General features: G+C 42.5%; 8 protein-coding genes across 10 annotated transcripts; 5 read left to right on the forward strand and 3 right to left on the reverse strand.

Annotated features, from left to right (window-relative positions):
* Positions 1-5180: 5180 nt before the first annotated feature.
* Positions 5181-6457, reverse strand: LOC128303996 (sugar transporter SWEET1). 2 transcript variants are annotated; one of them, XM_053041108.1, is made up of 5 exons: positions 6163-6454; positions 6016-6093; positions 5725-5951; positions 5474-5649; positions 5181-5394 (listed from the first exon to the last, which is right to left on the reverse strand). In XM_053041108.1, exons 1-5 carry the CDS (start codon positions 6237-6239, stop codon positions 5266-5268), a joined length of 687 nt encoding a protein of 228 aa, XP_052897068.1. In that variant the 5' UTR covers positions 6240-6454; the 3' UTR covers positions 5181-5265. The 2 variants fall into 2 exon arrangements, with proteins under 2 accessions (XP_052897068.1, XP_052897067.1); XM_053041107.1 differs by having other exon boundaries at positions 5474-5951; positions 6163-6457.
* A 425-nt stretch (positions 6458-6882) lies between these two features.
* Positions 6883-11922, forward strand: LOC128302309 (solute carrier family 2, facilitated glucose transporter member 1-like). Its single transcript, XM_053039105.1, has 7 exons — positions 6883-7304; positions 9457-9561; positions 9894-10054; positions 10220-10862; positions 10933-11145; positions 11206-11308; positions 11385-11922. The coding sequence occupies exons 1-7, from the start codon at positions 7212-7214 to the stop codon at positions 11645-11647; spliced, it is 1581 nt and encodes a 526-aa protein (XP_052895065.1). The 5' UTR covers positions 6883-7211; the 3' UTR covers positions 11648-11922.
* A 343-nt stretch (positions 11923-12265) lies between these two features.
* On the forward strand, positions 12266-15123 carry LOC128301091 (solute carrier family 2, facilitated glucose transporter member 3-like). 2 transcript variants are annotated; one of them, XM_053037411.1, is made up of 7 exons: positions 12914-12943; positions 13025-13129; positions 13213-13373; positions 13446-14079; positions 14147-14359; positions 14434-14536; positions 14602-15123. In XM_053037411.1, exons 1-7 carry the CDS (start codon positions 12926-12928, stop codon positions 14856-14858), a joined length of 1491 nt encoding a protein of 496 aa, XP_052893371.1. In that variant the 5' UTR covers positions 12914-12925; the 3' UTR covers positions 14859-15123. The 2 variants fall into 2 exon arrangements, with proteins under 2 accessions (XP_052893372.1, XP_052893371.1); XM_053037412.1 differs by lacking the exons at positions 12914-12943; positions 13025-13129; positions 13213-13373 and adding exons at positions 12266-12283; positions 12349-12614.
* On the reverse strand, positions 15031-16171 carry LOC128301092 (solute carrier family 25 member 35-like). Its single transcript, XM_053037413.1, is given in 5 exon segments — positions 15031-15423; positions 15425-15472; positions 15544-15679; positions 15744-15919; positions 15984-16171. Coding segments are annotated over 5 exon segments (708 nt in total). The 5' UTR covers positions 16056-16171; the 3' UTR covers positions 15031-15147.
* Positions 16172-16448: 277 nt separating this feature from the next.
* On the forward strand, positions 16449-18469 carry LOC128302385 (uncharacterized). Its single transcript, XM_053039196.1, has 2 exons — positions 16449-16619; positions 16820-18469. Exons 1-2 carry the CDS (start codon positions 16550-16552, stop codon positions 17824-17826), a joined length of 1077 nt encoding a protein of 358 aa, XP_052895156.1. The 5' UTR covers positions 16449-16549; the 3' UTR covers positions 17827-18469.
* A 1243-nt stretch (positions 18470-19712) lies between these two features.
* LOC128303582 (uncharacterized) lies at positions 19713-21702 on the forward strand. Its single transcript, XM_053040576.1, has 3 exons — positions 19713-20153; positions 20483-20632; positions 20702-21702. The coding sequence occupies exons 1-3, from the start codon at positions 20108-20110 to the stop codon at positions 21226-21228; spliced, it is 723 nt and encodes a 240-aa protein (XP_052896536.1). The 5' UTR covers positions 19713-20107; the 3' UTR covers positions 21229-21702.
* Positions 21703-22740: 1038 nt separating this feature from the next.
* Positions 22741-39246, forward strand: LOC128301718 (uncharacterized). Its single transcript, XM_053038318.1, has 5 exons — positions 22741-23309; positions 35284-35585; positions 36033-36383; positions 37456-37765; positions 37841-39246. Exons 1-5 carry the CDS (start codon positions 23213-23215, stop codon positions 38245-38247), a joined length of 1467 nt encoding a protein of 488 aa, XP_052894278.1. The 5' UTR covers positions 22741-23212; the 3' UTR covers positions 38248-39246.
* Positions 39247-39424: 178 nt separating this feature from the next.
* On the reverse strand, positions 39425-53876 carry LOC128303176 (GTP-binding protein RAD). Its single transcript, XM_053040042.1, has 7 exons — positions 53821-53876; positions 50727-50849; positions 49334-49552; positions 49110-49195; positions 43321-43501; positions 43111-43244; positions 39425-43007 (listed from the first exon to the last, which is right to left on the reverse strand). Exons 1-7 carry the CDS (start codon positions 53831-53833, stop codon positions 42864-42866), a joined length of 900 nt encoding a protein of 299 aa, XP_052896002.1. The 5' UTR covers positions 53834-53876; the 3' UTR covers positions 39425-42863.
* Positions 53877-70036: the final 16160 nt, after the last annotated feature.

A 70036-nucleotide genomic window follows, 5' to 3' on the forward strand; every position in this document is an offset into this window, starting at 1 on the left:
TGGGAATCTGAATCTCTTTTAAAAATATCCTTAAAGATTCATTAAACCTCACAATTCATTCATTCAGAAATCTGAATCTCTATTAATAGGATTCATGGATCTGCAAAAATTCATTAAACCTAAAAATGCATTCATTGAGAAAACCTGAAAAATTCATGAGTCTGGGAAAACACGATTTTAGGATACTTTATTCTTTTTGGTTCAGAAACAAGAATTAACACTTATGCGAAAAAGCGGAATTTCAGTTTCAATTTTTGCATAAAAACGTCCACCTTTTACCAAGACAATTTTTTAAGGATTCAAAAACAAACCTTGTCATATTAAATAAAATATTACATTCGATTAATTTTGGAGTTATTTTGCCTACTGTCCCATTGTGAGTTCACCCATACCCGCAAAAGACTCGTGTAGATACGCACGCTTTACCCTCACTACACCAAACAAACCGTTGTAATATTGTAAAATGTACATCTTTTCTCCTTTTGTTTCTTCCTTTTTTATTACATCTGCTTTGGCACAAAGTAAGTCAGGTTTGCACTTGAAATTAGTTACAATTTATCAAAAGATTAAAATAGACAAATTTAATTACTTTCTGAATTATTATCGTAACTGAAATGTTATTTTTAAATAACTATTCCACATAAGTTTTTGTTGAAGAAGGTAAATTACAGATTTTAATAACGAACTGAAAGAATCCTACAAGTTTAAAAAGTTTGGCTGATAACAAATTTAAACTATTTTCATAACTACTTTGAAAGCTTTCTATTCCTGTTAAGAGGAGTTGTAGAAAAACCAACTTTAACTGCATTATATGAACCTTTATAACCATCCTTTTATAGCGAAGATAAAAATAATCCTATGAAGCTACACTGCAGAAAAGAGTTTAAAATATTGTCGCACGCAGAAAGCAAACATATTGCCACAAGGAAAACAGTTAAGTCCCTGTTAAGCTGGCTGGGTGCTTTTTTGCATATAATCTGTAAAGTCATCAGCATTCACCACAATCCTAGTGGTCCGTTAAGGGAGTCCGATTCCCTTTGGATTTTTTTACACTCCTAACGACAGTCCGCAACGTTCAAACGGGAACATAAAAAAAAAACTCGTCACTAACGTCACCAAAACGAGATCAATCATTCGTGCACCCTTGCGGAGGGACCAAAGGCGTAACAATGCCGTTAGTTGCCCGCTTGCATAATCACACAGTACGCACATGGTACGTCCTCACACACTGCACTTATCAACGATTATTATTTTTTTTTTCACTCACATACACACTATTGTTTCGTACCCTTTCGTTTTAGATCCCGTCCCTACGGTGCACTCGCCCGTACCTTTGTCCCAGACATGCAAGAGAAGGGTTGGTTGCTACGATGATGAGGAAAATTCGACAATTTTCGACCACTTTTCCTGCGCCGGCAGGGTTCACTTTTGTGCCACCAGTGCCAATGTTGGATTGCAACAGGATGCGCGCATTGTACCGGGCAAATTTTAGGATTTGTGGTCGGTTTGATCAGGTTTCAAAACAAACACTAACCGTTTGGGTTAGCTTCATTACCCCCTCTGCTTCCAAAAATCCTCTCCCTGTTCCTACACCGTGTGTGTGTGCCGCGAATTCGAAAGGGAAGTTAGATTTGTACAAAAGATTAAAATCGAATGTTGATTTTAACCCGAATAATGGAAACCGCTTTGATTTGATTTTATTTACGTTTAAACCCAACCCAATGCGGGTAAAGGCATGTGTTGTTTTATTTCTTAATTTTGTTGATTTAATTCATTCGGCGATTGGGTTCTTTTTTATAACAATCTAATTTAATTGTATTTACTTGCTTTTCGCAACAGAGATTCATTGACTATATTTTATTTCATTTTCAAGTTTAACATCTACAGTCAGTGACATAATTATAAGACCACAACAAGATTGTAAAGCATAAAAGACTTCAATAGGCAATAATGTTCTATAAAATTATGTTACATCATTCCTATGAAAGATTTTTAGTATACCCTTACTTTTGGTCTTGAATGACTCTGAATTTCTAGTACCAAACTTCTGGTTACTACAACTTATTAAACTTATGAATATTTGTTAATTCAATTTTAGATCATTTCATTCAGAATTAAAATTAGGATGTAGAATTTGGAAACGGAATTGAATATTCAAATTAGGAACATTTGATAATATGATGTTCCGGATATGATATCTGGATATTATCTAGATCATTTCAATTCTTCAGAATATTATCTAAACTCGATTTTCAAATTAAGAATATCTGATAATGCAGTTATGATCTGTTGGTAAGTGAAGCTTGAAAGTTGTTTAAAATATGTTTAAATAATCCTTCTGAATGTTTGATAATGCAGAAGAGATATAATATATCCATTAAATTAAATATTAAGATTACCACTATTTCATGTTCTAATGATTAATATCTAATCTGAAGATTACATTTCCCGAAGCTATGTAACTTCGTAGAACATCATTTCTATCCTCCTTTGTCTTATATCCTCAACAACACATGTAGCCACATGTTTCTGTTACGCACTGTATTTACAAAAGCAACAAGTTACAATAAGTTCTTGTTGTAATTCAGTCGAAAATCATTTCCCAAGCAATATATTTAAATTTGCGCAATAAAACTCGAACACATACCATACCCAATGCACTCTAACCCCAAAACTTCCTACTTACAAACGCGAGTGTTGCAATGCTATTGGAATGGCATAATTCCCCCCTCGCCTTATGGTTCCATGAAAAAGAAGAATAAAAAAGCCCTCAACACTTAAAAAAAACATTCACGTTTGAAGGAAATCTTCCCATTTCCCATGGAACCGAAGTAGTTCGGCGGTACGAGTTGCCGAACGGTCGAAAAGTGGCTACTTCTGGCGTAGTGTAGCGTCATAACAGCGCACCAGAAGAGCGCATCAAGTGGTTATTATTGCATTGTTGAGCATCGTTCCAATTCCCCACGGGGGAGCGATCGATTGAATCTTTCTGCTCGTTCAGCTATCAAAAAGTGATGTATTGTTCCGTTCGTGACAGTTTTGCACGGTAATTATCGCTATATTGATGGCTTCTGTTTAGGCAAAAATGCGTTGGTTCGTTACATCTTCAGTGAATTCGAACAGCTTCTCCACTCGAACGGCTGTTAATTGAACAAATGGTACGATCGGTAAGTTACGAAATTCTTCAAAACATAAACATAAACAAAATGCAAATTTCCGCCAAACCCAAACTCTTTAACCCCGTGCAAACGCATTTAAAATGCTATAAATTTTAAACTAAAGCGAAACAACTCATGCCATAAATCGCATTTAATTTGCCCACCACCATTTTATCGGAGGGGAGTAACAAAAAGGGACGCTTTCCAAACTGTAACACAGCGGTCGATTAGATATGACAATGCAACACTTACTCTGCTGCAAAGGAGCGTAAGAGGGAGTGTGAGGACAGTGCGGCACTTTAGGTTTTAATCGAAAAAACCCCGAAAGAACCCTCAGCTGAAACATAAACAAACAAACAAACAAACAAGTACCTTTGATTGCGTGCATCCTGATGATCTTTATGCAAATGCAAGATTACACTCGTCACTACGCATCCCACCTCAGCTCCGGTGCGTATTGTTGTGCACGCGCAACAAACAAACACACGAAAGAAGGAAAAAAAAGCGAATGCACAGCAGCAGGGGAGAGTAACGAACGGAATTTCATCAACGCTCCGGGTTCATCAGCTGCACTCATCGCAACTCGCATCCAATCGGCAACTGCAAATGAATAGGGATTTTTTCCCTTTTTTGCTCACTCCTTGCTCACAGTTCGTAGATGCAGCCAACGCGACAAAAGGTTGCCAGCTGCAGTGTGCGTTTATCTTCCACGTCCAAAACCCCGCCACTGCTTGCTATTTGCCCTTCATGAAGATATTGTGTCACTTTCCGAACTGCAATTTTCATCACCGAACGACCCATCAGGCTCATCAAAAAGTCAGCAATATTAATCAATCCAGACCCGATCGAGCCGGGCTGAGATCGAGCACTCATCAATCGCATCCTTCACGGATGTGTGCGAGGGGTTGCGCATTGTGGCGGAGGGTTGGGTGCGCCCGTGAGTGATGGGCCACCCGGGGCAAAGTTGCGTCGGATGCACTTCGGGCACACTTCACTTCATTGACACGCATTGTTGTTGCCGGTGATAATAAAAACTGCCCGACACCGTGCGACAAATGCGCACTGATTTCTCTATTTCTCTGACGCATTACGGACACACGCATTGTGGTGTCTGTAATTGCGTGCCCCCTTTTTGTTGTCCCTTCTGACACCTTTTGCACAGCACACCAACCGATATGTGCACCAGTTCCATCACCCTGCCATCAACCGGTGGTTCTGGACGGGAGCAATGTCGTAATAGATAAATTTGGTTTGTTATCTTCGGCATACTTTGGCGTTCGAAATTATTGTTATCTGCATGGATTGATTACATTGCGCAATAACACAATGAGGTAGGACATATGCCTAGGGAAGTAAAAAAATCATATTATTTCTTATGTTTACTTGATCTTCTTCATTCCATTTTCTCTTTTTTCAATTCGAACGATTGAATTGAGTTCCATTTCAAACAATGCAAGCATTTAACCCTATATACTTTAAACTTTATCAAAACTGTAAGAAATTTGAATTGAATCCAAAATTCATAATTCTTCACCAACCAGCTGAAGCAGAGATTTTTCAGCTTGTACTCATTCGATTGCCGACCAAATTTTGGTACGATTCGTGATTGTGCTATCAATCTTATCAGCAAGAATGTTTGTGATAAATTGCAACCGATTATAACCGGTTTGCTCATCAACGTGTCATTTCTAACACGTTGATGAGCCACGCGTTACTAATAATAATTTTCATTGCAATAACAAATGTTTGGTTAGTTTTTCGGCCCCTATATTACATTACAGTAATAAAACGAAATAAATTAACTTAACGTTACATTATCGTATCGAAAATACATCCTTCACAAAAAAACGAAAGTTTAAATACGGTGTTCCGGAAACAATTGAAAATAATCAAGAATTGTCCGGAGACAACAGCATTACACATTGAAAGGGAAATATTGGTCAAGGGCAAACCAAAATATTCGGATGATAGAATAATAGCTTAAATAGCGGCAAGGGCTTTAGCTTTAATGACTACACTGTATTAACATGAGCGTTAATGCAAATCATATTAACAAAAATTAATCGCACTGGCCCATTCTAATGTAACTTACCATCGTAAAAAAATACTACAAAATCGGGTTTTCTGATACCAGTGGGGAATACCGTGGTCCACTAGCGGAAGCTTTCTTTTTCGGGTATATCACATACAGTGTCAATTGAATTCCGGCCAATATACCACCGAGAAGATTTGGAACCTGGAGTAGAATAAAAAGGAATAGCATTACATAAAAGTGGTGTCCATTACTGCATAGTACGAACGAAAAAGCAACTAACCTGTATAAAACGATCACCAATCATTACCCCGTAGGCGGTCCATAGGAAGCACACGAAAAATGATGCGACAATTATTGGAAAAGGAAGACTGTCCGTATTTTGCGTACGTATTACATGCGCCAGCGTTGTGAGTGGTGAGGCAAAGAACAACACCGCCAAACAGCAACACAGAAGACCTACGCGAGAGACAAACGACGAAATGAAATAATTTGTTGATTCTCTCCAAAGGTTCGCCAGCGGTTGCCTCTTACCGATAATACGTATTGATTTCTCAACGTCCGACTCAAACATGGTGTAAAAGGTGGCGCTCAGTATGATGCAGGATATAAGCATCATCTGTCGAATGACTTCCCGCTTGTTGACGCAAAAGATGAAAAATACTACGGCGTACGAGAAGAACAGTGCGGATCCGATAAAGTTTACCAGTATCAAGGTACTTTCCTCGGTTAGTACACCATACTTCAGCCACATGAAGCATCTGCAAATCAAAAGAAACATAATTTACTACACCTACAGGCAAAAATATTACGCAGTTCACTTACGACAAAAACCCGGATATGAAAGGAAAGGCTGATGTATCTCCCGTTGACTTCTTTCTTATGTATCGATTACATATCACACTGGGGAAAGATTTTGAGAATTAAGCTTAATAAGCTTCTACTGCCACTGCTCCGCTGCTGGTTACTTACGTTCCAGTGAGAAACTGTAAAACCGTCGCAACCGTGGCCAGGGAGGCCAGGCTTCCTTTGGACAGTATTGCATCCATTGATTGATGCGGTAACAAGATTTGTACCGGAAGAACTGGAGAGCTTCGACTCACTATCCCACTGTTCTACACTCCATCGAACGTACAATTTCGCATCGGCACGCAAGCAATCATACCGTACCGCCCTTGAGTTTAATAAATTACGGCAAAACAGATAATTCCCCTTCGGTAGTATCCGCTACGTGAGCAATTTGTTTATAATCGGACATTTGACAAATAGCGGTACGTGTACACAAGCAGAGCTGGAGGCGCACGGGTTCGCCCATCCAGCGTCTATTTGACAGTTGAAAACGAACGAATTACAAACAGCTGTTCACAAACCGAATCATGAATGAAAACAATAAATTTACCTCAAAAACACTTCAATGTAAATTTCTATAGTACAAAATTATCATAAATAGTACAATAACCATACTAAAATCACCCCCTAAACCCTATGATTGTCAGCTTCGATTGTTCCCAACTGTCAAATCAAATTTGCAAAAGGCCTGTTGGCCCGCCACTCGTCCCTTTGGCCCTTTGTGCGTACACACGTAAACACATGAGGCTGTGTTCTATTCACGCTTCCCTTCAGTTCTGCATTTCCTAGCACAAATGTCAAAATAATTCCCGTCGAATACCACTCCGCGGTCGTATCGTTTGCTGGTGTTCGCTACATCGAGACGCACTCAGTGATTCGGTTTCGAGCGATAAAGATTCGTTGGCCCGTACCGTCCGGAACCCCTCTTTAGGCAGGGGTTCCACGATTTCTACCTCATTTGCATGTCAGCCCGAGCATTAGAACCACATCGGCGGGATCACATGAGCGGATAGCAGACTCGCAGAACGGCGCGCAACTACGGCTCGTGCTAAATGTCGAAGGTTGTGCGGTGGTGAAAGTGTTTCTACTTAGCTAGAGATAGTGTTCATAGTAGCGTACCTAGTGCTGGTGTGAAAATTAGTGAAGATTTTCTTCTACCTCAAACACCCGCGATGGATCCGTCCGATCACGAGGAGGCGAGCGTTCTCTACAGTCCCGGAAGGGAGCCCAAAATTGTACCGCACATAAACGCCAACGTGCGCAAGGTTCGTTTTCTTGTTCGTTCACACAAACCCTCATTTACCTGGTTTTATCTACCACTCTGCACTTAATCCCCACCCCGGTTTCATAACCGTCGGGTGGTCACGGTCGCGAGCTTAGGGCGGAATGTTGTGTTCCCTCCCTTCGATCAACTAGCGCTGCATAAAAATAGTGAAATCCGCGAAATGAGCAGCGAAAACAAGAGAGAGAGAGAGCGAGTGGGAGAAAGAGAGAACCGCGGCGCGGCATTTGCGAAAAAGTTCAGCAAGGTGCTTAGGCGGTGGTGGTGGTACAGCATAAATGATGAATGCGGCAAAAACAGCTGATGGACGGCGCCAGACGATGGCAGCTGACTGAAAGGGTTTTTGCCCTAACGCGAACCAATAACTCTCCTGCTCTGATGTTCAGCAACAATCCAAAGCGATTTTTTTTGCGCCTCGTTTGACACACGTTTGTTTACGGAAATGCAAAGCCGCTTCCGAATGCACCGCGCGCACCACCGCATGTTTATCTCGCGTATCCCCAGCACAAATACTGAAAAGGCGCGAAATGTAAACACGATCCTAGCAGCCGGGGGGTGCGGATGATTCAAGCTTACGCGTTTGTTTGGATTGGTGATTATGAAGCGCCGTGTGCTTTGTGCGCACAACGCGTCTAGCATCTCAATCACCAACGCAACCGGACAATGCAGTCGGACACAATACGAGTCCGGCACGACACACCCGGCAATAAATAATCGGTAATGGATTATCACACAATTAGCACACCATTATTATTACCGATAATAGCGGAGGAATTCGTCGATCCGCAACGGTAGTAACCTCTTGGCAAACTCGCCAAGATTAGTCGTGTAACGGTCGAACGCTTCAACGGTTGGAAATGTGAAGAGAGGAACTTTTTTTTTGTTAAGAAACTAGCAAAACCATCACGGAACTTCATTTGCGTTGAATTAGCTGATTAAGAAATTCCTTCAAAAGAAAGACACAAAAATGACTGCCGGTGGCGTACCATCTCAACAGAACCGTGAAGTGAGTTTGATAAGCAAAAGTGAAGCCACTCGTGTCGCAACAAAGTGAAACATGATCCCTGAGGTCCGAGACTGTCCTCGAGTAGTTTGAGAACGTTGTAAACCCGAGTCGACGATCACTTGGATAAGAATGGCAAAAAGTGTGAATCCTAATCGGTTTTCCTAATTACTATACTCACATTAAGTACTGGTTGACTTTTTTTCCCGCTGTTGGTGCCTTTTCCTGAGATAACACAACATAATCAAGGCCGTATTTTTTTGTTCTCTAGAGCTCTCGATTGTCGGGATACTTGATAGACGAGTAACACCAACTGATAAGCTTTTGACGAATCTTCCAATCTTCCAAACTTCTGGATTATAAAACACGTGCAACGGTTAGAATGGAGGATCAGTAGAAATATTTCCATCCGCATCCATCTTTTCCGAGGGAGGCTTCAGAGCTTAGTGAAGTGCCGGTCCGTACCATACCAAATTCTGATCCAATATAAGCCCTGAAACCCGCCTTCACCCAATATCGATTTGCTTATCACAAACAAGATAACAACGCGAATGCAACACGTTATTGATTGTCTTATTGTCTGTCAACGAAATGTCGCTTGTTTGTCAAGCCTGTTGATTAACGCGGGCCTCGATTCTACTCCCTGCGTGGAAGATAATTCCAAATCTTGCTCGTAATTCAAATATTGCTAGAGATGGGAAAACCGGGAATAGATTCATGAATACACGGATTCGGCTACAAAATCAAGGTGCTCTGGGCTACTCCGATATCGAATCTGGAGTTGAATCCGTAGTCTAGTTCTGAGAGGAATCCTGAGTTTAATCCTGAGATGAATTGGAAGTCTAATTCGGAATAGAATCCACAGTCACAACTCGGCCACGCATATCCGCCGTGTGGTAGTGACCCCTCAGTCCCTCTTCTCGAATCTCAGGATATCCTTTCTGAAATCACCCATGAGCCTTCGCCTTCCCTTCGCTTGAAGTACGAAGCAGACAGCAGTGTCTTCAGTATATCCGGAGTAGAAACTGGAATGTCCCAGAGTCTAATTGATCCAACTCCAAACAATATTTGCAATTCCCTCATAACTTACACACCTGTTATTAATGTATAATTGTTCTTTTCTTCTTTTTAGGAAACCAGATGGACGTTTTGGTTGCTCACTACCGGTATATCGACCACGTTTGGTGCAGCTGTACCGACGGGCTACAACATAGGCGTTATCAATGCACCGGCCAATGTGAGTAAAGCATGAATCTCTAGTGTGTCTTACGGTAACAGGTGCTTTGGCCACAGATCGTCTTAGCTGTTTCAGGGGGTATCTAATACATCAGTGCTTAGTGCTCTTGTTACATTTTTACGGTATGCCGCTGCTCACCGGGAACGGGACAAACGAATGGGCCGCAGGCAGTCCCGTTAATGCAAACCTCTTCTTCGATTGTGCTTACCAGAAGTAAGCGCTACATATTTATTATCCTTTTACTCGGCGTAGTTTCGTAGTGAGCAATAGCTTTTGGGGCGCCGAATGGAACATAATTTATTAAAACCATCTTTACCACGTTTCCACCGCAGTTCATCAAAAGCTGGTGCAATGATACTATTTACGAAACGTACGGTACCGTATTTTCTGAGGGCAATCTGGAAACGTTCTGGTCGGCTGTCGTATCGATCTTCCTGATCGGAGGTGTCATTGGATCGCTCGGTGGTGCGTGGGTTGCTGACAGGCTAGGAAGGTATATAACAATCAGATCGAAACACGTTATGTACTTTAACCAGTACTTCATCCTCCATCAAATTCAATTCAGTTTGAGAAAGTTCCATGAAGTAGCAAAGGAATTAGTTACTAGTAAGTACACCTTCATGACAAACTTCATTAATATTGTTTCATTCTCTTTTAGGAAGCGGTCCTTTCTATTATGTGGCTTTCTGCTTTTCTTCGGCGGTGTTTGCTTCCAGTTCTGCCAAACGCTGAGCTCCGTGGAGCTGCTTATGATCGGACGCTTCGTCGTCGGGCTAGCCGCAGGACTCACCACCAGCACGGTTCCAATGTATCTTACCGAGTTGGCCCCGCTAGGACTGCGTGGTGCGCTCGGTGTATTCTGCTCGATGGGCGTCACTGGCGGTGTGGTGGTTGGGCAAATTATGAGCCTGGAGGAGATATTCGGCACCGACGATCACTGGCAGTTTGCGCTCAGCTTCTACGTCATACTCGTGGTCATGTTTTTCGTCCCATATCCCTGGCTGCCGGAAAGTCCCAAGTATCTGTTCGTCATTCGACGGCGCCATGACGAGGCTGTGTATGAGCTGAAGCGCGTTGCTGGTAGCAAAGTTCGGGACGAGTATGTACGCGAGCAGATCGAAGTGATGCGCCGAGAGTGCACACCGGAGAGCGATGAGGAAGCGTGCGGCGATGGCAGTAGTGCAACGGCAAAGCCAAAGGAACGCTCCATCTGGTCGGTGCTCAGAGATCCAATGCTGTTGCTACCGCTGGTTCTTGTCTGTGCCTTGCAGGGCGGTCAACAGTTGTCCGGAATCAATGCGGTATGTTGCCGAGATTGTGCTTTTGTGTCGTCACGGTTAAATGCAATGGGAAAAACGTTACTTCTTGCAGGTATTTTTCTACTCTGTATCGATCTTTGAGTCCGTTGGCTTAAGCTCGACCGATGCCAAGTTTGCGAACCTGGGCGCCGGCTGTCTCAATCTGTTCGTGGCGTTCTTCAGCCCCATCCTGATGGCCAAGTTTAACCGGCGCTTCCTGGCCCTTACATCCTGTGCGATGTGTGCAATATTTTTATTCTGCCTCACGTTCATCGTGTTCTTTATTGTAAGTGTATGCGAATAGCTTCCAAAAAAATCGGAAAATTTAATTATTGTCATTTTTCAGGACGACGTGGAATGGTTTTCTTACGCAAGCATCGTCGCCATCTTGTTGTACATTCTTTTCTACCAAATTGGTCTTGGACCCATCCCTTACTTTATCGGTTCCGGTAGGTGTAACCTTAGCGCTAAGACATTCACAATTCCATCCTTATGGTGCATTCGTTTCATTCTCCAAATCTTCAGAACTGTTCGAGGTAGGGCCTCGACCCGCAGCCATGGCCATGGGCAGCTTGGCATCGTGGGGATGCAACTTCATCGTGGCAATGCTGTTCACCACGCTACAAAGTGCCTGGGGAGCGTTCGTATTCCTGCCGTTTGCGTGTACGTGCGTGGCACTGACCGTTCTACTGAAGATCTATCTACCCGAGACGCGCGGTAAACACATTTCGCAGATTGTGCCACTCGTCGCTAAAGGCTTCAGCTCTAAACCGCTACTAGTGCCTTAAGAAGCGTGCGCCCAACGCACCTGCCACCTGCAATAATGACAAGCAAGAAGCTACACCGAAACATGTTGTGATTCTTATAACCGTTGCTCAAAGGAAGAGGAGGGGCGTAGAATTGAAGCAAAACAAAAACCACAAGTGGCTTAATCGGTAATCCTAAGCTTAGCATCGTATACTAGTACTTAGCCTAAGAAGAGCGTTATTTTGTTTTAAACCCCAAAGTCATTACACGATAGAATTGTTGTGAGAATTTGAAAGCGCAATAATGACGAAACCAACCAACACTTTACTTCGTACAGTTGTTTCAATTGTGTATTCCACATTTCTCAAGGTCGCTCGGGTGAGTAGAAATTCCGATTGCCTTTTTCCCTTTGCAGCGGGGTACGCTTATCTTGCACGGTTGCATTAAAGGCGCTGCAAAAGATCGCTCTGTTGGCGAAGATATAAATCATACCCCGAGAATCCCTTGTGCTGACGGTCTACGCAAACTAAATGTTGGAAGCTACAAAATGATCTCCACACTAGCCACTTCCTTATGATCTTTTCGCTTTGCATTATATTGTGAACAGTTTCCTACGAGATCATCTTTCCCTAGTTCCAGTGTATCGAGAACCTCTCACGATGGACCTTACATTGCCGGTTAGTTAGAATAGAAGGTGCTAAAGTGTCCAACTTCAATCCCGAATCTACTCACTTTGCCGCAGGAATCAGGATGGACGTACCGTTTGGTGGCGTTAGGTGCCATCACTACCCTTGGGGCATCCATACCTGTTGGGTATGGCATAGGCGTCATAAATGCACCGTCCGAGTACATCAAACATTGGAGCAATGAGACGATTTTTCGGCAGTACGACCACCAGCTCTCGGAGAGTGCGCTGCGTGCGTTCATTGCGGCGGTCATTTCGATAGCATTGATTGGCGGCGTCATTGGATCACTTCAGGGTGCTTATCTAGCGGATAAATATGGAAGGTACGTTCAGTGGTTGGGATGTGAAAAATAATCTCAGTCTTTAGAAGAACATTGCTCATCGTCTACCAATATCGTTATCTGGTAAGCAACATAGTCGTCAATGGCGCTATTCGACCTTTCGGGTATCTTCATTTTAAATTATATCAGCCAGATAGTTGAGGTAACTCTTTGTCTGGCGACAGGTCACTTTAACAAATATTTAAAGATGACGAGCTCTTGAGTTGAGATGTCTCAAGTGTAGATATGGACCTTTTCTGCACTCTACTGTGCGTCTATTCCTCTTCAAAGTGTCCGAGCTAGAGGTGCTCGCGATGGAGCTGAAACTTCCTGTAGGTACAGAGACGCACCAATCTCCACAAAGCTTGCCCGAGTTATATCCGCTACGTTTACTGAGATAAATCCCTTCTTAGGACACTGGATTCACGTGGGGTCTGTGTTGGTTTGGTGTCCTAGTGAATCTGTCCGTATCCGTTGCTTCCGGATATCAAGTGAGCTCTATCAATGCGCCAGCAAAAGTGTGTACATCTGTGGGACCGTTAACGGCTAGTCAAGTTATTCAGCTGATAGCATCCTTCCTTCTTCCACGCATGTCTTGAAGCTGATCCAATCCTGGCTCCGTACCGTGTTCGTCGATCGTTATGGAGTGCATCTTACAGATAGTGCGTTACAAATTCTGTGGTCTGTAGTAGTGTCCGCAGTATTAGTTGGTGGAATCGTAACATCCCATTTCAGTGGTATCATTGCCACCCGCTATGGCAGGTGATCTGCTGGTGAAGTATTCACTCCGATGCGTAGCCTTATTACTTACACTTTGCTCTCTTTTATCATCAGAAAAAGATCATTCCTCTGCTGTGCGATACTGCTTACGGCTGGAGCATTATGCTTTCTCTTCTGTCGTGCCGCTTCTTCAGTGGAGTTGTTGCTCCTCGGCAGACTTCTCGTCGGACTGGCATCAGGACTGACTACCGGTGTTATTCCAATGTATCTGGCGGAGGTATCACCGATCAAACTACGCGGTGCAATGGGAGTTCTGTGCCCTTTAGGTCTAACGACTGGTGTCGTTATTGGACAGATCACGAGCCTGGAGCAAGTGCTCGGTACCGAGAAGCATTGGCACTATGCGCTCGGTTGTTACGCGGTGTTTAATCTGTTTTGTTATGCATTTTACTTTTGGATCCCCGAAAGCCCCAAATATCTGTACAGTGTGAAAGGCGATCAAGCGGGATCGTTGCGCGCTATAAGAAAGCTATTCGGGCGCCATTCTATCGGGGATGATTACATCAAGCTGCAGATGGAGTGCGCTAATGGGCCGAGCGCTACCGCAACCAATGGACAGTCATTCGATGATGGTCAAGCACAAGCTAGCCGATCGATTTGTTCTGTTTTGCGAGATCCCACGCTAACGCTACCGTTAGTGCTGGTGTGTGCACTACAAGGAGGGCAACAACTTTCGGGAATTAATGCCGTAAGTAGGAGCCTATAGGCTTGAGAAGGTTTGTAAGAATAATTTCTTTTTGGGAATAATATTTCAGGTGTTTTTCTACTCGGTGTCAATATTTGAATCGGTTGGCTTAAGCTCCAATGCTGCAAAGTTCGCCAATCTCGGTGTAGGATGCTTAAATCTGTTCGTGTCGTTATTTGGACCCTTGCTGATGGCACGGTACAATAGGCGCGCTCTATCCATACTCTCATGTTCTTGCTGTGCAATCAATCTCTTCATTCTTACTTTATCAATACACTTCAATGTAAGGTTACCATTATGTTAAATAGAAGTTTAAATTCCAATTTCGCTCAATATAAATTATTCCTCTATCTCAAGGAACGGGTCGAATGGTTTTCGTACGTTTGCATCGGATCCATTTTACTCTACATAATTACCTACCAATTCGGTCTGGGCCCCATACCTTTCTTCATTGGATCAGGTATATGTTTTCATTAAAAAATTGTGGAATAGTGCTCTAAAATTACTTTTCTCTTAATTCTACAGAACTCTTTGAGCTTGGACCTCGACCGACGGCAATGGCGCTGGGCAGTCTCTCCTCGTGGGGATGCAATTTCATTGTTGGAATGGCTTTTCCAACCCTCCAAAGTGTATGGGGTGCCTTCGTATTTCTACCATTTTCCATAACGTGCGTACTATTGACGGTGTTGGTTAAATTTTATCTCCCCGAGACACGCGGAAAAGAAGTAACGGACGTCGCGCAAAAGGTGGCTCAAGGATTTCGTTCCAAAGTAACAGATTAAGAATAGTTACACGAAACTGCGATTTGTTTGTTGGTGCACTTCATTCGAAATACGGTTTAAAAAAACAGCAGGAATAAAATGTTAACCAGTGGAAGATGTGTGCGATGTTGCAATATAAGTATCTCACGGTAGTAAATAGCGTGTATAACTTGTTTTTATTTGATAACGTTATCTACTGGTATTGCACAGAAACATTAATTTGTTTACATTATCTACCGGTTGTGATCTTCTAATATACAAATAACAAAGTCTTTTACTATCAGCATTGCAAGCTGCACGACTACGTGCACTATTTAGCCTCATAATATTTTCTGCGCATCGACTTCAATTCATCGAAAAACAGTAATACCAACGTTGCGTGCGGACCGATCCGCATATAATGTGGCCAAAAGCCTTTGTAAAGGCCACCGACTCCTTCCGATTTCAGGATTTTAATGAAACAATCCACTACACCATTATAGTAGATGCCCTTACCCTTGGCATCCACTCCTTGGTTGTAAAGTCTCGTAGCTATAACGTCCGGTGGAGTCATCGTGATGGCCATTACCGTCCCTCCCACTGCACCGACCGACCGCTATTTCTGCCTTAGCTTGCGATTGCAGATGGGTGCGTAACTGAAAATAATCGAATAAGCTCGGGTCAGTTCGCTCGCAACGATTTGTACACCCGCCCGAAAATGCATTACCATAAAGAACGGGCTTGCTAAAGCCGATCCCACGAATCCTCCAGTTGCACCCCAGAAGGCACTCTTTAGAATCGATTGGTGGCCGTTCCTCTGTTTCGTCAGTCCATGCTCGTTGGCCGTATTGTATATGCCTAATCTAATCTAAACGTTGTAGCCTTCCTTTCATTTCCATCGTGTCGGGTACAATGCCACACAATTACCTGCATGAGTTAAGAATGAACTGGAAGCAAAGCGACGGGGCTAGTCCTTTTTGTAACGCTGCATACCCATCCTTTTTAGCAACCGTAATAAACGCATCGACCACGCTGCGGTAAGGTTTGTGGTACGTTCCCTTCGCTGCCAACTCGCCCTGCAGTTGCATTCTCGTCTTAACGACCTAAAACGATCAAATACACGCATTATGATCTTCTTTGCACGTTCAATTTGAGCGAAGTTCTCACCTCAAGCGGATTCGTTATCAGCGTGGCTCCCATGGAACCAATTCCTCCGAGCAAGAAATCCGTCCCGTCCATCGTTCACGGATTGTCGAACGAGATTGGATTCCGATAGCTCAACGCAACACACAACTTTGGGCAATTGTTTACATCGACTGGCAGTGTCGCTTGATGATTCGCATGCGGCGTTTACACGTACGTAACGATCGATCGCCGATAATGTTGACTGTTAAAATATTTATGTAATCCTCCCAGAGAGTGCGTGATTTTCACATGAAAAACGATTGTTTTTCCGTTTTAAAGACGTTGACATTTTTTTAACTGTTTACATACTTTTAACTGGTTTAACCGAATACAAAAGAACATCGATGGGCATTTCAAGTCCTGAAGTGACGGCTGTAACCGTTCGCCAACCCTGCTGCACTTGTTCTTCGGTCAGTAAAAAATCACAACAAGCTGTCAAGGAAAAATTCTAAAGTCGCACAAAAGTTTCTTCCGTACGAAGCAATGATTTCGCTTCTCGGCCAAAAAACCCAATCCACATAGCAGTAACCTTCAGCCACGGTGTGAAAATGGTGCAATATTCGATAATTGTCCTGTTGGCGGCCATCTGCGGCGCTTACGGAGCTGGATACGAGCAGCGTAAGTACGACAATGGGACGAAAGGTTGCTACGGGCTCATTTGTTGTTGACGCATCGCTTTCTCGCACGCACGATGGAATGAGTAATTTGCCTCTCGTTGGCAGGGACGGAGACTGCCACGGAAGGGCTAATAGTTTACTCCCTTCAATATGGTTCCATATTGCAGTGTACTAAAATCTTTCTTCTCTACATTTTTCCAGGAGATTTCATCCGCGATGGAATTTGCTACGAGCGCAGCAGTGCATTATTTTCACACATCGGCTCATTGCTGGATCCCAAACGGCAAATAAGAATCTTATCCGACTTTACTACTGGTGCGATGTTTGAGCAGAGCTGGAACTCGTCTTCCTTTAAGCGCTACAGCGAATGTAAGTTCACGATACAGGCAACGGATGGCAACGGAGTGTACGTAACCATTCGCAAGATGAACATGCGACGTGACGCAAAAGGAAACTGCATAGATGTTGTATCGGTGAAGCAGAGCAACGACAAAAAGGTACGCTTCTGCTTCTCGCCAAAGGACGTGCCAAGAAGCTTTTCCGATCCATACTACGTAAAGATCACGGTCAAGCTGGACTACTCGACACCGCTACCGACCGTGGACGATATGCTTTACCTACAGATAGTTGCAACGCAGAAAAAAGAGTGCACGGGCAACAAGGCTCTCGAGCTAAAGTGTGAACCGTATGTTTCCAACTCGTGCATACACCGATCATTCGTCCACGACGGCACAGTCAACTGTCCGAACTGTCGTGACGAAGCGAGCTGCGAGCAGGAGCCGGTGGAGATAAACGTCGTGAACCACATGAATGAGAAAATAGTACTCACCGGAATTGTGTCCCTGCTCACGACGGCCTTCATTTTTGGCGCCTGTTTCCTGTGCCTTTACAAGAGCAGACAGTGGGTACCAAGGTGCAGCAGCAGCAGCAACAGCAGCATTAGCAATGGCACCAGGGATAATGTGCCTCGGTCGAGCCGGGCACACCACGGACGGGGCAATGTAGTTGCCGGTGTACATTCGGTGGAGCTGCGGGGCTCGTCGAACGATCTGCGACCGACCGCACCGGAGGAAAAGGATCTACCGCCCAGCTACGATGCTCTGTTTCCTACCACCGCAGTTGCCTCCAGCACTTCCGCTGGGCCCACGACGGTCTCGACAGCGACCTCGCCCACCATACCGAAGGCCAGCATGGAGGATTTGGCGTAGTAGTCAACACATCCTGCCTGACATTTGCAAACGTGTCCGCATTTCATTGCACCTGTTGATGTATATAAGCTTTAACATATATGTATGTTCTGATAGGATTATATTATATTAGTAAGAAGAACAACAAGAACGAACCGCAAACATTGTTAGGAGATAATTGAGAGAGAGAGAGATAACAATTCCACTAGTATTCTACCAAAATTCGCGCAAATTGGTTTTGTCCCCCAAAAACAAAAACTGTGTCAACCATCCCAGGTATTATAATCTAATCTCAAATGGTGTTTTGCGCATTTATGGAGCAAGCATTACTTAACCGGCTACGCACGCCGGCGGACGATGAATGGTGTTCGGAATCTCGAGCTAATGGTTAATGCATCGCCAAACATACACAGAACGCGCGTTGTTGTATTGAGAGCCAATACTTTAGATCTATTTATTATCTACGACGAGATGTGGTTTACGATTTTGATTACCAAGGGTACGTTTCGTACTCATCCCCAAAACTACGACTACTACTACTACTTCTACTATTGGTCTTCTACGACATTTAGGTGCGTTGCCTGATACATCGTTAAATGCTAAAGTCTAGAGAATGGTGGAGTGTTATTTTGAAAATAAAAATACTCGAGAGAAAAAGTGAACCTAACAATCTATTGTTGCTTCTTCTTGGGTCTATCTTGTGCGGGAGTTGTCGACTACGCAATAAACTCCTCCCAAATCGACTACAGGTTCTATTTGACGGTTCAAAACTCCAGGAGTTCAGCGCCAGAGTTCGAGCAGATTGATGAATACGCTCCAGGATTTCCCATCCCTGTTTCGTACCGTATCATTTATCTATCAAAACAGACGATTGCTATGATTCTTTGTCTCCCCAGAGCGGAAGATCGCATCTCCGCCAAACGTCAATATTGCTGCGCGGTGGCACGCGCTTACTTCGATTGTTTCGAAATCTTCCGTACGATCTACCTCCTGTCATGAGGTTTGTCTGGGCTAATTAAGATAGCATTCCAGGGCGCTGTTTGTCTCAGCTCTCCTGGTACGCAAAACCATAAACCCCTACCTACCGGACCAACTGGTGGCCAACCACGTAACATGGAATATCTCATTTAACCGCTGTTTTTCTTGATAAAAAAGGGAGATAACATGTTTTCTTTATATACTTTTTGTATACTACCACATTTTAGTGAGCCGACAAACGACAAAAATACCTCCCATCTGTTCTGGCCGCTGTTCAAGCTGAGGGATTGTTTTGTTTCTGTATCAGTCTCTCGTCTATGAACGGTTTGTGCATCAATTTCTTTACCCGCTTGCTTATCAACAAACAATTTCTTCTGCGATAACCCATTTTATGAGATTCCCGGGCCATTAAGATCTAAAAACAGAACGGCCGAAGAAGTGAGCGACCCAAAAAGGTGTACAGATGATTCGATAGCATTAAGAGTCATCGTTTTACAAGGTTGGATTCAGTCACCGGTGTTTCCATTCTTTACATAACCGATAATAGGCAGATAATTGCATTTCGCCGTTCACTGCAGGCAAGACCGCAAACCCTGGTAACGGATGCAAATTGTGAGCCACGCTTACTTACCCATATATTGTGTTTTGCAAGACACACGGCTTCAGGCCAGTCCCCCTGTATTGTGCGCATTAGATTACGCGTATGACACCTTCGCGAAGATACTAGCAGGCACGATTGTGAAGAGGACAACTTCCGATACGTCGCGTTATCTAGTGCTGATAGCGCGCGATTGCGCCGGAGATGACGTACGCACACGGTGTCTTGTTATTGTTGCGAATGGCTGCAAAAATCACCCACTTGGGGCAGTGTATTGTTTTATCTGATCAACACCCAGGCGCGCGCGCGCTCGCGGCCAGTATAAAAACGAGCCTCTTGGAGATGTGAAATCTTTGACTTCATAGTTCTCTAGCGCACCTATACGATCTAGCGTCCACGGTACGGTCACGCAAAGTAAAAAAAAAACACCAAACGGAACGGAAAGTGAAACACTGAAGACGCGCAGTAGTGCAAGGTTTGCTTTGTAACTTTCGATTTCGGTAGCTGTAAACGGATAATTGTGGTGGCACACGCAAATAGTAATCTCAGCAAGCAATGGATCTCCTCTTGTTGTTGTGATTGGTGTTGCCAGCTTTCGTGTGTCAATGTTTTCCAAACCGAACCACAATCTTATTTCCACGGAGTTGGTAGTTGTGCTGCGAAAAAGCCGGAAGATACGGATAGAATCAAGGATCAGTTTTCCGTTTGTTGCAAACATTTTCACGGATGGCTAAAGGAAATCACAATCAACTAGCGAGTTACGTAATGTTCGGTAAGTATTCATGCTTTCGCGGATCCCTGTTGAGTTTTTACACCAATTTTTGTCATCCGGCTGTGGCAATTGTACCACGTTTATGATCTGTTCCCCTATATCTAAACAGTCCCAAGAACCAATAGCCTTTTTTGTCATCGAAAGCATTCGTGCGTCGGACCCAACGCCCGGGCGATGTTTTATCGGTTTAAGCCAGAATAAGGTTCCTGAATACGCATTTGCTTATCGCAACACCACCGTATTAGGCGGGCATTAGATAAGGTGCAGCGAGCGCAAAAATGAATTCCGCCTTTTCCATTCGCTGATAGATATTTTCATTCGTATTTTAGCACTTTTCGTGGTCGGAAAGGTGCAAGGCGTGCCGAACATAGTGCCAGGAACGGCGGGACCAGAGCAAGTCCCGGAACGGGTCAATGGAACACCGATTGAAACGGGCCTAGAGGACGTTGTTACCACCGGAGAAGGCAACTCCCCAGTAGGTAAGCATTTGTAAAGAAATCCCCTCAAATGCCCACGGTCCACCTGACTTAGACTTCCTTTCTCCGCAGATACTACTACTGAAAGCACAAGAACGACGACACATGATCGCGTTCTGTTCACCGATACACCTGTCATGGACGCTATTACCATCGTCTGGTACCTGGCCACGTTCATTGCTCTGATATCGTTTTTCCTGGTTATGGCCTGTGCCGATCGCAACCGCTGTGGGACTCGCAAACCCGCCACGGAAGAGTTACAGCCACCGCCAACACCGGCACCGTCCTACCGGTTGTTCGCACCGCCCAGCTACGATACGCTCGAGTTCGAGAAGGATAACGACAGCATCTACATTATTCCGTACGATACTCGCAGCGACAGTGACCATCATCAGCGGAATGCCGCGGAGGGCCTGGCAACCAACCTGGAACACATCTTCGAACCTCCATCATTACGGCGGCAACCGTCCAGTCATTCCGTTCGTATCAGTGATATTAGCGACGAGGGTGATGATGTACCAACGGCGATTATTGCAGTGAGGAGTGTTTCGGTTCGAAGTAGTGACGCCACCGACGAGCGAGACGTCACCGCACTCTGAAGGTCGATTAGACGCGAAACCCAATCGGCACCCGGCGGGTGAACTCGAACGTGTGTGATTTCTCTGTGCGCTCCGGTGTGCGATAAGTGGACAACGGTGTTTTATTACCGGCTTGAAGTGTTGTGTGCAGCTTGCGATTGTTCTTGTTCAATTGGCTACTGTAAGGCTGACGCAATAGTTTTCCGGTTTGTTAAAACAATTTAAACACGGAAAATGTTTCAGGTGATAAGAAATGTCGAGAAGGCATTTACGTTTCCGTAATAATGTGGTACCTACACGCGTGATGCTGCTTGTTACTGCTCATGACAATATCGAGAGCCTTTATATGTAAAGTATTAAGATAGGGAAGAATCAATCGATAGTTATTAATCAAATGGCATCAGTGATAAGTTGCCATCAACCGTAAGGTAGTTAGTGAACGTTCGCAGAATCTGTGGACATGTAAATATTGTTAATACCAAGACTAGCCTTGGTTACACGTGTTGAAATATAGAATGTGTACTTTTACAACATTATTTGCACCTTTCTTCGCACCGACAAAGGACAACAGGTCTGTATCTCATCATTTCGTTGCAAAATTGATTCTCATGCGCTTACGTATTTGATTCGTCCGATAAAACCATTTTACGATATGCCGATTGACTCACGTTGTTATTGATAAGCGGTACGAAAATACATCCGCATTACGGTGAAGTGAATGGAAATCTTCCGGAGAGGATTACCAACCTTTGAAGACTTCCCCGCCGTTGCTTTTAACTATTTGGAAAGCCGAGGAAAGGGAAGAATGAAACAATGGTTTGAATATTTTAATAACATTACATGAATAAAGCCGCTTACCACACAAATTACAATTCAAAAACTAGAATATAAAAACATCTTTTCCTTCTTGTAATCCTACTACCTTGTGATCCTCACAGCTACCGTTAACAAGCATTGAAGTTCCGTGGTGGATTACCTGTAAATTTAGGATTTAAACCTTCACTTAAACATCAAAAACCCTTATGGCAGTGAATGTTTCATATCTAATACATGCTATTTTATGTAACGTTTACTCAATGTAATGATATTTTTACGATGTAATTTTAAATTTTCAAACTAAAATAAAAGTTGTATTTAGTTAAACGTCAGTGACCATATCCATACGCGGACTCACTGTCGTAGCGTCGTTGGTAAACAACATCCAGCCAGCACAGTACATTTTGCAGGAGTGTCGAACACCTAACTGGCTATGCGTTGAACGTTTTCAGATGCTTAGTATTTCAAATAAATGATAAACGTATACGATTAGGAAGTAATCATGGTCTTATTGTGGACTGTTTTTGGCACTTAAAATATCTTCAATTTCAAAAAGATTCTTCAATGTTCGCGCGCTTGCATCGCATTATTATTTAGTTCAATCACAACCATTCAAATGCGCCATCCCTGGTTGACGGATAGAGAGCATCACGCATCCCTGCCTGCGTGCGCGTGCGAAGTACGTCTCGCATTTTATTGTTGGGATTCGAAAGAAAAGTTCCAGATGGTTTGACGTTGGCGCCGTGTGTTATTCGCGTCTTTCTTTCGTTCCGATCAGCAACGTTTCCGGTGCTGTTGATCGCCTGGCCATAACGCCATCGCTGGGCTGCGTGCTAGAAATGGTTCAACATGACCAAAGGTTGCTGTGGCTAAAATGTGGCCAGCTGTAGGGAAGTGGCGTGCTACAAGCTAACGACAACAAGCAGTGTGTGCAAGTTACAGAGATTTGCCAGTGTTTCGCGAGGCGTTGGGTGTGCGTATGTTTTGTGGCGTGGAACGAAAGGCCGTGGAGAACCGTTAGCATAGTTTTGTGAAGAGTGTTGTGTGATCCGAGCGTGTGTGGTGCCGCTCATCTGTTTCCGTGCTAAATGCGTGTCCACTGCGGACCACCAACCATCATCGACGGGAACGCAACAGCTGGAGCTTAGTGGTGATATATAAAAATAAAAGCATCAAAAACAGAAACGAGATGATCTTCTGCCCGAGAGCGACATCCCTGCTGCTGCAGTGGTGGTGTATTTTTATACTCTACACACAACGCACCGATTGTGCATCGTTCTTCTCAAGTAAGTTGTGCAACCCGGACCCCAAACTCTGTGGGTTCGAAATGGAAAGAAAAAGTCAAAACATCACACAAGACGCGATCAACGCGACGCCAAAACAGACCAACGCTGTGTGTTGTGCGCGTGTGCGAACCATCCAAACGCTATCTCTTCCGTTTTGTCTTTGCTTCGGTCTAATCGTAATGGAAACGGTACATCGCACCCAAGATCGTCTCGAAACTCGAAAAAAAACGAGGCCACGAATTCGCGAACGGAATGCACTGGAAGCAATAGTAACCGAGAGCTGCCTAACTCATTTCTCCCCTTGGCAGAGTCATTACCGGTTGACTCACATATCGGTATGAACGGAAGGCGTGGGATTCGGGTTTTATCAATGGAAAGTATTTCCCCGGTATCGTCCAGCGATGAATCACGCAATTACGATCAGTTGCAGAAGCTTTTGAGGCTGAGTCGCATCTTGTCACGCTCAACAAAAATGTGACGTGTGTGCATGATCACGTAGGCTTTAACCTCGCCGGGGGAACCTTCACCTACAGCATCCAAAACGATCAACGACCGCGAGTGGTGGTAGTCGATCGATCGGGTTAATCGGCTGATTCGAAGGCCGCGAAAGATGACGTTTCGGTCGCAGAGGAATGATTCTTTTATTGCTTTTCAAACCACTTCTTCTATTCTGCTTTTTTTCATTTATGGTACCACAATCTCGGAGTCAACAAGCCTGACGAATTCTGGATTTCCTTGACTTTACTTAGCGGTATCAGCTCAAAGTTCGGTAGGAATGGACCTGGAGTAACCGCAGATTTGAATTGGAACGTGTCATCTGTCTGCTCTCTTTGAGTGATCGTCACACTTTTATTAGAGAATCTATAAATTAGGAGCAAAATGTAATGAATATGTTTATTCTGCTGTAGCCACCGAAAAATAATTGTTTGACCTTCACAAGGCTGTCTGTTTCGATCGCTTTGCCAGGAGCAGTGTGGTACCTCTGAACTTTTGAGTTAAGATGTCCTGCAACTTTGCGCCTGATTTGATCGCGCCTGAAGTTACCCGATGGCTCATGAATCTTCCGAGAGATCTTCAGAGATTTATAAGGAATCAGATAATTAAAAGCTACTTGAATCATTAAGCACAACACTAGTCTAGCACGCGTTTGGACTTCCTACACGAAGAGTGTCGTCATCGAAGTCACGAAGAATTTGTTCCATATAAGCATCTGGAGAATATTTCGCTCTTTATTTAACGAACTTCAACTACACAAACCGGCAATTTTGTATCCCTCAATTGTTATCTTCTTCCCGTATGATTTATTTATGATCTTTTCCAATCAAAAACAGCATTAGCGCAATTTCGCACAACACCTGACGGGCGCTAGTACGTCCGTGCCGGACCACGGAAGTATTGGTTAGCTTTTTTTCCATTACACCATGTTTCAAGTAGCACCATGGTGCCAAACAGGTTGTTGCCACCCTCACACTGATCGCTTGCACAAGCCACCACTGGGGTGGTAAATACATCAACATTCGTTACGATCGACGCGCGTCGTCCAAAAATCCGTAGCGTTATGTCCCAAAAAACACTCGAGAGGGGGACTTCTTTGCGATTCAATGCACCTCTCGCTACGGTTGCGCCTATTTGCCGAAAGACAGCACGGTGTTGGAAACCGATTCACTTTGTCCCACTTTAATAGTTTTGCCCAAGCTCGATGCAAATCGGTGTCCAAAAACAAAAAATTACCGGATGAGGAATTTAGTTTTCGCACGTGTAATTCGTAAGTTGACTCGAGGTGGTGGTTGAGAAATAAACTCTATTCAATTTAACACATTTTACCTCAACGATCGTTTGTGTTGTAATTAGTGATGGGTCAAGTCGCACTTTTCACTGTGCGGTGTGTGGTACCACGCACAATTCGTTGTGTTGTGCTATTGTGGTACCACAGTAAAATGTCACATCACTTGCATGCAACACACTCTCCGTGTGTGGCATACAATTTTTGTGGTGCCACAATGTCACAAAGCGCACAGTTTTTGCCCAACGAGCAAAGTTTGCGACAAAACGCGAAAGTTGCACGATTTTCCCCCGTTTCAAGCCTTCCTCCAACCCTGAGGAAGACACTGCCTCCACGAACTCGGTTGTCGCGGGCGATGTCTTTGGTTGCAAGCTATCGACATCGCATTCTGGCATATGCCTGCTTTTCTTCGGTTTCGCTCACCTCGGACTTCGTCACTTTTGAACGTGCGACGGTGTGCAAACCCTCGACTGATCACACTACACATTCACACACCTCCTGCCTACCCCACACCTGAACGCTCCCATGAAAAAAATTGTTGCTCCAGAAATTGAATTCAGCCGCGGAGAGTTGCACTATGGGTGGAAGCTTTGTCATAATTTGCTGTGATAATGCTAGTCAATCGTGGACAATTTCTCTAATTGAGTACTTAAATTTTATTTCATAAATTAGTTTTTTTGATAAAAAAGATTTGTTTAGCTAAATTAATCATCTTGATCATTAATATCCTGCAGTTATTTTTTCCCGCACATATTATCGAAAGGTGTCGAAATTAATGACACCTTTCTTCGAAGTACCCCATAGTGCCACTCTCTTCACATTCGTGTATGCTACCGGTTTCATCCATTTCGTTCTTCGCAAAATAGTGAAAAGTAAACAAGCAGAAAGGTAAGATGTAATAATCGTCATAGAGAATTGGTTTGTTAATTTATTTTGATTTGTTTTAGCTAAACATGGATTCCTCACTGCAATCATCCAAGAGATCCGGTCAATATTACCGGCGAATCCAGAAACGCACTCTGAATGAAGCGGTGGAAGAGGAAGGAGAAAGCAGCCGGATGCCGATGGATATAGGTAAGTTAACACTTCTTAAATTTAATTTCGTCTCCAAACTGTGTTATGTTATCAGTGGATGTGGATGTGTGTGGATGTGGATGTGTGAATTAAAAGCATTCTTTTCGTTTTCTTCCTCTCTATAGACAACGCACACCGCCAACACCGACGCCGAAATTGCAAGGAATCCCATGGTTGGGGATAAGAAGGACGTAAGCGCCGCGTGAGGAAGAGAGCGGCAAAGCGCGCGCGGCTAATCGTGTGTGGATCGCGCAGAGGAAGCGGCAACGGCTGGTAGAAAGGAGGCGTGGAAGCGGGGACCAGCTGACTGCGGCAGCAGGATACCACGAATTAGTGTGAGGCAACGGGTGAGTACGAATAAAGGAAGAGGGTGTGCAATCTAACGTGTGTACGTGTGTGCGGTTTCATTTCGATGCATCCGAAAGGCCTTGGGTATGAAGTATGGGAGAGGGAGGAGAGGATATAAGACGATACAACCCCACGCGACGTGTCACGGCGACATGCTCAATTCTGCTGCTATCGAGACTGTTTTTGAGCATGTTTTTGAGCATGTTGCGTTCATACAAAACTTCGCGTTTTGTCGCAAACTTTGCTGGTTGGGTGTGGTACCACAATTTTAGTGTTGCGCACAATTTTTGTGGTACCACAATTTTTGTGTATCGCACAATTTTTGTGTATCGCACAATTTTTGTGTATCGCACAATTTTTGTGTATCGCACAATTTTTGTGTATCGCACAATTTTTGTGGTACCACACAGTTATTGTGCTGCGCACAATATTTGTGGTACCATAATTTTTGTGGTACTACACAGTTATTGTGCTTATTTAATATTATCTACGTTAATTCTTTTACATGTTGTGTTAAGCAGATTAAATGAGGTGCTTTTATTAATTTGCTTTTATAAAACAAAAATGCAGAAGCGAAACCATGGATTTTTTTAAAATAATATCATACCGTTTTGCATATGTTTGCTTTCGTTCAATTTGTACGTTTGGATTGTAACCTTGTGCCCTAAAACCTAAATAAATCTAAAAGTAATATTAATACAACTTCGTTTTGTTTAAGCAGAAATACAGTAGGTTATAACTAGTTGGGTTTCTTTTTAATAGGCAGTTCAACAGTTGCGTTGAATGCCAAAAAACGTGGTGTATTTGACTTAAGTTAGAAAGCATGGAGTGTTGCTAAAGAATTAAAAAGTATGGTATATGATTAATTCTATGATTCAACCAAAAACTGTTTTAATAAATATAGTTCTGTTTTATTATTTTTCTTCTTATATCTTGTCTTTTCAAAAACCCAATTATTTAGTTCGCTCTCACTACCTAAAACATATTAGTATCCCAACCAATAAGGTCTGACTTAATTCACTCTTCGAATTCTAAATATTATTATTCAATTGTATTGAATTTATTGAATTATTCAATCTACATTATCAAGAAAGAAAAGATAAACCATATAAACGCCTTTACTCCTATTGGCTTGTGAGAAGTCATATCACAATCGAAAGTGATATGAACATTATTGCAAAAGTACTTGAAAAGTATTGAAAGTAGGAGTTTTTTTATTCAGTTTCAGACTAATGTAACTATTTCAGTATTACGCATTTTTTGCAACGTGCTTTAACTCTATCTCCAAGAAGCGAAAAGTTTTAAATTTGACTGTAAATGGATAAGACGATAGTTAACATAATGCTTAATCACTCATTTTGCAATAATCAGATATGCAGTCAAGGTTTTGTTTTGTACATATAAAATATTGTGTGAAGAGGGTGGCCCGGAGTTTGATGGTAGCTGCACCGATCTTCACACGACCGGACCGGACCAAATTCCCATCCATGCCATTTAAGATAGCAAAAAAATTAAAAGCTTTCTTTTGAAAAAAACAGACATAAATTAAAAACCCGTCTCTCCTTTTATAAATTTTGCATTGAAAGTTGTTACATTGTCCAGTTTTAACTTTGAACCAGGTCTATCGATTTATTAATCTCACTGCACAGTTGACGTAGAATATATACATCCTAAATTAAAATAGTAGCGTCAACTGTTCTGTCACAACTTCAAACTGGGAAAGCATTCTTCTTCGATAGGCCTGAAGCCCCAAGGTCTTCCTCGATGAGGCTGAGAGAGCAGGATGATGAGACTGCGAGAGCCGTATGCGAGGCTCAGAGAGCCGACGTGGTGAGGCTGCGAGAGCCGACTTGAACTATCCTTAGTCCTTGCGAGTTTGCTAATGACTAACTGAAAAACGCGAAGGATCCCTTTTTATACCCTGTTTTTCGGGTGCGAGCAGATCACACGCGGGAAGTATCTTACGCTCTGGTAACAAAGATGTTGCGCTTGCTACCGTAAGCCGTGCGCTAGGCGGAATTCTAAGAATTTTTGGTTTCTGATACAACAAGTACTAAATGTCTAACCATCGCTAATACAGCAACACCATGGGTGGTGTCTATCCATAGTGTTTGAATAAACCAGTTAGTCAACAGCAAGATTTAGGAGTTTATCCTTTGACAACCTAGCTGTCAGCTCTATTGCGAGTCCTGGTAACGGGTAGCGGACAATAGATACCTGGCAGTGCTCTCCGGTTTGTTAAAGATCAAGTCTGTTGTTTTTGGCCCCTATGAGAATTCATTTCTCGAAATCTCAGTTCAATCAGTGCAGGGCGCAATCCTTCACAGTATTCACACATTTTAAATTGTGCATTCAGTCGCCATTAAAAGATCGCAGTAAGTATTTCAGACCTAGATAGTTTTATTGTATTCGTCAAACTTACATCTTTATTGTATTTATATTTTATTAGGAAGATGTCTACAGAGCGCAAAAACAGTGATGTTTGGGGATATTTTGTGCAACAAAGTTCTGAAACTTCATACAAATGCCGAATATGCCAAAGAATTTTGTCAGTAAAGCAGAAATCAACATATAGCTTAAAACGACATCTCGAAACGAAACACCCGACGTGGGCATCGCCTTCATCAACTGATTCATCGCCTAAGACTAACGATAAGAACGTAAGTGAGGATACAGGAGAGCATAGCAAAAGTTCTGTGACACGGAAAGTTGTACAAGGAACGCTAGCAGGTTTTGTAAACGTGCACAAACCGCTAAAAACAATCGCAAAAGCAAACATTGACAAAAAACTGCTCAAAGTATTTTGCAACCATGCATTGCCATTTCAGCTGGTTGAGGCCCCTGACTTCCAAGATTTTGTCAAAACATTATGTCCTAATTACAACCTGCCAGCACGTAAAACGTTAAGTAATGCTATGCTTGACGCAAGCTTTCAGGATTTATTAGAGGAAGTGAAAACCAACCTTGTTTCTGTGAAGGCGGTTGCTTTGACATCAGATGGTTGGACGGATATAAACAACGTGAGTTTCTTGGCCGCTACTGTTCATTACGTCCATGAAGAAAGTGGACAACTCAAATCTCATCTGTTGGAATGTGGGAAATTTATAGAACGACACACCTCTCAAAACATTGCAGATTGGCTAATAACTGTCCAGGAAGCATTCAACTTAGCAAGCAAAGTAGTGTGTATAGTAACGGATAATGCTTCTAATATGAAGAACGCAGTTGCTTCATTGGGTATTGAACATATGCCGTGTTTTGCTCACTCGTTGAATCTTGCCGTTAAAGATTCTATTAAGGAATCAATATCTCAAACGGTGGATAGAGTTAAACAAATCGTTTTGTTTTACAAAAGAAGCTCGGCTGCTACTTTGAAACTATGCGAGCTACAACGAAACCTGAACTACAAAGAACTTAAACTTATTTTGGATGTTCCTACCAGATGGAATTCAACATTTTTTATGTTGGAAAGGTTTCATGCAAACAAGGAACCAATTATTTCTTCTCTTGCCTTGTTGAGAGCTTCTAACACAATAGAAGACAACGATTGGCAAATAATGAAAGAAGCAGTAAATATACTAAGAGTATTCGACACTATTACTCAAGAAATTTCAGCTGAAAAAAATATTACCTTATCAAAAATGAGTGTAATTATACGGGTACTATCTACTAAACTAGAAAGCTACGACCTTGTGAATTATACCAAAGAGATAAAAACAATGATAAAAAGTTTGTTAGAAAACATAAGAAAAAGATATATGTACTTAAGCAAAGATGTTGTAGCATATGCGTCCATTTTGGATCCAAGATTTAAGAAAAAAGGATTTGCAAACGACTGCGATTTTAACAAGAAATGTGCTAGTTTAATATTGCTCATGGATAAGTTAATAGATGAAACTGAAGATCATGTTGAAAATACGCAAAATAATGAATCGGTTAGGGAAGAGATCAAAACTTTGGATTCCAATAATTTTTGGGATGAATTTGATGTAGGTTCAACCCCTCAAGTGGTGCTTCATGCGCGTTCGTCCAGCAAAAAAGAGTTGGACAACTATTTAGCGGAACCTCTTATACATCGGAAGGACGACCCACTCGAATGGTGGAACTTAGAAAAGTACAAATATCCCAGACTGTATCATTTAATGTTACGCACCCTCTGTATACCAGCATCTTCGGTACCTTGCGAGCGTGTTTTTTCAAAAGCTGGAGATGTGGAAACAAGCAAGAGAAACCGACTAACAGCTAGCAAAATGAGCAAAATTTTGTTTATTAAACATAATCAGCAGTGAATTATGAATTATCAATGAATTATCCAACGGAATTATTTAGTTTAGTAAGATTGTTAACACTAAAAATGAACAAAGTTCAAATACATTATATTATGAAGCAACAGCTTTATTAGGTAAATAAAACTGAACTCTTTAGAAAAAATCAATTATATCGGAATGAGTGATAAAAAGACTAAACCCTTTTACGCTTTACACAACTTTATATATACTTAATGGATAAATAAAATTAGCGATATCGGTAACGATTTATCTAAATAACCATGAATTTCTATGTCTTAACAATTATTTTATTTGCTATCATTTTCCGAAGGATATTTTTCCGGAAAATCCGAGAAAGATATTTTTGTGATAAAAGTGGTTTTAAACTGATTATTCAATTAACATTATTACACAGCTGTACAATTGGCCCGAAACAACGCGCAGCACACGAAATCCGTGCGCAGCACAATAACTGTGTGGTACCGTTGAAATTGTGCGGAACACTAAAATTGTGGTACCACAAAAACTGTGCGCAGCACAATAACTGTGTGGTACCACAAAAATTGTGCGATACACAAAAATTGTGCGATACACAAAAATTGTGCGATACACAAAAATTGTGCGATACACAAAAATTGTGCGATACACAAAAATTGTGGTACCACAAAAACTGTGCGCAACACTAAAATTGTGGTACCACAAAAACTGTGCGCTTTGTGACATTGTGGCACCACAAAAATTGTATGCCACACACGGAGAGCGTGTTGCATGCAAGCCATGCCCAACCAGCAAAGTTTGCGACAAAACGCGAAGTTTTGTATGAACGCAACATGCTCAAAAACATGCTCAAAAACAGTCTCGATAGCAGCAGAATTGAGCATGTCGCCGTGACACGTCGCGTGGGGTTGTATCGTCTTATATCCTCTCCTCCCTCTCCCATACTTCATACCCAAGGCCTTTCGGATGCATCGAAATGAAACCGCACACACGTACACACGTTAGATTGCACACCCTCTTCCTTTATTCGTACTCACCCGTTGCCTCACACTAATTCGTGGTATCCTGCTGCCGCAGTCAGCTGGTCCCCGCTTCCACGCCTCCTTTCTACCAGCCGTTGCCGCTTCCTCTGCGCGATCCACACACGATTAGCCGCGCGCGCTTTGCCGCTCTCTTCCTCACGCGGCGCTTACGTCCTTCTTATCCCCAACCATGGGATTCCTTGCAATTTCGGCGTCGGTGTTGGCGGTGTGCGTTGTCTATAGAGAGGAAGAAAACGAAAAGAATGCTTTTAATTCACACATCCACATCCACACACATCCACATCCACTGATAACATAACACAGTTTGGAGACGAAATTAAATTTAAGAAGTGTTAACTTACCTATATCCATCGGCATCCGGCTGCTTTCTCCTTCCTCTTCCACCGCTTCATTCAGAGTGCGTTTCTGGATTCGCCGGTAATATTGACCGGATCTCTTGGATGATTGCAGTGAGGAATCCATGTTTAGCTAAAACAAATCAAAATAAATTAACAAACCAATTCTCTATGACGATTATTACATCTTACCTTTCTGCTTGTTTACTTTTCACTATTTTGCGAAGAACGAAATGGATGAAACCGGTAGCATACACGAATGTGAAGAGAGTGGCACTATGGGGTACTTCGAAGAAAGGTGTCATTAATTTCGACACCTTTCGATAATATGTGCGGGAAAAAATAACTGCAGGATATTAATGATCAAGATGATTAATTTAGCTAAACAAATCTTTTTTATCAAAAAAACTAATTTATGAAATAAAATTTAAGTACTCAATTAGAGAAATTGTCCACGATTGACTAGCATTATCACAGCAAATTATGACAAAGCTTCCACCCATAGTGCAACTCTCCGCGGCTGAATTCAATTTCTGGAGCAACAATTTTTTTCATGGGAGCGTTCAGGTGTGGGGTAGGCAGGAGGTGTGTGAATGTGTAGTGTGATCAGTCGAGGGTTTGCACACCGTCGCACGTTCAAAAGTGACGAAGTCCGAGGTGAGCGAAACCGAAGAAAAGCAGGCATATGCCAGAATGCGATGTCGATAGCTTGCAACCAAAGACATCGCCCGCGACAACCGAGTTCGTGGAGGCAGTGTCTTCCTCAGGGTTGGAGGAAGGCTTGAAACGGGGGAAAATCGTGCAACTTTCGCGTTTTGTCGCAAACTTTGCTCGTTGGGTGTGACATTTTACTGTGGTACCACAATTATATTTTGTGTGTAGTGTGCTCGCACACTTTACTGTGCTGTGTGTGCGTGGTACCACAGTGTCACACGACCCATCACTAGTTGTAATGGGGAATTGTGTGTTTGTGTTTGGATCAGTTGAGCATAATAACAGGTGAGCATAATTGGGTATGGCTTAACGACACACCCAATGTTCAAATGTGACTAATCGGTTTATGTACAACTCCTTTTCAGATCAGATGTTTTGCTTCATCATCAATGCTCTTACATGATCGTGATCATTCTATGTTTGCTTATGCCGTCAGCGGGTCAACACTTCACTGCTGATCAATAGTGCTCTTACAATTTGCTTGGCGGGATTTATTTGCCGACCGAAACCTGCCGCCACCTCACACCGGAAGTGGGTTTGATTTGAGCGCTGCCCCGTTTTAAGTATCCGGGTATCCACGAGCCACTTCAGCGCATCAGGCAGTGCGGTGCAATAATCACACCCTGCACCAAACATATTGCATCACCCGCGTCGGAACTGTCGGGGTACTCGTGAATTGCACTCGGCCAGACCCTTACACAGTGAGTGGAAGCGCAAAAAGTCTAGCGGCGTATATCGGGCAGACACGGGTACCGGTTTCGGTACCATCTTCCAGATCAATCTGTTGTCGCGAACCGAACGACCTGACACGATGATATCGACCAACGCTTCAATATCGTGTCTTCAATGCCCGCAATGGTCACAAACAGACACACACAACACCTATCGACGGATCGGATCGGAGCTCTCGCTCCGGCCGGACGGTCATCAATGCACATATCGAGGCGAAGTGACCAAACGTGCCAGCATTAAATTGATACAGGTCATTTTCAGTAACCTTCGCATAATTGATGCCATTGCCGGTACGGCACATTCGGTGCGCAAGCGAGACCGGTACACACCTACCGTTGCGCCCGTGCTATGATCGAGTGCCGTTTTTGCTGGTCTTCTGTTTTGTTAATGAAAACAAAAACACCTCCCCGCCAAAAGGTAGCTCTGGGCGAGGAACTATGTCCATGACGGGGTGTTTTTTGTGTGTGTGAGCGTGTTTGCTTCGCGTGTCTTTGTAAGAAGGTGTTTACATGCAAGCCACTGCCAGAAACATTCATCTAATTATCGTTAAATTGAATGGGGAAAGGTGTGCACAACTTAAGAAAGTTACCGTCCACTTAGCATGGCCTTATAACACCTTTTACTTCCGTGTTGATGATCCCCCGAAGGTACAAGAGTGCGCTGCGTGTGCGAACGACGCTTGCGACACACTGTACCATTTAATTCCCTTTCAGGATCATTACTAAAGGCGTAACCATCCATCAAACTACTCGCTTTTCGAGGACATTTTTTTTTTTTTGGTGTGTGATGAATAATGTCTGTATTTTTTTAGCATTTAATGGACAGATAAGCGCAAAAAAGCAATGGTGGTTGAATAACTGCTGTCATTGACAATTTCTTTATTGTTAATTTTTTATCCTTTTTTTCTTTCTTGTACATGTACAATGGTTAAAGTTCCCTATACGTGCAAAAAGAAGCAAATTTGTTAGAAAATTGAAATTGAATATGAATTACACAATATACAGTGTGTAACACAATTTTATGAACATTTGTTTCTGTGTATAAAACAAAAGAAAATTTGCCGAAATAGGTCAAAAGAGTGTTGTAATAAGTGATGAATTATGATATTATACACATAAATAGAAATAAAACTTACTAATATCATAATTTTTAAACTCAAAATTAAACAATTTTTATTTTTTATTCCTTTGTCAAGGTTTTGTTTTTACTTTTTTAAAGTCTTCTAACTAAGAATCTTCCTAGTTTTCCAAAACGTGCACAATTCCACCTATTTGATTTTCATTTGATTCTTGCTGTTTTTTGCTAATTTATTTGGTTCATTTCCTTGTTTATTTTTATCTAAATTTCACCCTCTAAACAGCGTTTACAAATTGCGTACTTTTATTGCTCTTAAATTAAATTTAAATTTTTAATTTGCTTTTTATATTTGCAATTTGACAGTTTTTTTTATCTATTAAATATCTTTTTTGATTTAACTATACGCTTTGGTGTTAGTTTTTATATTAATAATGAGTTATATTGCACATTATATTGAATTGCTGTCTTTAAACTCTTTTTTGTAGGATACTTACTGTTAATTTAAATATTATATTAAATTCCAAATAGATAAAACATAAAATAATGATTCCTTTTTTTTCTTCCCTTTTCTTTCCGTCTCTTTTACCTGTTTCTTCGATTCAGATGCCGAACCAGCAACGGCTGCGGGTGTATTATCGCTGTGCGGTGAGAGCGGAGAAACCAGCGAGCAGTACGTTAGCGATAAGGGTCCGACGTCCAGCGTGCTGCTAGCCCTGCGTCCGGAACATGGCAAAGCGTCACCGTCCTCGGCCACTTCCTGCAAACGCCAGTACCGGGCACCCGATGCGTACAACTTCTTCGTGCGAATGCAGCGCGTTCCAGCCGTCGGTTCGCGCAGCTCGGCAAGCAGAAAGTACAACGGCAACAAGTCAAGCAACAGCACCCATAGCTGCCCGCTTACGATTGTACGTATGGCTGAGGAACCTGTTCTAGCTGAGGAGCATGATCGGGGGGGAGGTCGGGTGGCAGTGTGGGTTGCCTGTGGTAGTTTAAATATTGCGATGCATTCTTCACGGAGTGCGTACGTTCTGTTATTGCGCTGAGATGAGCAGGCGTTTATCATTTACCCCCGGCAAAGCTTCTTTATGCGAACGTACACGTGCCGTGGGTAGGAACTGCCCATGCACAACCACAACATGCAGTACGTTCGCGTACTGCCTGCTAGCCAAGGGCAACGATGCGCAACCAATAGCTCACACCTCACATCCCAACCACACACACAGACAACATTGTGCGCTGAGTGCTAATTAGTTCGAGCGAAAAATGGTTCAAAACCTCAATTGATCTAACTGAACTTGGTCCTCTCTCTCCCTTCCACCCCCTGTTCTTCGATTCTACCCCTATCTTTACAGTCACAATCGGCCAACGGTGAAGTGTTGCCCTCGTGGCGGTTAGATCCATGCCTGCTGGAAACGGCCGGCACGCTGGAAGAACCGATGCGACTGATGCAGGGCAAGCTGAACATTGTCTGGAATCATGATGGCAATGCGCCTAACTATCGCCTCCAGATCACGGTGGTTGGCCAGGGTGCGGTTTGCCTGGAACGCGATAAGCATTCCTGTCTGGAGTACGTTGGCATGCCGTTGCTTTGCATTGCCCGGGAGCTCGTTTGTGACGGGCTGCCAAACTGTCCACCGCTCGGGACCGAAGTCAGCGATGAGAATGAAGCAATGTGTGTTAAGCACCGGCAGCAGGAATATTCGGTAAGCATAGCTGGTTTTTGTATGCAATTCGTTTCGTCGTGATTAGAGCAGCAGCAAAACGGTAACCCTCAAGTTGAAACAAGTTTGTTTTATATTTCGTTTATTAGTTATTGCTTGACATTTAGACTTTCCAACTCTGAAGTATGTAAGTTCTACAATCACAATTAGTTACTCTTAAGTCTGTCTCATAAAGTTACACTTTGTAATATACAATGAAACCGTTTAACTTATTGATGTTTACAGTTCATTAGTGGATGATTATTCTTTCTTTTAATGAAAATCGAACGTTTATACGTTTTCGAACAGGCTTGAGATTACTCTTTCGACTGCTTTATCCTAATTATTTGTATATCTCTTCTCAAACTCAAATGAAGCTGATAGCATTGTCGTAGTTTCCTGCCTAAATTTGCAGCACAATTCATGTCAGTTTCACAAGTTTACCTTGTCTATTAACTCAGTAATGTACAACTTCTGCACCAGATTGTAAGACAAGCCCTCAATCAAAGATGTCACGCTGTCGGTCCGGCTATCGCTTTATGACCGCTATAACTCAATGTTTTAATTCACTTAACCGATCAACTTGTTTGTTGGTGAAATGTTTCCTAGAGAATGTAAATAGGAACTTGCTTAAGGTAAATCTTATTTCGTATACATCCACAACAGGAAGGGACGATGGTTTTATTCTCTTTTATCTTTCTTTATTTTGCTACTTTTGCAGTTATTTCCTGTTTTTCCACTGTAAGCTAATTATAACTTATTGTCGGATTATTATCGCTTGCTTGTTCTTCCCCATTGCTTGCAACATTCCTGATAGATTTATGTAGTATTTTGCTGAAAATGGACACTTTCTTCCTGTTAGCATGTCTTTCTCTGTTCTCCAACCGTCAAGTGCACCACACAAAATGTGTGTCACATAATTTGAAAGTGGTACGCCTTACTCATCGTCAAAAATAAAAACCATTGCACCACGACGGGCGGCCATCCGGAATCTTGTTCACAATAGCCAGAATCTAGAGCGCTCGTGTTGTTAACATGTTGTTTTCCTTTTGCTTTGCTTTGCTTTCTCACACAGGAAAATCCCGTCCAATCGGTATTTCGTCAGTACATCCAAAACACGATCAAGTCATTCTTTGGCGGTGAACCGAAAGAGCTACCATCGAAACCCGCCTTCGGTGAGGTCGACATTGGACTGGAGCAAAAGTTCGGTGCACTGTACCCGCCGGTTTCTTCACCGTTTCCACCGCCGGCAACCGAACCAACGGTGCAGCCACCCAAAAAGCACCGCAGCAGCCTAACCGGACTGTCCAAATATGGTCCATGGGGTTATCTGTTCCTCGGTATGCTCATATGCGGCGGTGCATTGCTAATTTGCGGTCTGTGGGGTAAGTTTGTGGTTGTTTTTGGCACAACCGCTTTCACCGTTTGGACGCACTTTTATTAATGCTTCATTTTTGTAGAGTGCTGTTGCCGATCGCACAAACCCGAAACCGACAGCACGGATGATTCGCTACCGGATCAGGTGCCGTCATTTCTGCAAACATCACCCCCGACCGGTGATTCCGGTCGACAGGGAATGGCCGCCGGGGACGGTCCCGCCACCCACAATCTACCTCACTACGGAGAGCTTGATCCACCGCCCGCATATTCGGTGCTGTTTCCCACCCAGAAACCGTCCGACAGTGGTAACGAGTTACCGGTGACCGGCGAGACCGCACAAACCAACAGTCCTAGCATTAGCGATAGTAATAACAGCCGAGGTGAGAGCGATGGACATCCGCGGGTAGCAGATGAGGAAGGTTTGGTGGTGGCCGGCGAAGCACCACCGTCTCCACTTTCATCCTCATCCGTTGCCGAGTCCCTTTAGCTTTAGTTAGGATAGCATCGAATTGCCGAATGTGTTGCAGTATGAATCGAGCCAAAAAAAGGCGCGCGTATTAGTGAACGGCAGTATTTTCAGGCATCCGTCATGTAAGTAGATTAGTGGATAGGGTTTATTTTCGCAAGGATAGGTTTTGAGGTACGCTCATTACATTAATTTCGCTTTACACAACCAACATCCAAAAACAAACTCATCTAGCAAGTAAGCGGAATTAGTCGATGAAAAGGCTGAACCATCTCCTTCCTGAAGCTAATGTTTTACTACCAAACCAAATCGAAGACAAACAGGAAAACACCCGACATGCGGGGAGTTCGAATGTGGGAGGGCGAATGTTGTGGTTCGTTGTTGTGCTGATGAAAGCGGTTGAGTACGGATAGTAATTGGGACCAGGAAACGAAACAGGTTAGTGAAATCGAATTACCAAGGGGGCAGAGCAGAGACAACAATCGACGACGATCAAGCATTTCACCATGACACGCCGTTTAGAAGCCATTTCGGGAAGGTTGGACAGAGAGAAAGAGAGAGAGAGAATGTTGCCCTGAAACATTTGACCCAAAAAAAAAACAAAACAAAGCACAAAGCAGTGCACAAAGGGGCACGCAAAAGGATCTGCAGGAAGGAAGACAATTGTTAAACGCATCCTTTCCCTTTCCCTTTCTTTCGGTCAGTCCTTCGGCTTAGTGAGTTAGTGCAGCTAAAAGTAGGTAAGTAAGTAGGACAGCATACAAAACACACACCAGGATAACGAGAAGCATTAAAAGGGAACAGGGGGGATCCAAACCAGATATGATTATCGAATAAGACCGAATTCTCAAACTAATGTTTAAGAAAAATCCAAACACACACGCGCATTTAAGTCGATCGAATGGGAGAAGATGGTACATGTACTGTTGCAAATACCTACTAACAACAATACGTAATGTGATATTAATTTATTGATTAAACACGGAATAAACAGATCGCATTCTTTCATATAAACCGGTTTAGGGAGAAGTTCTTAACGCCAAAGCCCTGTTAGTGATGACGTTAGTTAAACGGTTAGCATGTGGAAGGACATATAACAGAAATTCTATAAAACATTCTTACAAGAGATGTGAGTTCAACTCAGTTGAGAGAAGTAAGACCGCATCATACCATGTTTTATAATCATTGAACAACTTACGTTTTTATTTCATGAAAAATATAGTAAAAAACAAAACAAAAAAAACGGTAGAATTTAGCATGTACAAGATGCTGTAGCTATTTAAATGTTACCAACATTTCTGCGTTCCGCCTGTATTATGTAAATGTGTGTGGTTGTTTGTTTGTTTGTTTTTTCTTGTAACGACAATACCGATTTATCGTTTCTCGCTTTGCGTTCCATTTGCACACTTGCTCCTCTATATTGGATCGAGAGTACATTTACAGTAAAAGAGTAGTAAAGAGCTTAAAGGGCTAAATGTTTATAAAAGTAAACTAAAGATATAGATATAAGCGGTGCACGCTTTTGTTGAGGCTCGATAGTTTGCGGGTGTTCGTTTGGATGGATGTGTTAGTTTTGTTTAAAGTTTAAGGTTGTGTTTTATATAAACTTTTACATACGTTTCCTTCCTTTTTTTGTTTGCTTGGTTCAGGAAACGGGTTTCATTACTGGTTGTTCATGTCTGAAGGAAGAAAACGGAAAGCTACTGAATGTTCCTGTTCCTTGCACTGTGTATACGGTTACACCGGCAGACAGACGATCCCTTACCCTTTGCTTTGACATTTGCTAATATTATTATTATTATCTTTGGGCCCACAGTTAACAAGTTATCAACTTTGTTTAAATGTTTGTTTTCCTTTTCTTCTTTTGATATACAAATGAATGCGCTTCCATGTTTTTCCCCCCACGTTTCACTTGCTTGCTGATATAATTTGTTTAGTTACTTTTTTCCCTTAACTTTCTGTGTTGGTGCGTTTTTCTCCGCAATAATGTTTCCTCGGTTTTGATTGGTGATTAGCTTAACTAATTTGCTTTCCTTTCGAAAGTTTTATTGCTATGTTTTACTTCACATCTTCTTCCGTGTGTGTGTGCGTGCTGCTTACATGTTTTACGCTTATTGTACACGACGTAGAAACACCACACAACACACGATACCGGTACACGAACGATCATCGATTATAGGCTGCTGAATAACTTGTTTGTGTGCTTTGTGGTTGTGTTGGGTGCATTTACAAGTTTGTGATGCTACTTTCTGTGTGTGTGTGTTACTACACAACTGCAATAGATACTGTACACAGCTGTGCACTTTGGCAACATTTATCGCATGAAAAACAAAAGTAGTAGTAAAATGGCTGCCATTTGCGCTGATGGAGCACTTTGTTTTCTCAGTCAGTATCAGTAACGGTAATCAGTAGTGAATCGACCGTGGAAGCATTTACAGTACAGAGTTGAAGAATTGAATTACACGCACCGATAAAGTTGCTTATTTTATATTATAGCACCATAAGGAGCGCTTGCTTTTTTTGTTGTTGCTAACCTATTATGATTGGTTTTTGTGCCATTTTAATACATGGTTTTAATGGAAGGAAGTATTATGCAGACCTTTCAGTTCGTTCGATAAGCAAAGGAAAACCAAACCGTCACAAGCTTTTTAAAATAAAATTATCCTTTCTTTAAACGCTATAGAGACTTAACGGAGAAGCTAATAGGGGAATATAAACGGTACAGCACACACACACACACCCATCGTCAGTTATTGTCGAGTTTGCTATGAAAGAAGGTGTGGTAGACCTTTAAGTAGCCGAATAAAATGAAAACGATTTAAGTAGCATTCATTCAACTGGAAATTTTATCTACAAAAGGATGATAAGGAAAAGTGGACAAGTGTAAACAGTAGTATAAATTGTATTAATCTTCTACTGTATGTTTCTATTATCAATATTTCCTTCGCTTTCCTACTATCTTCTGGAGCGTAGACAGTGTGTCCCGACCTTCCATCTTTTGTTTTCATATAACTTTAACTCATGATGTGTGATTTTTGTTTCCATTTTGCAATTTTGCGATATGCAAAACAATTTCGCCCACTATTTGCCTGTCACATATACAACTTCTTATGTTCGAACTTCGAAACCCAACGTTTGCCATTTTTATTTATTATTAAGTGTATGTATGCTTTTTTGGTTTTTTTTGCTTTGGACAACATTTCCCGACAAAAAACAAACACGCACACACACTGAACGAACGATACAAATATCGATAATATTAACATGTTTAGTATTTGTTGTTGTTGTATGTCACCCCTTTACTATTATCACACCCCCACCGTCGATCAGCAGCCACCAATCGGCCACCCCTGGGGGCCGTTACAGCCGTTAATTTGAAACATTATTCCACTATGCGCTTATATTACTAGATGGATGTAAGTATGTGTGTGTGTAGGTGATACGATACAGTGGTGTTTTTTGTTTTGTTCTCTTTCAACAATTCGCAAAACGAACGGTTGCGCAAATGGCGGCGCGTATCCGTTTTTATGTGTTGCTTTGTTTTGTATGTTAGAATATTTTGTTTATATAAGACGCCTTACATTGCTACTTTTTTCTTTTAAAGTTTATTTTCTTCTATTTTTTTGCTACTATTGCTGCACTTGTTCACTAATGTTATTGTTTCGAGTTGTTGTTTTCTTCCTTTTCACCGTTTTTTTTTTCTTACTTTCTTTCTCTCACCTTCTTCTCTTCTTGCATATGTTTTGTTGTTTTGTTTTCATGTTCTTTTTTTATCTATTCATATTTAACGTTTTTTTTTCTATCAACTTACATCATTTAGTTATTTTATTTCACTTTCTTAATCCCCTTTTTGCCCATTTGTTTTGTTGTATTCAAGTTGTTTTAGTTCTGTTTTACTTTTGCTTGCCCATGCTTTCGCACAAATCGTTTCACCTCGGCAGCTTATCCCATTGCGCTTTTGTTGTCGCACATACGAAAAGGTTTATGTCTATATAGCGTGTGTATGTGTGTAATGTTTTAGAGCTACGCGTCTTACATGGACACAAAACATGGTTGGAAAACAAAGTCGATCCTTAGGTGGTAGTAGTAGAGATTTACTAATGAACTTGCGGCAATGGCACATAGTATATAAAGTTTTATTACAAGGTTTAATTTGATTTATCCCTCTCCCCTTTCTATTGTTTGGTTTGTTTGTTTTGCTTCACTACGAGGATGGCGAGGTGCACACCATGAAGTTTACACCACGAAGGGTTTCCATTACTTCCGTTTTGGTGACCCGATTACCGAACGTGGCTTTAGGGCAATTTTTACTGCTTTTCTTCGTGCAAGATCGCTCGCACAACTGTACTTTGAGCCATTGATAGAAACCGACCGTGTGCTACAGCGCCTCTATCTCACCTTACATTATACATATCTACGCAGTTTCAGATACGCTGACCAGAAGGCACTTTTTGTTTAGCAAGATGTATAACGATATATCAATGTTTACGGGTTTGATGTTGTTGTTTTCGGTTGTTGAATTTGTTTGCTGCTTCACTACGCGTGGAGCTCCTGCTCCGAACTGTCTGTTTGCTGTGTTTGCAGTGTCCACCTAGAATGGTGGAGTGGCACACTCCGGAGCACATCTCGCCAAACGCTTACAGCACTTGAAGATTTTCGCAGTTCTTAAACTTGGAATCCTCCTTGCCGAATATCCACGTGATCATCTGACGGGCCTTCATCGACGCTCGGACAACGCTACGGTTTTTGTACCAATGCGCAGACGACGGTTCTCGGATTCCCTGTAGTGGGTGATGAAACAAAACAAAAAAAGCGTTAAAGAACACAATCCAACGCATTGTCCCGATTGTGTGAATGGGAGAATATCTGATGCTGGTACCGTACCTGTACGGCGGATTGCTCCCGTTTGAGACGTATCTGTGACAGGATGCCGGCCAGCAACTCGTCCACGTTATGGTTGATCGCTACCGATACCTCGATGAATTTGATTTTGTGCGTACAGGCTAAACATTTGCCATCTGGCGTGGGGAGGATAAGAAAGAACGTGTCATTGCTAAAGCTCACACGAAGCGGTCACGGGTCACGCTTCCTTACCCTGCGAAGAGACGGCACGGGAACGGGCCAAATCGATCTTGTTCGCCACGAGAATGGTCGGCCGGGACCGGCTCACGTCCATATCGTGCAGCATGTTGAGCAGCTGGTCCGCCCGGCTAAATGTCGCCTTGTCTACCACGGAGTACACCACCAGAAATGCGTCCGCCTTGAGCATTTCATCCTGCGGAAAAAGAGGAAGGCCACAAGAAACCAAGCAAAAAAACCCGTCTTAATCAAGGCATCAGACACAAGTCGGGCGCAAAATGTCTCGTCTTTCCCACGGTCCCGAAACTGCCACACGAAACCACGCGTACCGCCCAATCTGGATTAGCTTGATTATGTCAACTCGCATTTCGCATTAGTATTCCGGCGGGGTCGGACCCCGGTGTCGCATGCCGCTGCCGCCATCACACACCCAAACGATTCGCTTCCGATTAGACCGACATCCTTTCGAAGGACGACGACGCTGTGGAATATTTTATCGCTTCGCAAATACAAGCGAACCACACTCCCGTGGGGATGGGCGACACGTCCGCACGACATTTATCTGTCCATGGTACCCAGGGGCTGGGCATGGTTTGTGACTGCTTTAATCCCAACACTCTCCCTGCTGGGGCTGATTCAAATAGCTTCCGCAAACAAATCCCACCACCGGTCACGCCCCCCCCCCCGGCGGCGGTGCCTTGTCTGTTTGACAGGGACTGGTTTGACTAATTGACCACGGTTCAATTGAATCCATTCCTTTACATTTTCTCACCAATTAGTAATGATTTAATGACGCCGACTTCTGGGTGTGTTTTTTCTTTGGTTTTCGCCGTAATATCCTGTGACATTCCGTTTCTTTTGTGTATTGTTCTAGCCTTGGCACGCTTAACGTAAACGTAATTAAAGGGAAGTGAAATTTAATGGTGGCAATTGCTTGAATTTTCGTGCAATAAGTTGTCTCTCATTTCAACTTGTGACAGGTTCAACATGTTGATTGGACCAACTCCCTTCAGCAAACAAACTTTTGTGCTGCAAACTGTCTTCTAGTTTATTTGTATGATTTATTTTAACATTTTCTGAGTTGTCTCACAAGCTCGGTGGAAAAAATTTCCAGAGTCCTACTAAACATCAACGAAATAGTGCCATAATACTGAGATTATTACGACTTTGAATAGGCCGTGTACAAAAGTCAAGAATTCACCTCCCAAAACTGGAAAATACTGAGGTTCAGGTACTCAGGTTGCTGCAAGCTGAAGGAAATCATCGTGGAGTCTCACATCTTTGAAAAATCCTCTGCACAAACAATGCTGGACATCATATTCAGGATAGCAACCGTGTGGCACTTCGGTGTATTTGTCAGAACTTTATGCTTGGCAATGTTTCCGCGTCCTGTTGGGAGAGGTTTTAGTCAACTGAGGACTTTTTGGAGTTGGTGACTTCTACTTAGTGGCCAGCTAACTCTGTAAACTCGTATCACCTACTGCTAATGTTTGGTAAATTTGATTCAAATTCATGAATTTTAATGAAACTCTGAGCTGGATGAATAAATCTGAATCTTTATTCAAAAGATTCCTCAAATAAAACCTCAGAGATTTAAAATTGAGTTCTGATTTCAATAACTTATTGATTTCAATAAGTCTCCTCTAAGCGAAATTTGCGTCAAAGAACAATATTTAATACTCTGAGATAAGCTTTATGATAAGTCCAAATATTAATCGAACAAGGGAAATCTATTTATACTCCTAAAATTATGACATTAACTGTTCGTTTTTCGTTAATAAAATTGCATTTCATATTATTATATGTAAATATTACTGTCCTACGCATTATAAAATAATAAACGTGTTCATTAGCAATTCTTCCATCAATCCACTGGAATTTCGCAGAGGCGCAACACAAAAAAAAAACCTGTTATTCATTCCTGCACTCCCGTTTTCTGTTGCTACAAATTTAAATTTTATCCATTTTGTTGTTAAATATTCATGAACTCCGCAGCCGCCATATACGCAACAACACAACAAAAAAAAACATCCCGCAGAAAAACAATCAAGTCAAATGCATTGCCGCAAAAAAAAATGGATCGTCGCCATCTTATTACCGTGGCACGTACGTGCCGGGGTTCACCTGGCGATGCAAATCATATCTTTGATTAAGGAAATTTGTATCCTGAGTGCGTGTCTGTGTGTGTGTGTGTGTGTGTATGAGGGAAAGACAAATACCCAACACGCAACTGTTTGAACCTGCATCAATCTACTCACCACAGCATGAAATACCAGGCGTCTCCATCTACCGGTTATTCCTGGTTCTTCTTTAGTCGCAAAATCTGTTATCTTCTCTCTCCGACTCAAGCTCAGTTTCATTTCGCTTACTGAATTTCTAATTTGGAACTACATTTTGTCCCCAGCAAAAAAAGGCCAAAACACAGATAGTGGTTTGCAGTTTGCTCGTAAGGTGTAGCAAGGACATGCACCGATCTTCCACTGATTAAACACGTTTATTCTACGGATGATATAAAATCACCTACATGTGTGTGCGTGTGCGTGTGTGTGTTATATGTTTGACCCTCGGGGCTTTAGTTTCACACCCTCTGCTCTGAGTTTCGTTCTGTTTAAAATTCATAAACGATTCCATTTGCTGTCTGCCGATTAGGACATAATGCGGCGCTGTACAAAGTGAGTCTCGTTTAGTCTCTCTCTCTCTCTCTCTCTCTCTCTCTCTCTCTCTCTCTCTCTCTCTCTCTCTCTCTCTCTCTCTCTCTCTTTCTCTCTCTCTAGGCAAACCTTTCCTTTTCTAATAGGATATCATTTTTCAGCGGTTAAAATGTTACACCTAGGTACGGGATGCCGTTGGTGCGAGTGTGATGGCAAACAGTGAAGTGTTTCACGAAGCTCGGTTTAAATATTTATCTTCCAGCTATCAAATTTCCGCCCGGCTTTGGTTCAGTTGGAAACCAAGCAATTTCTACAAAAGAAAGTAAAATATTCTACTTTATAAGATTTACAAGTAAGTGGAAATCACAACACGGGATGCCATGTTGCATTTTCTAACATTTACAATATGATTAGCAATTTCTACCAATTCTACGCACTCAAGGGTTAACTCTTTCATCTACACTGACAAAAAGCTCCCGAAAACCTCCCCTCAAGACAGTAGGCATAAATATCCATATTGTTATTGCGTCCTTTTTTCTTTTGCTTTCCCCCACCGGACAGGGTTAGACACAAACGTGACGCCGAAATGGACGACCCCGGTACCCCTGGAATGTAGTTTTCAAAAATGGCTCCGGGCGCTCGGGCGGCATCCCGGGATCTACTAACCGGGGTCCGGGGTCCCTTATCGCGGTGCGATGGTACACATTCTGTCAGTTTCTTGTGCTCGGTCAGCCGTAGACGGACGGAATGACTTGCCCAGATTAGCATCAGTGGGTCGGAATGGTTCCGGGGCCGGTGCTGGGAATCCTAGCCGACAGCTTTCACTTAAATCCACACCACGCTTCCTGCCTGCCTGCCCCGACGCGTTCTGCACGCTGCGGGTGCAAATAATAAAACGGACTGTCGCCTCGACGAGCTGACAGTGCTGAAGTTGAAGTCGTTTCGTGGTGCCCGCAGCACGCAACGCTTTCCGCACAGCCTTTCTGATCGACGGAGCCTTTTAAGCACAACGCATTTGGAAGAACATTTGTTATATGGGAAAGTAAAAAGAGAAAAAAACAGGACAGCAATGGTCGCTTTTAAAGGTTTTTGATAAAGCAATTATTATGCACACAAGGGCGTGTTCGCTTACTAGGCCACGATCCTGTTGTGTTTTCCCGATCACACATACCGACAGCAAGGAAGATACAATTGGCGAAACGAACCCGGCACGGTAAACGGTTGTAGCAAGTGTTGATGAATTCGCAATAAAAAGAGGAGGCCATGAATACGCAATTAGCATCGGAGGCGTGATGGGTTTTGTTCTGTTGTTGTGTCCAGTTTTTCCCCTTTTATTTCTATTTGTGTGTTACAACAAGCAAAACACCACCCGAGGCGTGATGCACGCTTTCATGCTGCTGGTCGGGTTTGGCCCGGCCATGATTTCATTTGAATGCCGATTAATTTTTCATTCGGCCAACGTTGGCCAATTGAAACCCGAACCGGGGTAACCACTTCGGGGCTTTGGGGCTAGGAAAATTTAATTTCGCTACCTCACGATTCGCCATTACTTCTCATTCGCATTCGTTTGCTGCAGATTGTGAGATGTTGTCGTTCAATGCTTCTTTTTTTTGGCTTATTTTAGCGGAATTTGTTGTAATCTCGCGCCATAACATTAGCATGCGCTTTGTGCTTTGCAGATTACGGGCTTTAAGGGAATAATATTCATTAAAATTAATATGTATCTCGCTTCGGTAATCTTACCAACGGCTTTTGGGGGTGTGTGTGGTTGAGTCTCGGGGGACGCTTCGTGCGAATAAGTTCGGTTTTATCGGGACCACACGCTACCAATCTGAATCAGCCTTCCCGACGCAATGGGTGGCTAACACGCGGTTTAATTTCGGCGTTTCAGATTTAACGTTAATTTATCGAACATTTTATGACATTTGAGTGTGGTGATTTATGTACACAACTTTACGATTATCAAATCGGAGATGTAAAGTCCGTGAAGTACAGCGTTGGCCAGCGATTGTAAAGACCCATTGTGCCTTGTTTACCACCAACGACGTCTATTTATTTTGGAAATTGCTAACAAAGTGTTAGTGGCATTTTGGAATGAAAAAGTTTTTACTGCTGGACCTGTGGAAGGCAACAAAAAGCTTTGTTTTATTACGCTATACCACATACAACTGTTAAAAATTGAATCCAAATGACTGTTTTATGTCAGCGTTGAAGATCTTTTGGGATATTTGACATATTTTATGACACTGGGTGCTATTTCAAGATATTTTCCAATGTACTTTAATATCACATTGACGCCATCCAATGAAGAATTCAGCCCTTAACCAGAGTCACACGAGGCTTTATGACTGATTTTTGGTTAAGATGCGATCCCCCATTATGAACTTACGGCACACGTTTCCACTTTAGTACAAAAAGAGTCATCGAGACTCGAGGGTGAACAATTCGGGGACCTTCAGCATTTAAATAAATCTGAGCCACGCAGCTGATGCAGACATCATTTGCTTTATTGCTGGTTTGTGCAGTAACTGCCTCCCAAAAGGACCATCATACACGGCGGCTAACTTTGGGGTTGATTTAGACAAATTCCAACGAAAAGCTGTTGTGGCCTTTAAAATGCCGAATACTTCTTCTGTCTTGAGGTAAAAGATCCCTCCAACATTTAAGTTGTTTCAATCAAGCAAATTACAACCTTCTGAGCTCTAGGAAGAACCTCACGTTCTTGCAGCTACTAATGACTAATTGTTAACAATAAAATAACAATCGAGCAAGTGGTTCATACAGTTGTTTTTAATTAATTGCCATCATCCAATCATGCAGTTCTGCTTCAGTTTAATTATTTTAATTGACTCAGTTCTGGTCGTAACAAGGAAAATCGCATAGAAATTGACAGTTTCATTCGATCACCATTATTAAAACAACTCCAGCTGGTGATTGTGAGGTATTATGTGTTCAACAACAGCACTTGATAAACGTTGCCCCACAAAGTAAATGTCGTTTCGTTTGAGCTTCCTGTGCCGAGAGAATCTCCAATTCCAAACAGACACTACCCATTGATTACATCGGTGCCAAATCCACATCAACATGAGTCACTGAACAAGAAAATCACTCACTAAAGTGCTAAAGAACTTTGCACGGTGGTCACATCCTTACCTTGTTTCCCATGCTGTCGGTGACGAACTTCAGCTCCGATTCTTCGCCATTCAGTATGATGGATATGTTCTGCTCGCCCGGCGACTCTGAGGGTCAAAACGCGTAACGAGAAACCATTAGAAAACCCATACGATTGGAGACCGGGCGCAATAAAATCACATCCTCTTGCACGGGCAAACGAAGACATGCCATTTATCTTGACCATAGTTATGATGCTCACTTACCTCGCGTATCGTACGCATTAATGCACTCCGACGAACGGAACTGTGACAGGAGCGCACCCTTACCGACACCGGGTGCCCCAATCATAAACACGCAGTAGGAATCGATTGGACCGGTCGGTGGTGTTAAGACCTCGTCCACCACCCGGACCGGGCTCACCGGTGCCAAGCTGTTGCTTCTGGACCGTCGCCTGCGAAACGAGTCGCCCCGGTTTACGACGCCTGCAAACGGTGGGAAAAGAAAACGATACAGCCGTATAATGTGATGCTCTCGGGCGACTTTGCACAATGATCATCGAAATCATCGCTCGTTTTAACATCGGTCGTTTATGTCTGGTGTGCATGGAATGGTTATGCCTCACCATTGACCCATATTTCTAACGATATCTCTTTCAGATAATTTATTCGACGTATGAAAGCAATTGTACATCGCTAACCCGTTTTATTTTGTATATTGAACGTCTTCTCCGACATTTTTCACATCTTAAAAACATTCCAGAAATAAAAGTTACAAGAAATAAATAGATATTTTAATCTATTTTGTAAATATTAGAAAAATATTTGCTATTGAGAAAGAACATTTAAAAAAGTTATTAAATCGATCATTGTATCATTGTTTTCATGTGATTGCTTTTTATTCGATGGAGCTTTAAGCTTAAAGTGAGCTTAAGCTGCTTGAAACAAAAACCACTGGGCGCCTCCATATTTAGGGTGCTTTCATATCTTTTGCTTTAGAAACTTGTAATAAATTACGAAACTTTTAAAAATTTTTAATTTCATGAATCGCTTATCTAGTTAATATATTTAGTGATAACTTATATAAATATATATCAGTAGCTTTATTATTTTAAATCCCATATAAATCGAACAAATCACATAGAAAAATAATTTCTACTTCGTTCGGTCAAATTCAAACCTCAAACAACATTTCATTTCCACCTGACGCTACAATGAGTTAATAACTACGTCGTTAATTTTACAACAGAACCTCTATTTTCGGCCTCACAGCAAACGTGTGCCGCGTTTGGAACCTTTTCCACAAACAGGTACAGTATTATTTCCGGCTTCCCGGAACAGCGCCAATTCAATGCTCATTACGAATGGCTGAGCGCAAAAACCCGGCAGGCCCATCGTCACGCCTCGCCGGCTGGAAAAGGCCGAACCCGGAACAATCGTCCGGGCGTTGAAGAACCCTTCGGCGAAATTGCACGCATCGCCTGCGGCGTGTACAATCGCGCACGCTTTCTTCCTGCTACGTACCGGTTATGAAGCGTACCGAACACGACTGAAATTGCCATTTGCCGAAATGGCAAATTAAATCCCGCAACCCGCTTAATGGGAAGGACGCCATCGTTTGAGTTTTCCGGGGCCCAAAACCCCCGGGTTCTGCGCTTACCCTGCTTCGATGAGCTGAACGTTCTCAGTCTGATATTGTCATCGTCGTCCTGATCGTCTATCTGCAGGTGCTGGAGGTTGATCTGCGGCACGTCCAGAAAAGCGTTCGATTTCCTTGGCGTTGCTGCGGTACCCGGAAGCAGCGGGGTAGAGCGGGGCGACGGCCGATGCGAAGGGTCGTTCATGGTAGAACAGGTAGAAGAATGGGAAACGATTTTAGCATTCATTAACACGGCATTTTTGCGGGTTTTTGGTATTTCGGGGACCTTTACCCCAGTGTCCTTTGCGAAGGCGATAACGACACATTCAAAGAGGTTGCTAATTAAGCATGCATTACATTGTACTGAACAACAGCGAAATTACACCACATTTGCAAGGTATGATGTTTGTTTGAAATGTATACTACTCTACTGATGGTAAAGCGCCTAAATGAATGATTTGTGTAAGCAACAAAGATTTAATATAAGATTCTTAAAAAATATTTCAGAGAAGATACAGACATCCTGAAGGAAAAGAGTCTTAATTAAACTTAGTTTTAATTAGCGTAAGTTCTTATTAAATAACTAATGTTTTAAAGATTAAGTTCGTATCTCTGTTTCCCTAAAAGATATTGGGAAGGTTAGACAAGGCTAAAGGTTGAAACAAAATTATTCAAATAGCTTAAGTCTCAAATCGCACAATATTGCACGAAAAGTTGTAATCAAGCTTGTAAATAGTTTTGAAGAAATTTACCAGGAAACTTGAACTTTATTTAGGTCGACAACAGAAGCAACATTCATCCAAGAAGTGCAAACGAAATCTGGCAAAGCGTATAAAGCTAGCTCTGGACCAGTTTACCGAAGAAGTCGTTAAGTACTATTCATGGGACATCCTTTTACTACGTAACGCAAAAACAGAGAATTTTCTAAACCGCGTAGAAGCTACATTCAGCACCTTTTTATCTCGGGGACTGCCTGTACTGCCGTATTGGTTCTATTACGGTCATTGTTATAATACTTATTCACTTATATGGACCAGATTATGGTTACTGAACATACCTTCTGAAGAAAAGTACATTTCACACATTTAAAAAATTAAGCTATCGATCACTTTTTGTATGAAGATACATACAAATCATACAATTATTCAGTGAAAATGGAATTATCTTTGAATAAAGAGAATTAATACGTAAGCATTTGAAAGAAATGGGTCATCGTGTCTTTTCTGTTACTGCACCAAGTTAAACATCTACAAGCGTTACGTCATGAATGGTTGTCATCCTAGACAGAATCAACAGTTTTTGTTTGATATAAATTGGATATAAAAAGGTTTAAGAAAAAAATACACAAATAAGAAATTCGAATACGAGAAATTCGATTTGAGTTCGTGCCCTTTGAAGCAATATGCAATCCGTCCTCACGTATTGGAAATGTTTCATCAAATAAATTTCCCTAAAACTTTACATGAATTCTCACCCCCGAACTCTGATTAACAGAAAAAAAGGGGTTCAACTAACCCAAGAATTTAATACTATCAAGAAACAGTGCTGGTGTTTACCCACTTATCAAATATCTGAACATCAAATACGAAACGCTTTGATCTCTGGAGTCTTGTTCCACATACAGCCAGTACAGTTGAGCTTAAAGTTTCCCTGCCTTTTGGGAAAAAGTTGTCCCATTTCCAAGGCCATCCCCCATCAGCACAACAAAACGACAAACTGGGAACCCGGGTGGGGTGGGCGTGAAAGGAAGGAAAAGGTGGGAACGAAATAATCAGGCTATATCATTTACCGATTACGTTCGATGTAAATGAAAAAGCACAGTTGACGAAACCAGTGCGAGGTTTCCCATTTCCAACGGTGTTTGTGTGTCTGTTTCCCATCCATCACAGCAGGAATGTATGCAAACACTGCCACCACCACCGACCACCGGCCAGTGCCGATCGATCGGGCAGCGTAGAGAACTTTGACTGGAAAGCTCGGCCCGAGTCCCGACTTTCGAAACACTATCACCCAAACGAGAAAACATTTCTCGGTCGGTCGATTACAAAACCCGCAATCCAGGACACCGACTGCCGGACGTGGTGCGACTCACGCTGGTGGAAGATACGTCCGTAAACTCCAACACACCGGCAGCAACGTTTGCGGTGGGCGTTATTCAAAAGGACCCGAGAACTGACATGAGCTGAAATTGGAATTTCTGCTGGAGTTCTGCAATGGGGGAAGAAATGGGGGAAGAACCATTTTGGGAAAAGGGTATAACATCACCATCAAACACCAGAGAATGGTGTGCGAAGGGACACAACACACATTCAGCGATCACAGAGGACAGAGAGGGTGGTGCACAAACCCAAGGTTTGCAGAAAACCGGCAACTAGTGGTGATGGTCCGTGTAGGGAAATTCTGAAGGAATATTTACACTCTAAGGATCACTCATTCGGTACAAATCGCAACTGCTAAACAGTGAAGAAGAATAGTTGTGGAGGACATTTCAGGCGGTGTGCTGTGATCGGGAGAGTAGAAGAAACGTGGCAGGGAATGATAAAAGAAAGACCACAAGGAAAACATTTGCAACGGTCGCAGATTCACAGGCGGAATCCATTGCGCATTGTACGGTCAATACGGGGAATAGCGACAGATTGAGGTTGACAGACAGATAGAAACAGGCGGAAAATACGCACACACATACACACGTATGAAAACCCCAGGAAGAAGGCTATTTATAATAAGCACTTGCGCTTTCACCATACCTAACTTAATCCTTACATTTTGATGGCGCCGCTCTGCAATGAGGAAAATGTCAAAAATGATTCATACATGGCCATTCCCACCGTACGTAGCTGCGGAGACACTCTTTGTTGTTTGGTAAACTAAAGTGAAAACCCCCGTCACGTTCCCCCGGTTTTTTTTTTCAAACGAACAATCAAACGCATTACAATGTAACAGAAGCAAAAAAGCATGTAACAACAAAACAGTTTGTATCAACAGTTTGTTAGCAAAAAGCAAGCGGCATGTTTATGTGGTTAAACCGAAAGCAACATTAGTGCTCCGTTACTATCAAGCCTATCCGGTGACGCTCACCACAACTGCGTCAACTGCTGTATGTGTGATCCCGTACCTGAATTGTGCATCGGACGCCTTTGTGATCCTCGGCGTTTCTGTGGTGGTGGAGTTTCCGAATCATTCAGCCGCGGCTCGCTCGTACAGTGACCCCGCGAGTCCTGCAGTGTTGGCGGTGGAGGCTGTGGCTTACGGCGAACCTGTTAAAATCAAACAATCAAACTGATTAGTACCATCACCAGCGAAGGAAGTGCAAAACAATGAAAATAGTTTAAATGTTTTACAATGTTAACTTAAGTGTAATATTAACAATAATGTTATTCTTGTTTGGTTTTGGTAACATATTGGTTTTAAAATAAGGTGAATCAAATTGTGCTGAGATATTTATCCTTCATTGAGTGTTCTTTTGTTAGTGGCTAGTGGCTTTTGCGATATATGATATAATTCAATTTAAACAAAAACAATATTAAGTTTTCTTATCAAAATGTGTTGCAGTTACCAGTTTAAAATTTAAGTTTATAAGCTAATAATTGTTTGATAATTTTGTTCAACTGTTTTTGCCTGTTATTACTAGTTTTGATATCTAGAGACACTTTTACTGTTTAGGTGCTGCTTAACATAGTAATAATATAAAATTTTTATTTTATAATAGAAATTTATCGAAGTGTAAACAAAAAAGTATAATAAAGCTTTAAATTGCAGGTTATAATTTAACCGAGTATGACAATATTAACACAATACAGTTTGAATACTACTTCATGTAGATTTTTTTTTGTTTCTAAACCTCTTCAAATTAACTGTCATAGAATTATCTTATCATCAATAACTACTATGAAAGCATCACGACAAGTTTCAAACTCTTTTGTGGTAGTAAATATCCCACTCACACCCCTGAGTCCTTCGGATCTAGCAATTGAAACTCTCTTGCGGTACGGCAATGTCAACTTCAAATCTCTATTGTATTTCTTGAATTTCCGTGTTGAAGGAGAAGGAAAAACATAAAGATTCCGCATATATTGTTCACTTGTCTCCCCCGGGAATGCTTGATGCCAGTGGTGAAAAATGGATCGGCTACGATAATCTCGGCCCAAAAAAGGTAGCCGAGAGATTTGAATGTCTTTGGAAATCTTCCCTTCTGTATCCCAAATGCAATGGAATGTCCACAGGAAGATGCCGATATGATGGGATCAACTAGACGTTATTTACTACAAGCTATTGAAAGCCTCCGATGAAATCTGCCTCTCCAGCGGAGACACAGGGGAAACTTGTGCACGGCAAAGCGACGCCATCTGCTAGGGATTTAAAAGCAAAAGCCACAAAAGTAAGATATGTTACCCTTGACGGGGCACAGTCCCCAGATAAATAAAACCAAAGGTAGAATCGATAATTGGATAACCTCCAACGAGACAATATTTATCGCTTTGAAAAGTTTTCTTACAAAGGAAGGAATATTTTTGTGATTAACTTAAAACATATAACAATAAAGCAACTGTTTAGCAAAAACTTAATGAATATCTACACAAGAATACTATATTTTCAGTTTAAAATATTTAGAACAGTGTAGCGTCCGACGTTACACGGATAATCGGCGCTCAGCGCTTAGCCGGATAATAGAACAGCACGGTTGAAAGGTACATTCATATTAGTTCATTATGCCTTCCTCTACTTCATTAAAGCACAAGATCTTTTGTATTCTGTCAGAAGATGTGTATTCCGTCTCTTGGTAGCTGTTTGTGTGCTGTAATAAAAGCCTTAACTGTTTTGTTTGCTTGTCAAACTGTTGTTGATGCTTGTCAAACTGTTGTTTGTTGATGTGTCAAACTGCTTTCGAAAGCTGTCATATTTTAGTAGCACGAATAAACAAGTAAACACCCAACACTCGGTTAAAGGGTATTTGGGGAAGAATTTTCTACTAAGCGTATCAATTAAAATTTGATTTAATGCGTGTTGTTTAAACATATTTCTGAAATATTTTCACCTTTATGCAGTAAATTCTTCAGTTAAATAATCCTTAGTAATGGATTTTTAAATAAACAATAATAAAAAGCGACTACTTAAGCAAACGGAATAAATTAATATTACAACACTTCTTCAAATTCAAACAAACCAAATCACACCGTTTAAAAAATTCCGATTAAACTGCACCGTTTGGTAAGCAAAGTAAGAATATCTTACCGATCGTGGTCCTGTGATACGGGCGCTCTGCGATCTTGTGGCCGGCTTCCTTCGCCGATAGCCCGGCGTACCGCTGTCGGGCGTGTCACCCTCCGACGGTGGGCTGATGATCGTTTCCAAGCTCGCGCAAGCCGGTGCCGAAATCGACGAGCTGCGCTTTTTGTACGCAGGTCGCGCCGACGACGACATTTCGTCTGCCATGGTCATCGGTGTGTAGGGCGTTACGAAACAGTGGCCGAACTCGAGTACCGTTTGCTTACCACCACTCGATACAGGACCACCACCCAAAAACCAAAAACCCCCCGGTGCGCAAAATTCGCTATTCGTAGATAATAGTGCCTTATCGTGCTAAATGGTTTGATGTGCGACGTTTGGTGTGTATTGAGATTGAAATTGCTTTCCGTATGCTGATTATTATTGCTCTGCCGACTGTGTACCGGGTCCGGGGCGCGTACGAACCACCCAGCACCGCACGCGATTGCTCACCTTCTGTCACGTCTGTCCGCTGTGCATGCCGTGTGCGCCGTGAAACACTGGAGGGAAGAGGGAAAAGAAAATGGAAGAGACAAAAAAAATATGCAATTACTACTCACTTCGAAGCTTTTATTTGCTGTTGTTGTGCCTGATGGTGTAAACATCACCTTCAATCTATCCCTTGCCCCCCCCCCCCCCCCCCCCCCCCCCCCCCCGTGCCTGCAGCCTGTTTGTGCATTAACTCAAGTGTGCAGACTTCGGATGCATTCATTACTCCCATTACTCCATTCCAGCGCACAGCGCTTGGTAAAACAGTCCTTTGTTGAGGCCGGGGCCGGGGGATCGTCAACAACAGACGTCAACAAACCGAAGCGGCACGGACACGCTGGCCGCGTCCAATCCGAAACACGGTGTTCGTGACGCGGGAAAGCCCATCGCTTGTCAACCATTTGCATCGCATCGTACCGGCCACCCTTCCACGGGGCCCCATTGCCCCGGAAGCCATTTACACCAGGTCGCCATCTTGCGGGGCGACAGTGGCCGAGGTTCATGAATAAACATCAGACATTCTGCTGCAACGATTTGCCGCTCGAACATCGAGTGAGTGCCCCTCAAACCCACCCCCAACATGGAGGCATGCATACATGCATATCGGACGCATAGACTTTGCTTTGATGCCTGCTCGAGTAACCCGTTGTTGGCCGTCGCTGCCCCACTGCGCCATGTTTGATGTTTCTTCCATTGCTCGGCGACGACTAAGGCCGACTGCTTCAAAACTTCTACCAAATTCAATTAGTTAAAAGTTACATTCCAAACCGGGGGGCCGGTAACTTTTACATTTCATATCCAATGTCCCTTACTGCTTTGCCCGACTACACACACGCTTCGTCGCTATATTGATAAAGCAATAGAGCAACTGTTTTTAACACACCCCCTCGCGTTGGCCACCGTAGCCGGCGTGTTCCTGCTTGTTTTAGTCTTCAAACAATGTTCAGCTCCCGAACTACCTCCCTCCCTGCTGCTTCTCCATCCCCGCCGACGACGCAAAACCGTGAGGTAGGCTTACTGCAAGTGGGTGGCTTTGTGTAAGTTTCATACGCCAACGCCATGCCCCGAACAAGCACTCCCCCGAACAAGAAGCCCCGGAAGAATTTGCTTGTCTGGTTGCATATCTTTTACCGTTTGCTACGTGTGCGCCACAACCGCAACGGGCTCGGGCGCTCGAAGAATTCAATATTTTAACGTCAGCACTGAAAAGTGGAACGATATGCCTGGGCCACACGGGCAAAACCATGTCCAATGGCATGGACCCACAAATGTGTTTGTGTGCGATGTGGCGGGGGGAGGAGGGGGGGGGGTTTCGTAACATGCGGACTAATGTTGTTGTACATGCACGCGAAACACTCCCCCACTCACAACCCCCACTGTACACGTGGGAGCTCTCCGAAGAATGTCTCAGGCACACCGAGATGGAAGGCACTTTGAAGTTGCGTATGAATTCAATTAATTGTTGCTCTTCAACGGGCATTGCGGTGGTTATACATATGTGTACACGATTTAATTTACCTCAAGTCAGGTCCCCCCCTTCAACTCACTGGTAACTGGTCGACCGGTTTTAACCAATTTTCCTCACCCCAAAAAGCTCACTTCAACAAGCGATTAGACACCTCATTTGTGGTTTCACCTTGAGTGGAAGGATAACGCGAGGGCCAGGGTTGAGCCCGCTTGTGGGGATGTTAAGCCAACATTCATTTATCTTCCTTGAGACACAGTATCACAGCACAAGCAAATGTGCTTGATAAATGATGATTGATGACGGCTTGGTTAACCAAACAAGAAGAAATAAGTTATGATTGTTCGATGCATGACAGTTCCAGCTATATAACGCGATTAGAAGATTACCCTTAACGAAGATGTAGAGCAAACAGGTAGATTCAGCAAATAAAATCGCTTAAAATATTGAGAGTAATATTAGAATCACAGCCAGAACAGCATTGTCTGCTTCAAAATGGCTCTAATGTGTCCTATTCTGCTGTGTTAATATGTGCTATTTGCTTTATTTTATGGATTGAATCTTAAGTGGCAGTGAATTCAATCACTTCTGCATGTTTTAGCAAGATTCAGCATGACTTTATGACTTAAATCAGTTATGAGTATGAGGTATGAGGTATGAGATAGTTAAATTACATCTCACTCAAAATGAGAAGACGGTCGTTACTCACTTGTCTACTAACTGACATTATTTGAATTATTATTAATATTATTTGAAGTCTATTAATTTTTGTGGATTTTTTTAGAGGAAATATTCTAAAGAATGTAAGGATATACCTTTTGAATATTTTCAATCATGTTTCTATTAATAAATAAATAGAATTTCATAGCATAAATTTCGTTTGTTTTCATGTTGTTGTTATTAAACTTATATGAGACTAAGAAAATATTTATCAAAAAGTTTTTATTTCCAAAATAGTTATTTTTTCAACAATTTTAAGCATAATGAAAACTTCAATTTCTTATGTTAGGCGGACAATAATACCTACGGTGGACGACAGAAACGTAACAACAGAATTGCCTACAACGAGATCAGGAATATAACCTGCCTTTTGCTTGAAGAGCGCTTAAATCTGTACGCAAAGCATGTTTCCGCTATGAATTCATCAATTTCTAACGTTTTCCATAACTGTTGCTAACTTTTAAGTAAGGTTTTATTGGCTGCTTCGCTCAAATACCAGGCGCCTCCACCTCCAGTACCAGGCGCCTCCATCATCGCAATTATGTGAGTAATTAAGTAAAGTTATGAAATATTAAAAGACATTAAAAGACATTTGTACAATATTTTTCAAATTTGAAAACTTCTAACACCTGTAAAATAAATAAAAACACATGCCATACAAACACAAACTACACGCATACTTTGCGAAAATAAAATCACTTTTTTGATACTCGGTTAACGCTTGAATAAATCTTGTTTGAGCCCATTCCATCCATTCCACAGTTTCCAGGAAACATTCCGTACATACTTCACCGTACCATCTTTACGCTCATAAGCAGCAAACGACAAGTACGCCAAAGTTTATTTCACCAGTTATGTTTATAATCAGCTAGATGACAGGCAGGTTTGTGTTGCCGAACGTGGCCATAAGAAACGAAACTTTCCACCGAGTGGCCCCTGTAAAGCACCAGCAAGTACGTTTCTGGAATATCTAAGAAAATGGGCAGTAGTAAAAGAAACCCCCACGGTTGGCCGCCATTTTCCACCGGCCAGGCATTGTGCACCAAAACCCGGCACAGATCCAAAAATGCAACCCTTTTTGCATGGCTAAATCTTACGGTGCGGCGTTCTTTCTTGCTGTCTTGTTCATCATCGCCACAAGCCTGAACACACCCTGTGCGAAAGCATTTGTTACGTAAATGCTGAAACAAAGGGTCCCCCATTTACAGGGTGAGGTAAAACTGGAACGAAGAAATAAAAAAGAACACAAACAAAAAAGCATTACTTTGCACAATTTGTTACAATGTCCCTATTGGGGAAGTCGCAACCACTCGCAAACACGCTGCCACACTCAAACCGTTTGACGTGAGCGGCGGTGGAATTTATCGAGAGGTCAACTCGCAACCAAAACCGGTGCCCGAATGTTGTATTGTTTAACTTTCACGCTTATGCTGCCCCGGTATCGTTAGCAATGCTCTCGTACTTGCCGAAGAATACCTGTGCGCCACCCAAAACCCCGGGAGTAGAAAGTTTTCCCCATCTTTAGCCCGGCCCACCGATGCCGATTTCTTTCCCGCGTGTCTCTCTTTGTGTGTGTGTTTTGTAACTTTATTATTTTAAGCATTGGTTACGGAGTGGGGATGAAAAGTTTTCCCACTACTGTGACTTCCATTCCCCCATTTTGGCCAACTGCAGTTGAGTAACAAAGCGTTTGTGCGTCCTGGTGGGGACTGCGATACGCAGTGCGGAACATAACAAGTCTTCGACTTTTTAGCGGTCCGAAACTCCATGAAAAAACCCGTACTACAAACAACGTTCAAATATCATTGCCACTCTCCGGGGAACTTTAAGAGATCACTTCAATTGGTAACTACTGCTGCTGACTGCTGCTGCTGCTCTGCTGCTTTCAAGATGGTATCGTTCGTTAGCATGTTGTACTCGGATTAGTGGAGATTGTACTCCGCCAGTACCGTGATTGGTACAGCTTGAAGTGGGCGCTCGCATTCACGCGAACCAGCATTCAGACCGGAAACGTTTCGTCGTTTTATTTTATTGTTTGCCCGAGCCCCTCATTACGCTGCAAATGAAAGCGCACACGATAAGCAGCGCACGGTACAGTGATACATGCTGGACCCGAAGAATGTTCCGGTCCCCGTTCCGTTAAGTAATTTCCCTTCTTAATGTCACTTCGAATATACCCACACACCCTCTTCAAAAACACCAGCCTACTTAACCACCCGACGCCCAACAAAAGATTATGTTGTAAATGCACCAAACCCCCCTCCCGACCATTAACCGAGCACAAGCAGGACAGCAAATGACAGCGAGGAAATAAAGGAAGCAAAAACAAACGGGGAATTACTATTGGGGAATTAAGCTACGTACCGTATCCCCGTTAAGCGCAGACAAAAAGGGCTGGTTTTTCCGAAGCGAGGCGAATCTCACCGAGGAAAAAATACAACCAACGAAAGGATGAAAGAAACCATTCCGTTCATGGACATGGCAGTCGCTTCGGCTCCCCCGTAAGCTGTTTATTTGCAATATGAATCATCATCCAAGCACCGGCGATCGGGGTGCGATTAGGTTGGCTTACCGGGGGCAGAGTAAAAAAGCGTGGACGGCGTGTGCATGATGGAGGTCGCTCTTATCCCTTGTGGTGTATTGCCTCATCTGTGTGTGTGTGTGCGTTTTTGCTGTCCCCTTTCTTTCTTATGACAGATATCACTTTTAACTGTCTGTGCTGTCGAGAAGAATTATGCAGACTAATCACTGACTTTCGCTCGACACATCACCGTCGGTTTTCCTTTTGGGAAAGTGATCAAACGAGCGAAAGGGACCGTTAATGTACGGTCCCCCGTGACACCCCACCATGCCCTTTTTTGTAATGAGATTTTTATGCAGATTACACGGATTCGTATCGTTGTGACTCGAAACAAGGGAGCAGAGCAAAAAAAAAAACAATACAAAACAACCAATGTTTGAGGCAATTAACTCGCAAACAGGGGGGAAATGCGATTGTTTTAATTTTTGCCTTGTTATGGCGTGATAGTCGTGTTGAAAAATTAGTCTTTTGCTGTAGTAACATGGCTGTGATTTAAGAGTGTTGTTGGTACACGTTGTATAGGGTCGAACCATATGCTCCCAACAGCAATAAAAGAGAAAGAGAAGGGTTGTGATCCGGAAGGAAACTTTACCAGGACACAGTAGATAATCGTGACAACTTCACACCTAAGATGACCTGTTGTCGAGATAAAGATGAATATTTAATCAATTACTAAGCAGATGTTCTCTGATTATGGTGGCCTGAACAGACAAGGGTTCCAATAGTTGCCAATAGTATGGAGATAGTACTTGATATTGAGTACTCTTGTTATGGTATCTTGAAAGGATATTAGAGAACAGGTAAGGGTCATAAGAATCTTGGCTCTCTCATATAAAAGAAGGGATGTAAGCAAGAGTACTGTAGACGTAAGAGTATAGCTGTCATACAATATGTTCTCAAAGATATTCTCTTAAATATTACTGTTCTAAACATTCGGATTTTATCAATAATCTCTTAAATCTTATGAATTAAATTAATAATAATTTAATGTTAAAATAAAAACATTAAAATGTATTACTAACGGTGGCGCCCTCTACCGCCATTCGTTCCTAACTCCGTTCCTCTAAAATAAGCAGGTTGTGTCAAAAACTTTGACAACTACAATATTTAAGTTACAAACTACGAGATCTTCACAGAGTGAAAGACCCTCAAGAAGATGGATTGATGTCAAGATCACATGCGAAGCCATAAGCAGAAGTTGCATAAACGACACTCTTTTGGAATTCCGGCCAAACTTACCAGGCAGACTTCCCATTTGATGGTGGATAGAGAACCGTCTCAAAGTTCTTTGCAAAGTAAAAAGAATACCACTTCTTCTCATTTAAACCTGACACTTTCTGAAGAGAGATCCACTATTCTCGGGGATCTATCAGGTCTACACCGTGTTCAAGATCTTTCTGCGATATGGATTCTGCAGGATGAAAGAATGACTTAGGCATCACTGGTCTAAAGCAAGAAGATTACATTAACTAAATAAAACGACTACTACATTCTAGTACGAGTTCTATCAAATTCTAACTTACAAAGAGTTACTTTACTGTTAAACGAAAAAGTCGTCCAAAATGAATCTGACTGGAGGGACTCGTCGTAGTCAGGCTATTTCGTATAACCGCAATATCTCGTCAAGGTTTGTTAGTTTTCTCTAGCATCTAGCACCTGAGGACTCTTATGGAAATTGATCTCTATTCTACGCCTACGAAATCTTCAAAATTGCAGTAAAAAGCAGAGCACTTGCTGCACTTAGATACTGGGATGTAATAACGTCTCCTAAGAGGACTCTATTCGCCAGACGCAGGAAATTGCTTCCTTCAAATTGCATCTAACATCTAATTAATATTATATTATCAAAAGGCTAATATCTTCTGCTCGGACTATCCGCTTGAATGTTTTACCTTTCCAGAAGGTAAAGCTTAAAGCACAGCTTCAAACAAGCGTGTAACATCGATTAATCTGACGCTTTACTATAGCTCCATGTGGGGTTTTACCGTCCGCATTGGCTCTTACTCATTTTACACCCTGTGCCTGCTGGAAGCGATTGTTTTTACTGCTGTACTACTTGCTTGCGTAGACCGTAGAGTAACTTTAAACGAGTAATCGACACACTTACCATCTCGAAGCACACCACTCAGTGCAGGGTCTCTAAGCAGCCACCGTTTCAGCTCGGGGTGTTTATTTAATGGAATTTTTAATTATCTTACAACCAGCACTAGGACCTCCAGGACGAGAATTCGCTCGGTTGGACGATTCATAATTCATGAACCGAAGCTGGTCCGGTCCGGTCGGTCGGTCGGACCGGATCAGCGCCAAACATCCGCACATTTTGTACGGATGGGCGCATCCCGTTTTACGGCAATCACAATTAGCATTCATCCAACCACCGATCGAACCATCGTGCTACCATCCACTACTACTACTGTTGCCACCCATTATGCATTAAATGCACTAACGTTTGCTCTCGGAAACGGCGCTGCACCGCAACAGATGCGCACATAAACTTTAGTGGGTTTCACGACCAGCTTCAGCACGGGTCCAGTTGCGCCAAGGAAAATGCTGCAAAACGCTCTGCCGCACACCGAAAACCCATCAGGCTCGGCCGCCACTAATCAGTTTAAGCGAAACATAATTTTCCCTCCACGATTGCAACACCGATGCAACATAATTGAATGTCTGCCACTCACTCGAACTGGGCCTTCGGAAGCGTCAGCACAACGCCTAATGTCAATAGCAACCGACATGGTGGACAGCCGGGCCGGGGACAACAACACGGCTCGACACGGCTCACGAGCCTTTATTTGTACGTGAGCACAAATTATCCAACCCACCTCCCGCCCGGATGGTACACCGGAGCGCCGTCACCTTGCAAATCACGCTCATATTTTTCCTCCCGGACCCACCCAAACAACCCGGCCACATGCTGTCCTTTTGCTGGTGGGCCTCACACCTGTTGTGCACCGTGGGCCATTGTTCACATTGCAAGTTTCCGTTTGCCGGGAGGGGGTTTTTACATGGAGTGACAGCTTCACCGCAAAAAAAAACCCACGTCCCGTACCGTCCGTCGGCTGTTCCAATATCCATATCGCCCCCGGGGCGTCAGTTCTTTATGAAGTTTTAACCCGATTACCGCGTCAAACCGGAGCGTACGTATGTAACAAAGCGGCAGTGGCAGATACGTACAGTGAACAGGTGAACAGGCAGACAACAACGGGAACGACCGTGAAAGATCGGTCCGTTTTTGCCGGTACGGGGCGCGCAGGCCGTGTTATGGTGATAAGTATGTGTGGCGCTTTTGCGAAACATCGAAGCAGGAAAATAGCTCACCATTGCATTTCATAACTAATAATACAACGGTACGTTACACACCCGTACCCGCGATGCGAAGGATTAAATGCCGGTTTGCCATGATTTGTGCAGGAGTGGGAAAGGTTTTGTTGTTGTTGTTGTTGTTGCAGATGTGTTATAAATACGGTTGGAATTTATGGCAGTAGGTAGTAAACCGGTTAACTATTTACTAAGTGACCCATTTACTTTAGAACAGCCGGAAAAAAGGCAATCATTGTGAACCATTGCTGAGCTAGTTGTTCATTGCGACTAATGTAAGGCTATTTTGAGTAGCGGTTAATAGGAGATCAATTACCGATTTGTTTATAGTAGTTCGATCGATTTCATCTCATTTTAAGCTATTTATAGTATCGTTTGGTAAGATAAATTATAGCACGATTAACACTAAACTATGTTTTCAACGAATTCGCCCCTAAGTAGCTCATTTAGTCTAAAGTTAGGCTATTTAGCGTTGCATTTAGTAGGAAAAATTATAGCATCATCAAATGAATTACCGATTTGTTTATATTTTCATCCAGTTAGTAGCCAAAATTTACCTCATGTTAGGCTCTTTACAGTATCGTTTAGTAAGATAAATTATAGCACGCTTTAAATAAATAACCAAATACACCCCCCCATGTTTTCAACCAGTTGGTAGCTAACTTCGCCCTAAAGTTGGCTTAAAGTTTAGAAAATCACTTAGTATGATAAATTATAGCATCTTCGAGTGAATTACCCAATAAACGACGTTTTCAATGGATCAGTTGCTTATATTGCCTATCCTAAGGTGGTTTAGAGTATCGGTTAGTAAGAGTAATTATAGCACCCTCAAATTTACTATAAAAATTACAGTAATCTTTACTGTATCTTTTACAGCAATTCTTCATTATTTTATTGCGCCCAAAGTTAGACTATTTAGAGTATCGGTTAGCAGGATAAATTATAGCACCCTCAAATAAATTCCCCATTAACCTATGCGTTCCACGAATTACTTGCTGATTTCGCCTAAAATTAGACTATTTAGACTATCGTTTAGTAGCTCAATTTATAGCACCTTCAAACGAATTACCAAATGAACCTTATTTCAGACGTTCATTCCAGCGAATAAATAGTTAGTGCAAATAAACACTGCTGCTAAAGCATGTTTGCTTTCGTAATCCTGTGATAACTGGCTATTCCATTAATGGATGGCATTCCGTACCACTGACAAACACACACACACACACACACACATTCTTCATTGTTGCACAAACAAAAGCGATACAAAAACGGCATCCTTCGAACGCTCCACGGCTGATCGTGGCATTGCTGGCCTTTGAGAAAATTACATTGCATCGACGCTCGTGGTGAGGGCGATATGCAGTCACATCCGGTTTTGTGTACACCGTACACCGGTGAAGTGGCACAGCTAGTTGATCTGTTCCTTCTCTCCCGCAACGCTGGAAATGGGAAAACCGCCAAGCAAGAAATTCTAAAGACTAAAAGAGTTCCGGAGCTCGGGCCATCGACAGGCGTGTGGGCGTCTGATGATAAGCGACGCCAGGGTTACTAATCGTCAGGCGATGGCAACACCTCCGTGAGGTGCATCAGCGTATACGGTGCAGCAAACGCAATATTTCATTCAAGAGTCCGTGTGCCCGTGGAAAGGAAGCCCGTTCCAGCACTCGGCACCGGAATTTGCTACGGTTGCACTTTTTTGCCCTGATTCCATTATCGGTTCTGCCATATAAACGCGCCCCGTATCAGCAGGTCATCACCGCTTTCCCCCGTTAGATGACGGGTTGCGATTTTCCTTCGGTTTCCGGTTTCCGACCGGACACCATATGCGGAAAAACCCCCATTGAATGCTCCATCTTACCACAACATTGTCCGTCCCCCTGCGAAAGGTGATGAAACCGAAATCAGTAGACACAGCCCATTAGATAGATGAATAATGGTTTGTAATGATTGAAATGTGCAAGTGTTTCCAATGGCGTAAGTGCGCAGCGCGCCCAATGCTTTATAAACCCATCGCCCCATTGGGAAGAAGGGAAATTCATCGCTTATCGGGTTGCGCGTTTCAGACGGGGCGGAAAACAAGCGACAGTACCCGAAATAGATTGGCGGCTGTCGTGCCAGTCGGCTGTATGGCTGTGGTTAACACTGTGTGTGTGTTTTTTTTTTCCTGTTGCTGCAGGGGATAGTGGTGATGGTGGCCAGCCATCCTTTTACTAGCTACCGAGCACACTTTCAATTCCTAGCACGTGCATTTTCATCCACGCGGCAACAAACCGCGCGATTGCGCTTCGTTCGTCCACATTGCCGTCATCGTTTGGTCGTTTATTTGCCTTGCTTTCCGTTCTACATTTTCTTCGAAGAATGTGCTAGCTAATGGTTAGACATACGAGAAAGAGAGAGAGAGAGAGAGAGAGGGCGAGTGCGAGAGAGATAAAAAAACCAACAGTTTGCCGTGCAATCTTTCGCATGTCAACTAAAGCTTATTATAAATTATGTTCACTACACCAACGAGAGTTAAAACCCGCCTGCTGTGTGCCTTTCGGGATTTTGCAGCATCATTGGCGGCGTAATCAATAAGCATGATGTTGAACGAACTTGATGTTTCAATAAAAGCGATAATCGATTGGAAAGGATACGCGCCTTTCGGTTAGGCAATTCGCACAGCACGGTTTGAGGGAATGAATTAACGCAACGGATGAATTATAGCATGGGATGAATTTGGGATTTTATGATTACTAAATGTTCGACTAATCCTTCACCAACAAACGATCTTTAAGACTTTGCAAAAGGAAAAGAACTCTACAAAATTAGTTGTGTAAAACTCTACAAGGATCAATGTGGAATGTACAGGAAGTCCCCGAGATACGCGGTTACTTTTATCGTGGATTTTTAGAAGTTTGACAGAGGAGTTAGTTTAAAGCACAAAATCTAAGCAAAAAGGTTAAAAATTGTTAGAAAATACTCTCCTTTTTCATATAAAATAGTTGTTTATGTATAAGTGCAGAGAATTATGTCGACTCTGTGCCTTTGAACTATAAACGAAATTGCACTAAGATTTGACTTACGCGTTTATTCGAGATACCCGATTTTTTGCCGGGTCCGCTATAATAGCGTATCTCGGGGACTGCCTGTACAGTACAAATTTAGTATTACTCGCCGTATTAGCAATACTAATTACACAAATATATGTACAATTTATAACCTTTGGCAGTATGAATATTGTAATTATTGTAGACTTTAACAAACACCTAAAAGCATTCCTTACAACAACCTTGAAGTGTTATCTAATAATTTTTTATAGACATTCAATATTAATATTCTCCTTGAACTAAAATAATATTTAGTTTGCACTGGTAAACAGTAGCTCAAATTTAGCTAAATCACTGTATGAAATGTTTTTGATTTTATAAAAAAAATATCCACCATTTACACACTCACATTCTTGCGAGCCGGTATGGTTTTGAGTGTGTTCTATCGACGAAAAAGGACCACACTCTTCGATATTTCCGATTGCGATGCCTCACTGCTCACCACCGGTCGACCGTTATAAATAGCATAATGTTTTTATAATCTTCAAACAACTTCACATCGAGATCATCATCGAGCCGGGCCGCTCCATTCCCCATCATGGCCAAGCGCCCTCCGTCACTCAATCTTAACCATCATCCCCGTGACGACCGTCTACGTGAGCGACCAGATACTAAAAGATGCGCCACCACTTAACCCGAGGCGTGACGGTCGGGTGGTGTTGGGCGGTTAAGGAGGTGGCGCGAAACACATGATTCCCATTACAACATCTTTCAGGCTGTTTTGTTTTCGGCGGATGTTTATGATGAGTTCGATATTTACTTTCACACACCACAACCTCGTGCGAACTTGCTGCTGGTGATGGAATTTTTGGGGAAAAAAAAAACATATCAATAAACAGTCGATCGACCTCGGTTCGGTACAATGCGCAAAGCGAAAGTTCACACACTGTTTGCTAAAAAGCATTATCATACTCTAAGGAAATGGATGTAATATTCGCCCAAATTACGTTACGACTAAGAATTGCTAGAACAGCTGAAACACTCGCGGTGGCAGCTGTTAGCAATGGTGGTGATGAGTTTGTTCGGGCTATTATTCAGTGTGCGTATGGTAAATATCAACCGTCTGCCGTGATCTAGACATTTTGGCTAGAGTTTCATTTATTGCTCCCTGCGCCCAGCAACGAACGACGCAAAATGGTGCACGCAAGGGACGGCTTCGTGATTTTGTAACGTGCCGAATGTCAGTCGAACTGATGCTTTGTCGTTAAGTTAAATGCTAGAGATGAGTGTGACAGTCCCTGCGATGCCTTACACCGTGACGTAATAGATCAAGAGGAACCGGACATACAGCAGAGAAGTTTTTCAAGATATTAAAATTGGATTTACAATGGAGATGGGACAATTTAGACAATGATGGAACGGAAACGAAATGCGTAGTTCCGTTCCTTTTGTTTCTTTCGTTCTATTCGTTCCTTGCCGTTCCACTCGTTTTTGTCATTCTTTTTTCTAATGTTTTTTGTACCTTTTGCGCGTTCATGTTGTTATTTTTCTTGTCGTTTTGTAACTTTTCTCGTTTCTGTCGTTTTGTTGTGTTCTTTTTCGTTTTAAACCTTAACTTTTTGTGTATCTTTTTAAACTTTTTCATTTTTTTCTATTCTATTTGGTTCCTATTTGTTTTCCCCAGCATTCTCATCAGCATTTCCTTTGCTTTATCCCGGCTTAGGAATTTTTATTTCAAGGCACAAGAAGTACGCTATAATTCATTTGTAAAAATAATAACATTTAGTCCTCTGTATAAAGCTTTTTGGTGTTTTTTTTTACATTAAACACTATTTTTGATTACGAAACGTAATAAAACCTTATAAAGCGATAAGCAATAATTGGCATATTGACAATAAACTACAATTCTACAACTGTACAAAACACCAGAACGTGCTTTAAGTAAAAATAGAAAGATATTTACTTGGGGTGCATGATTGCTTTGCTTTCGACTGTACTAAAAAAGCATCAATTGGATAAACATTTCGCAGCAAACGATCAGTATTCCATTGATCTTATCGTACAGATTGTTTCGTTTTATGTGCATACCATTCACATCAAGAAGCCGGCAGTTGAGTTGAAACAATCACAAGAAACGGATACAACCGGCATCTGAAATTTGAGCACCCAACGCGGATGCCGCACTCCGTATCGGACTATAAACGACGGTTCGGGCACTGTACGACGAAGGTGTACATTCCCAGTATCAATCAATACGTGTAGTTAGCGAAACTCCAGCCAAACGGGAGACAGTTGGATAAATTTTATGTTTTCCTCAGCTTTATTGCCCTTGTTCATCATCGTTATTGTGTGCTACCTGATCGTTTCCTTCTCTCACGCCCACCGCGCTAACCTTTGGAACCCATCGAAAATGCTCCAACCTTCGAATGGTGGTTGGCAATTAATTGGCCTCATTTGCCGTGCGCCA

Source organism: Anopheles moucheti, chromosome 3 (assembly GCF_943734755.1).
Source record: "Anopheles moucheti chromosome 3, idAnoMoucSN_F20_07, whole genome shotgun sequence".
Taxonomy (NCBI): Eukaryota; Metazoa; Arthropoda; class Insecta; order Diptera; family Culicidae; genus Anopheles; species Anopheles moucheti.

Coding starts and splice junctions, on each gene's coding strand:
- LOC128303996 (XM_053041107.1), bottom strand. CDS start 6,239: ATGGATGCAATACTGTCCAAAGGAAGCCTGGCCTCCCTGGCCACGGTT. Junction 5,952..6,015: donor TTCATATCCGGGTTTTTGTC/GTAAGTGAACTG, acceptor TTTGATTTGCAG/ATGCTTCATGTGGCTGAAGT. Junction 5,395..5,473: donor TTGGTGATCGTTTTATACAG/GTTAGTTGCTTT, acceptor ATTCTACTCCAG/GTTCCAAATCTTCTCGGTGG.
- LOC128302309 (XM_053039105.1), top strand. CDS start 7,212: ATGGATCCGTCCGATCACGAGGAGGCGAGCGTTCTCTACAGTCCCGGA. Junction 7,305..9,456: donor TAAACGCCAACGTGCGCAAG/GTTCGTTTTCTT, acceptor TCTTCTTTTTAG/GAAACCAGATGGACGTTTTG. Junction 10,863..10,932: donor AGTTGTCCGGAATCAATGCG/GTATGTTGCCGA, acceptor TACTTCTTGCAG/GTATTTTTCTACTCTGTATC.
- LOC128301091 (XM_053037412.1), top strand. Junction 12,615..13,445: donor CTAGCGGATAAATATGGAAG/GTACGTTCAGTG, acceptor TTTTATCATCAG/AAAAAGATCATTCCTCTGCT. Junction 14,537..14,601: donor ACCTTTCTTCATTGGATCAG/GTATATGTTTTC, acceptor TTAATTCTACAG/AACTCTTTGAGCTTGGACCT.
- LOC128302385 (XM_053039196.1), top strand. CDS start 16,550: ATGGTGCAATATTCGATAATTGTCCTGTTGGCGGCCATCTGCGGCGCT. Junction 16,620..16,819: donor CGGAGCTGGATACGAGCAGC/GTAAGTACGACA, acceptor ACATTTTTCCAG/GAGATTTCATCCGCGATGGA.
- LOC128303582 (XM_053040576.1), top strand. CDS start 20,108: ATGGCTAAAGGAAATCACAATCAACTAGCGAGTTACGTAATGTTCG. Junction 20,154..20,482: donor AGCGAGTTACGTAATGTTCG/GTAAGTATTCAT, acceptor TTCGTATTTTAG/CACTTTTCGTGGTCGGAAAG. Junction 20,633..20,701: donor AGAAGGCAACTCCCCAGTAG/GTAAGCATTTGT, acceptor CTTTCTCCGCAG/ATACTACTACTGAAAGCACA.
- LOC128301718 (XM_053038318.1), top strand. CDS start 23,213: ATGATCTTCTGCCCGAGAGCGACATCCCTGCTGCTGCAGTGGTGGTGT. Junction 23,310..35,283: donor TTGTGCATCGTTCTTCTCAA/GTAAGTTGTGCA, acceptor TCTTCGATTCAG/ATGCCGAACCAGCAACGGCT. Junction 37,766..37,840: donor GCTAATTTGCGGTCTGTGGG/GTAAGTTTGTGG, acceptor TCATTTTTGTAG/AGTGCTGTTGCCGATCGCAC.
- LOC128303176 (XM_053040042.1), bottom strand. Junction 49,553..50,726: donor GTTCAGCTCATCGAAGCAGG/GTAAGCGCAGAA, acceptor CACCGTTTGCAG/GCGTCGTAAACCGGGGCGAC. Junction 43,502..49,109: donor CCGACAGCATGGGAAACAAG/GTAAGGATGTGA, acceptor CTTTTTCCGCAG/GATGAAATGCTCAAGGCGGA.